Source organism: Drosophila simulans, chromosome X (genome assembly GCF_016746395.2).
Source record: "Drosophila simulans strain w501 chromosome X, Prin_Dsim_3.1, whole genome shotgun sequence".
NCBI lineage: Eukaryota > Metazoa > Arthropoda > Insecta > Diptera > Drosophilidae > Drosophila > Drosophila simulans.
This window is the reverse complement of record NC_052525.2, coordinates 6,855,330-6,924,458: the sequence shown is the minus strand read 5'-3', so window position 1 is coordinate 6,924,458 and position 69,129 is coordinate 6,855,330. Positions and strand designations below refer to the sequence as shown.

The window sequence follows — 69,129 nt, the reverse complement described above, 5'->3', positions numbered from 1 at the left end:
GGGGGTGGCGCATTACAAGGTCCTTCATTCCCCCATCCCCTTCGCCAGTGGCTCACGTTACGCCGAAAAAGAGATAATTTTATTTCATTAATCCTTTTTTGGGACAAATTCTCTGTCGCTTCTTTTTTTTCTGTCCGTCTCGCGTTTTGTTTGTTGCCCTCTTGTTCTTTTGGTTCTTTTGCAGGATTCAGCTTCTGTTTTTTCTTGTATTCCAGCTCGGATATTCTGGGGCGTGGCTCGAACGTAATATTAGCTTAAAATTGTGTAAATAAAAATTACATTCGTAAGAAGGTTCCCGTAGCAGTGGCAGCAGCTGCTTAAGTCCCCATCCTCGGACATTATACGTATAGCCAGTTATTTTTTTGTTTCCATCCCATTTCGGGATGGGGATCACATGAATCAGTGACCGCAAGTTCTGGGTTCCATCCGCCGGATTCGATGTTGCGCTGCTGTCGTCGCCATTTTGAGTACAGTCAAGCTCTATTTGTATCTACATAGTGCTAAAAAGATTGAAGCGTCTGAACAAATTTCTTTTATGATTTATATTACTTTTAAAAACACCTTAAATAATATAATTCCTGTTAGACTCTTACTTGGTAAACGCGTCCTTAAGCCAAGATAAAGGAGTTTAAAGTCGTTACCCCATACCCCAAATCGTGATCAATATTAACACCTTGGCCAGTCATTTGTCTGGCAATTTACAACACTTTTTCGGCCAATATAATTCGCGCTTAATGGCCTTTCAGCAGACTCTTTGGCAATGGCCGGTAAAAGTGGTAAACTGGCAAACCCTTTGGCACGCATAATTCAAACGGCGCAAAGTTCAGAATATGCCCGCCCCTCATTTGCAAATTAATGTTACATTTTATTTGAAGAAGAAAATATAAATATTTTCGCAGCGCTACAAATAAATTTGCCAGGCGGCGCAGGAGTGCGAGCCGTGTGCTTCTTTTTCGCATTTTCGTAAAAATTATAAACAGTTGGGTGTCCCCGGGTGTCCTTGCCGCCAGTTACGACTCCTGGTTGGGTATATAACTCCGCTCATTAGTTGCCCTACACGCAATTAAGCACAAATGGCTTTCGAGGCGGGCACACGTAGTCCTGAGTCCTTTGGCTCCCCATCTCTGCTGCCTTTTTGGCAGGAGCTGAAGCTCGCTGCCTATGGATGTGCTGCTGCTCCATCGCTATGACAACTCGGTTTTAGCCAAGCTCCGAGGATCTAGCTCCTGCTTCTCCCACTCGCTCAACTATAAATCCTTGGGCAAAAGTTATTCGCAGCGGAAACATTGTCATTGCTTGCTGGCGTTGTCGTTGCCAGCGCCGTAGAAACTTTGACTTTTCATATTTCTTGGGGAAAACCAAAGTCGAGGCAGCCGAATGGTCGCGACTGTACCTTTGTTCCAAATTGATTGATCAATGATAAAAAGTTGTATATACCAAACAGCAAAATCAATAATATTTTTAAAGCCCATAGGTCTTGAAGATGTTTTTGCGAAGAAACCACTCTCCATAAAACTATCAAGTAATCTGATGTTACGTTTTGACCACCATATTTCTAATACATCCTCCAATACATCGAATACGTTGGCAACCCTGTATTTCTTTTTGCGAGGTCACCATTCGACATTCAGGGCTTTTTCGCTCCTGAAGCCGAGCCGCATTAAAATTTGTCGTTCGTAACTTTGGCGGACGGGCGCATCCGTTGCTTCGTCTGGGACTATCCTTCCCCTATATCCTTCCACCCAAAACAACCGCCCGCCAATTTTCGTTGTAACATTCTGGGCAAAGCCAAAAAATTTATTACACGTAAAATTTCACCTGCGCAAGACATTGCTTTGCCCATTTTAACGGTTAAATAAACTTTTGGCGCCCATTCCCCTCTGAGCTTTATTATATTTTATTTTTTTTATTTCTGACATAAATATACATAAACGCGAAGAGGATAAGAGAGGGGCAGACAGTCACACACAAAGGATTCATAAATTTTATAATTGTGAAATGTGCATTTTAATGTGCTCGCAAATGAGTTGAAGACAAATTTTTGAATTATTTGCAAAATTTTGTTGATTTATTGAAATTGCCCGGCTCTGCCACCACTCTAGGAGCCCCAGGAATTATCCTGGCTGCACTGCTTGGTTTGAGTAACCAACTGCTTGTTGATCAGTGAAAAACTATGAGACTCCAACTTAATAACCATTTTCAAACTGTTGCGCCGGAGAAGTCCAAAAATGAAACTGAAGCTGAAATAGAATAAATTTCAGATTTAAAAATTTGTTTTTTATTAAGCATCTTTTCAAGGGGTATATAACTTTCTGAAATGGCTGAAAGCCCAAAATATAACTGGGTTTCCCACTGAACTGAACTGGATGTCGAATTTCTATTGAAAAGTTCATAGTTTTAGTTACACTCTTTTGCGATTAATTTTAAAACAATATTAAAATAATCTTATACTGAAATTGGTATAGTAATATAGTAATTAGCATAGGACATCCAAAGGTCCATCAGTAATTTCCTTGGTCGGCTGGGACGAAAATTCAGCCATGTGCATGATTCGTTTATGCCTTTGTCAGGTTCGTCAGTGAGCAGCAGTGAAAGCGGATGGAGAAGGCTGGAGCAATGTGGTAGCGGCAGTTTGCTGCACCTGTCTGACCAAGTAGCGACCACCCGCCGCCCACTAGCACCATCCAATCCTCCCACTCAGTCTATCCGTCGAGTCAGTTGTTTGATTTTACAGTTGTAGTCCAATTACGATTTTGAGCGCATACCAACCGCACAGATTTCTGCCTTCAGCTATATGTGTACGACCGCAGTTGCGGTCAAAATAATAGTACAAATTTTAAAAGCTCAAAAAAATGTTTAGAGACTAAAATTAAAGAGAAAATCAATGATGACACATTTTTAATGAACAAATGACGCATCATTATTACAAGTATCACAAGCACAAGTAAAAATCGTTTATAAAAATAAAAGTAATTTTAACCTGGAATTCACCTGGAATTCTAGTGTGCGAATTGCATTCCGCTTTCAAATGTTGTAGAACCTTTGTGTAATATTCTATTATTATGAGCACATGTGTCCCGTGCTTGTAACTGTCTGTCAGCGCTGCAACATCGTCCTTTTCGTCCTTGTTTCTCGTCCTCAGTCGGTCATGCTCCTTCCGAACGGTTTGCACGCGGTTTTCGGCCAGCTCACCACCTGGATTCTAGATGGGTTCGTCCTGGCCTGCTAGTCCTGCTAAATTACATTTTAGCAAGTTAATTGAAATGGAAATTAGTTGAAATTGTAAAACGAATTGAATTGTATGTGATTAGCTGCAGCATTTTCGAATTGGTTAAACAGCAGTAGCAGCAGCAACAGGAGGAAGGCTTGATTTCCACCTGAAGAACTTTTGGCCAAGACGGTTCTTAATATTTGAAAGCACAACTGTACCTATAAAGGAATAAAACTGCCGTCCGGCCTCATTAAAATACTTTGATTATTTCCCTGCGGAGATTTCTTAACTATTAAAGTGAACCCCAAACTTAGCAAATAATAAAACAAATTTTCCCTAAATAGAAAACGCCTGTGTTTAATCTAAAAAGTTACTATCTATTTGCATTCTTCCCCCTGACTTCGAAATACTTACTCTTTTCCTGTTTCACAACGACCGCAGACAAACGTAGCGTACAGCTCGCATATATTTAACCATAAGTAATATTAATACCCATTTTTGTTAACCGAAAAAAAGTGAGGACTATGCTTTATGTGTGGGTTACTTGGTGGATGGGTTGTGGGGTGTGGGTGGTGTGTGTAAAATTATTATCCTTCACGCTTAATATGCACAAGCGGAAGCCGTCATTTGTACGCCACGGAGAGATGACGATGACCAAAACCCAGGGCCGCTGGCCATTTAGCATACGCAACTGTGTGTGAGTGTATCCTGGTGTCTTTTTTTCTATTTTTTTAGCCAGGCGTTTTTTATGTCATCGTCCTAGTCGTCGTCTACTTATGTACCACATGCTTCGCTTTGCACTCGGAAAAATTAATTAGAATATTAATATTGGCTTTGTATTAGAGTATCCTGAAGCAAGATATTAACACCCATAACTTTTTTTATTGACTTCCGATTTCAATGTGGCATACCTCTAAAAGTTTGTAATTTAATTATCTAAAAATCTGTATTTAAACTTTTGATTTCGATTTTTTGAAATTTTTTTCTCATTTTTCTTTTTTATTCTATCCCCATAAAAAATATAAAAAAAAATTGACCAAAAATTTTGTTTTCTGATATTGGCACCACATGAAAGTACTTATTGTGCAGAGCTGCGGAAGGTATAACATTCAATGATCCGACTGTTTTTAGCCGAGTTATGATACTCTTGGATTAGGGTGACCCGAAATTGGACTTGTAACAGTTTAATTATCTAGGAGTCTACATTATACTTTTAAAATTTAATTGTTGGAATTTTCTCACAATTTTAATGTTGCGACTTCTGTCAAAAATGAACGAAAACTTGTTCAAAACATATGCAACTAGTTCTTGACTTTAGATACGATTTGTGCATGCCCTGAGTTGCGCATGTGATAACATTTAATGATCCAACCATTTTTAGCTAAGCTATAATGTACCAAAGATGTATTTCGGTAATTAATTGTTCGTGCTTTTTTTCTACAGTGCTTTCTCCTGCTTGCTACGTGAGTTGTCCGTTGTCCAAGGGAGAGCGTGTCCTTACAAAATTAGTGCTCTTTTACATTCATATGCACACATGCATCTATCCCAAATATATACGATTTTTTTCACAATACTCGTACATTATTTCGGTTGTACATTTAGCATGGGCTAAAAAAAATGTGTAAAAAGAATTATAAAAAAAATGAGAAGGAGCAGCGGACAACCGGACAGCAATCGCAACGCTGATATATAATATTATATTTTTTTTGCAACTGTTTGCGCCACTTTGGCGGAAGTATCGCAGCGACATCAGCACGAATAGACCCCTTCCCCTTCGTCCCTTATGTCCCAACCAAAACCCCTTTTTTTACAGGACACTCTCGAGCATTATGCGTTTTTTGTGTGTTTAGCAAAGCATAGAAAAGTGAGCGCATAAAAAATTGAAACCATTTTCTCATATTAAATGTGTGCCGACCGAAGAGGCGGTGGGGGCGTGACAGCAGCAGTTAATAATGAGTGTAGCGCCCCCCATCGGCCAGCGTTTGCATCTGCTCGCAAGCAGTCAAGAACTTGAGTGCAAGCAGTCCTCCCAAAGCAATGCAAACATACAAATCAAGGAGTTGCTGATTTAACCATCTTTAGATTTCGCTTTCCCTTACTTTTGAAGAATGATCACATTTTACGTATTTATATTCAAAAAGTTTCAATATTTTCTGTAACCTGTGATCATCCCTAGAGCTTTTAAAAAGGCTCATATCCGTTTCCTGGTTATGTCCACCGAAACGTTGATCTGTCTATTCTGGTACTCTGCTATGTATTTATCCTATTTCCCGCAATTTTACACTATCCTCCTTTGGTTGGCAGTACGTGTCTCCTTGTCAGATATATACATATCTATATACGTATTTATATATATCCACATATATATCTGAGACACTGAGACGCGACTGCTGATTATTATTCCGCTGACCGTTTCGTATTTATTTGAAAGGCATTTGCCGGCAGCCACCAACACACATGCAGGCGCGCAGGACACACATCTGTGTGGTGGGTTTGGTTTTTTTTTTTTTGTATTTTTGTCCTGCAGGCGAGGAACAAAACGACATATTCGTCCTGCATAAATGATGTAATTACAGCGCAAGATTTTTGCTATGAGCAATTTTTATTTTAATTTCTTCCCCCGGCTTCTTCTTTCTCTCCATTACCCCACTCATTTATTTCCCTCGTTTCCTTTTTCTTTATTTATTTTTTTTTTTTTTTGCCCTATATGTGTACCCTCTGATATGCAAGTACGTATGCTACACAGCACTTGGTCACACACAAGTCTGCCAGCTTGTGAAATATTTTGCATGCCTTTATCATAATTTTAATTAAATGCACAAATTACTATAATATTTATATATTCATATGGCTGAGATCTTATTTTAAATCCATTGACTTAAATTGAGCACTTTTCGATGCTATTTTGTAGATTCGGTTGTACTCTATCGCGAGGGTTCAAGATACTTAAAAAGTGATAGCTTGCTGTCCTTTAAGAATATTTTTAATTAACCCCATTTCATGGTTGACTTTCTACCATTTGTGTTTACCAGTCAAAGTCTCGAATAAAATCAACAAACAAGTGCTTATTTTTCCCACCTTTTTTTTTGGTAAACCTTTTTTTTGAAATGGAACGCTGATATTTTATGGCTCCAAAACGAGACCCAAAAATATTAACCCACCTGCCAAACAGACTCTAATGCATTTCTAACATGGGTTAAATGTGAGATGTGGGAGGGGCAGTGACCAAAAAGGGGGCGGTCGCGATTTGTTGACACAGCCAACGCCGCAAAAACATTGGCGGGCGTGTTAAATGAAATGAAAAGCCAAACGCGCGACCGCGAAAATCAAACAACAATAAAAAATAAAGGGGAAAACCGCAGAAAGGTAGGTACAACAACAGCAGCCAAACTGGACCAGGAAAATTGCGATGGCAGCGGAAAAAAAGAACAACACACTCGCAAATACACAAACAAAAACAAGCGAAAAAATAGTAGTTAAACCCAATTTGTAATTTGTTTGGCAAATCGCGGGAATGACGGTAAAAAGACACCGAAAAAAATGTACAAACATGTATATGATAATATAGAGCTTATTTTGTGGACACATCTGAAGCATTAAAGCTTGTAAGCAGATATACAAGTTTTTTATTCGAAACTATAAATGTGTAATATTTCTATACAAAAAAAAAAAAGTTTTTCTCAGTGCGCCAATATAGCAACAGCAACAGGAAAAGCCACAAAGCTAAAAACAGCTAACGGGTAAACGGTAAACCAGCGACCGCCTGAATCCCGAGTCCTCAATCCTTTCCCCCTGTTTCTGTGTGTGAGAGTGGTGTAGCTGTGTGTGTGTTGTCGCGATGAGAAACGTGCCGATGCATAATCATTGAGGCCATTATCATTTATTTCACTCAAAGGTGTCGTTGCCGTTTCGCTTCCGTTTTGCGCCGTGTGCCACCTGCAAAAATCAAAAACACACGCACCGCCAACAGAACGGAAGTAAAAACAAAAACCCAAAGCTTACCTATGTATGGCCAGGAGATTTTTGGCCCTAAGCTTCACAGTCCGATTTGATAAATTCTGGAAAATACAATTTAACGGCAATTTTCAACATGCACATATTAAGTGGATTTTAGAAATTATGAACACGAAACTGAAAAATAGCTAACATATCTATTAATTGTTATCTTCCATATTTAAAGCATATTTTTAAGATAGAACCTCAAGATCGCACCTGAAATATTAAGCACTCAAAGCGCTTTGTGCAATGCCACAAAACCACAAAATCCGTTAACGATTATTAAATTCCGTACACATCCACAAAACAACAGCGCACATTCTGCAAAACCCCTAGTCCTTTTGGGTGGACACTGTACGCGATTTTTGGCCTATTTGTTTAGGTCACAACTATAAAAATCTAACAAACTATAGCGTAATGAAATCAAAATAAAACGGGACCCATATTTCCGCGAATAAGTCAACACAAAAAGAGGCAACCTTATATTGTGTTGATAAAAAAGCTTCACGACCATGGTAATAATACATTTTGGTTGGATTATAAATATGAATGTGATTCACTCAATACTGGAAATAAACATAGATGCCATAGCCAGAAACGTAAATTGATTGTCACAGTCCTACGGCTGGAACATTTGGATAAAGTTTAGTTTTCTCTGACCCGCTGAACGATAAGCAAACAAAAATTTATGAATACAATTCTTTATTTATAAATTTTTTTTCTTTACAAATTCGCAAACAACAGTATCTAAGAAAATCCAATACAATCCAATTCAATCCAGAGGGGACTGAAGTCATGGCGTTAAAAATGAATCAATACCAAAACCAGGTCAAGATAAACTACGTGCAGCAATATGTGGGCAGGGTGGCAGGTCCCCTAGTCGAGCCCATTTTCCCCGTGCCGCAAATGTCATCGGCAACCCTACGAGTCCGTCGAGCTGTCGTCGAATCCTATCGCGGACCCCAAATTGCTCCCGATGATGCCATGCTCCCGATGCCGCCCCACAACAGGGCTCAAAATCTGGGTGAGATTCTGCACGACCTTCAATTCAAGCTGAAAGATTTCAAGCTGTGGAATCAAGTCATTCGTCTTCTGAAGAAGCGGGTCTAGTCTGGATGTATAGATGTAATGCGCAACTGACGGATCGGAGTCTACGTCTTATTTTCCCGTCTACTCTCAGAATCACAATTAAAAAAACTCGAATTCCGTTCGGTGTTTGGTTATATCCATTATAATCACCGTAAAATCGATTACATGTACTTTTAGTCTGGCGTCCTCTCCAAATTTGTATACACAAATTATTTGCCAAATGTTTCTCAAAATTGATTTTAAAAAAGTGCAAGGAATAAAGGGTGCAAGCAATGCTAACAATGTGTAGCTATCTATTCTTGACTCTCAAGATACTACATTTAACGTTAACCAACGATTTGAACACCATTCCACATAGCGAGCAATTTAAATGTATTAAGAGTGGAGTTGGGACATCTGGCCAGGCCCAAATCGCAGAAGACCAACACTTGCAAACTGGAACAATAACAATGGCGAAAAGTGCAAAAAAAAATTAAATTCCAACATTAAAATAAGTTTTTAAAACTAAGCAGCGTGGCTTATGTCACAAAAAGAGTGTCACAAAACAAAGCAGCAAAAAAGCCCAGCAGAACCACAGGACAGACGGCATTTAGAATATAAATTTAGTTAAACAAATCTCGGACGAGGCGACCTCCCTAAGGTACGAATGCGGCCAGAGTTGCCACTGACATGTACAAATTTTCTCGCGAAGAACTGGGCTGTACGAAAATGCAGCATCTCCTATAGTTTTCTATTCAAAAAATTTTATTATAAATATAATTCAATAATTAATATCTTATAGTTTTGGGTTTTTAAAGAAAAAGATTAGGCAATATTATATAAGTTTTTGTTGTGATTGTGTATACATATACAAAACTAATAGAACACCGTTTAAATCTTAATTAATATTATTTTAATGTTAAATTTAAGAAAATAATAAAGCGGACTGTAGGGCACTGGCAAAAGCTTTTGACTCCAGACCCCCAAAGTGCATTTCATACGTTTTAGGGTTAGGGTTACCTCGGCACTGTGCCTGCGACCTCCCTAAGCCCTATATACTTCTGCACTTTCTTGTTTTGCTTCTTTATCTTTTTGCCATGTAGGCTTCTCTGGCTCGTATTTGCCACCTCTTTTTCCCCGCCGCCAACCGCTGACAAACGTCAAAATATAATTTTTGCGTGGATTTGCGTTGGCCCAACAACAGCAACAGTAATAAATGTGAGGGGGTATGAAACCTCCCACCAAAAAAATAAAAAAAGAAGAAGAGTGAAACAATTTTTGCAACTGCTGCCTGCTCCTTATCTCAGGCACGTTAATGTGGCCTATGTGGCTATGTGGGGAAAGGGTTGCCAGCATTGCATGTCCTACTGTGAGACATAATTTTTAATAATCTACAACACAGCCCGGCCACAAAAGGGGTGGCGCAAAGAGGGGGGCCGACGCCCAAAAATACGCGCATGCAAATGGCTTAATTTAATATATAATTATACCCTGACATCTCAGGAAGGCACCCATAGAAGATAGGGGCTATATCAGTTAGGGTATGCATTTATATCAAAAACAATTCGAGAGTATTTAATACCATTAGTATTTTAATATATATGTATCTAGGAAATATCCTCATTATGTTTTCAGCGCCTTCCTATGTGATTCTCAAATTTTGAATATAAGCAGTGCCCTTGGATGCGATTATCTATCAACCTTCTTATGTGACTACTAAATGTGTTTAAGCGAGTTTTCTTATATATTCAACTAGGGCATTCATTCGTCTTCCATTATTAATTTCTTAACGCCCACCCCGGCAGTGATTTTCTCGGTTCCGGTTGTACACCGTGTGCTTGTTCCTTTTTTATCTGACTCGTAAGGTTGGCCAAACGGTGTTAAGACCAAGATGCCATATACTCATGTGGAAGATTGTCTTGTCTAAGCTCCAGATTGATGCCGCCTTTGCCGCAAAACCCAATCCCAGAGCTGTAATTAAATTATCATGCCAACAGCATAACGCTGCCTTAGCCGCATCGCATGTGTTTTTGGAATGTGGGCGGTGTTGTAATTCAAACAGGAGCCAACGGGTTAACATTAGCGCACTTTTATGGCCTCCGTTGGATAAGTATATGTCCTTTAACCCCCCGCCAGTTGAGTCTCTTTTTTCTATGATTAGCTGCGAAATTTATGCCAGCCGCAAAGGCATTCTGCGGCAAAGAGTTAAAAACAGCAATACCTGCAGTGCCTATTTAGAAGGACATGGGCTAGGTATAGTCTATGAAAAAATGTGATTTGGCTTGCGAAAGTTTTCAGTTAAGTTTTCTATATTGGAAGCAAATAATTTCACAAAATATAGAGATTGGATCCAAGCTTCAGTAGACTGTAACTTAAATGAAATCAAAAAACAAAATGAGAAATAGGGAGGAAAAGCAATGGTAGCTTTTCCATCTTGGACAGCAGCTGTTGACCAAATGTGGACTTAGGACGTGCTTTTAATTTTTAAAAACTGCTCTTAAAACGCGATAAAACACGTTGAAATGGCAAATAGAGGACGGAAGAGGGTGGACCACGAAAAAAATCAAGCGAAGGAGAGTAAAAGATGTAAATTAGTAGAAGAGTCGACGAAGGCGGGTTACATATGTACTTAACCAGTTACATGTGAGTATGTGATATATATTTTATTCATATAGAACCACAAACACACACTCGGCCAAATCCCAAGTTGGGGAAATAAAAAATATGGTTAAAAAATGGGGGGTTGGGGGTGGTGGGTTGGTCTGCCAGAGTGGACAGTGCATCTGAAAAAAAATGTGTAAAGCGTGCATTTACATAATGAAAGATGTAGCAGTGCAAGTGTGTGTGATTTTTTCCTAGAGTATATATGAGGCAAAAGGATTAGCGATGGTCGTCATGTGCGTGGCACGGCCAAAAAAAAAAGCAAGGAAAAAAATTAAATTATAAAATATTGAAGCAAGTAAGAAATGCGCAAAAGGGACAGAAAGCAGAACACTGCTTGCTCACAAATGCACTGGAAGATAATTTCGTTTTGGGTTCTATGTGATTGCATTCCTTAAGTAAAGAAAACGATCATTGCTAAGGCAAATCTTTCAGTAATTATTAAAACTTCTTTAGATTTGAAAACCACTGTAAGTGTTTTATTGTGTTCAGAAATTAAAAAGAAAGGCTGATTTTTCTAACGTGCAACCAAAATTAATGTCCTTTTAGATACAAATGCAATTTATAAGCGCCAGCTCGTGTGTGTGAGGGGTCCCGAAAAATGCTTTCACATGGCTTCCATCGCCCACTCAGCCCTCCCTTCTTAAATATAAATATATATATTCTTTTTTTTTCAACATAATTTTGAATAGCATTAAAATTATTAGCTACAAATGAATAAAAAACGAGCGGCGGTGGGGGGAAGAGGAGGCTGCGGGGCAGCTGGAAAAAAATTAGTGCGAAGGACTAGAAGTAAAGGAAAGAAACGGGCGTACCATCCTTATGTCGGGGGAAGCCCTCTGGAACCCCCATTCCATCCCGCCCAGCACAAATGCGCATAATGAGCTCTGGTCAGCCAGCCTAGACGGCTGTGGGAGGTTGCCATCGCAGAGATTTACGCGCGACAAGTTTTTCTTGCCCTTTTCCACAACGTAATTCTTTTTCATGCCCTATCTATAGAGTTTGGGTGTATGCCTTGTCAAGTTCCATTTTGTATCAAAATAAGAGGTATGTCTTAGATTTTGATACTCACCACTTATATGATGTAGATATATAAACTGGTTCCTAGCATTTCATCAAAGCGTATAGTCTTATAAAAATGTAGAGTAGAGTATTGAAAACTTTGCGCAACCCGTCTTCTATTTTAGGTAACATTTTTTGTAGCCTCGCAACATCCAGCTAAACACTTTTCAGTTGATATCGCAAATCCTTTTCGCTGGCGCTTACATAATGATATGTGGCCGCAGATGCCAAGGGAGGAAACATTAAAAAAAAAATTCATTTAAAAATAAAATGAGAAGGAAGTAGCGTCTGCTGGCTTGCCTTTCTCCATTTGCATGCAATTTGCGTAAAATGGGCTTCCTCCGATCGAATAAAATAAATATAAACCTGCAGCAGCATAATTATAAGCAAATCACGATATGTTATTAGTGAAATAGTTTAAAAATAATAAACTAAAATCTATAAGTCGCAAAGATTTAGAGGAAACATTTTTGTCGCATGATCACCCAATAATTTAAAATATAAATGTATGGTATATTTAAAAATCAGTTTTATTCCGTTATATCATGCTTGCTGTATTGTGTAATATATCAGTTAAACGTAACTCTTAACTAGACAAAAAAATAATCGATTATATGGTAAATAGGGTGACCGTGAATAGTATGTAGCTCCACTTTTCAGAGTTTATAAATGGTGCATTTGATCCTCGACCAGCTTTTTGGGCCTTCGCTTGCGGCGCTTTCTTGCCTTTCGCCGTAGGCGATCGAATTTCCGGATCCGGTCGCAAATGAAATGCTTGAGGTCATCGCCCTCGGCGGCCGATTGACGACTGCACGACATTGTGAATAATATTAGCGAGTTAAGGTAGAAAAAGAATCTTATATCGTAGTCATCTAATGATGTTTTGCCCTTGGTTCGATGATTATTATTATTATCTTTCCGCCGGTCTTCCCTTTCCCGTTCCTTTTGGTAATTACTAAAGTTGTGCTTGCGCAACTTGGAGGCGGGATACGTGCTGGGCGAAGGATGGGGCTCAAAGGTCGAGCGCTGGCGCTTCGAACTGGCCAAGTGTTGCCGAAAATAGTCGTAAATGCTCATGTTCCTTATAACGATCGTGGTAGTGGTGGTGTTGCTAATGTTTATTATCGGTCCCGATTTATGCGGCGCCACATGCTGTAGATTTAGCCAACTGCCGCCTGCCGCCTGCACGCGAGTTGGCAACGAAGTGGCCACTATCTTATTGTAATTGTTACTGGCCAACATCGTTGTCGTGTTTAATGTATAATATAGCATTGGCTCATTGGTGTTATTGTTGCCGATGTTATGGCATCGGTCGTTGTTGTGTTGATGGTTCTGATAATCTTGATTGTAGTAAGGATTTTTTTGTTGGGTTATTGTTGATTTGGTTGTATTGTAATCTACAGCAGTGACTGCAACCCGTCAATGATCAGCGACCAGCGGTCCCCAGAACATTTTCGATATCTTCGAGTCGTCCTCGGTTAAAAAGAACTGACGGCCCAAATGCACAAACTCCTTGAGCGACAATTGGCCATCGCCGTTCTTGTCTATCACAGCGAATGAAACGGCAGCATCGTCTTCGGTCAGTCCCAGACAGCGGAAGAAGAGCTTGTATTGTTCGAGATCCAAATGGCCAGTGTGATCGAAGTCCACAGCCTAAGAAAAAATTGGAAAATTATTTTTCTGATTATCGGATAATAGCAACTTAACAATGAAACGAACCTTAAACAAGTAGGGCAGGAAGCGACCGATGCGTTTGGCCATCTTCTTGTCGTTGAGACGATGGTGCAGATCGGTGAGGAACTGCTCGGCAGTCACCAGATTGTATGGGGTTATCTCCCCGAACTGCTCTTCCCAAGTATGCTTGATCACATCGTTGAACTCGGCAGCGACCTCTGGGGTCAAATGGCCCAGATCGCTGAAGCGTTTGGCCAGCAAACTAAAGTCGTCGAAGGACACGACGCCGTCGTGGTTAACGTCCAAAATGCGGTGCAGAGTACGCATTTTGCGACGCCAGAAGGCTGAGTCGCCCTAAAAATGAGGAAAAACATACATATTAATTGGTTTGCTTTACGTTTTAATTAGAAATATTAATGATAGGGCGTGCTGAGAGCTTCTTAAACTATAAAGCTCATTCCAATTCTTCAACCGAGACCTTTCCTCTTTTCAAACTACCTAAAAAGGACTTGAAAAGTAAAGCTTGAAAGCTTTGAAGGACTTGGCTGTCCTTATGAAAATGTTTTTTACATTTTTTAGCTTTTGTTATAGACCGGCAGCGACTGCTTGAGAGCTTTTAGAAGCTTTTACCTAAAGGATTTCCAAGGACTTTAAAGAACTGCTTGATGACTTGTAGAGTCAGGATACATTTTTATCAAGCCCATGCTTTAAGCTTCAATTCGCTTCGCTTTTTTTTGAGAAAGCTGAAATTTGTTATTCATAACCAAAACCAAAGCTTTGATCTTAAAACAGTCCGCACTCAAACCAGTTACTACTGTTAAATGGCCACTGTTAACCAGGTTACAATGTTGAACTATTTTATAAATGCCGCTGAGCAGGTTCAAAAAACGACATTGAGCACGGTAACCAAATTTCGAAACACGTTTCTCACACACAATTGAAATTTCTCAGCCACGTGGACCGTGTGTTTTATGGGTCTATTTAATGGATTATGCATTTCTCAAGCAGTTCACTCACCCGTTCGCTGCGCTTGGAATCCATTTTCTGGCGACGACGCTCGAACTCATCATCCGAGTCGGAATCGCTATCACTTTCCACCTCCCGTCGCAATTTGGCCGCTCCGGCCTTCTTTGAATATTGACGGACAGCCTGGACCACGGCAGTTGGCATTTGATGCCAAAGCAGTGAATGTGCTCCATGTCCACAGATATTGCCACCAGATGCCAGGCGCTGAAATCAGAAGAAAACGAGAAATTATTAAAATTTTAATGTAAAATGTATTGGATAAGTTTCCTATCATGATAGTCATTTTGCTTGTGCTTTAAAAAAAGAGATGCTAACGTGTCATTAATAATATTACCCAATCATTATGCTATTGTTTTGTATTGTTTGTGTTTATTTCGGTTCTCACAGCCCCATGCTGAATGCTCTTTTTGTTGTTGATACGGTTGCTAGATGCCCTTCGGTGTGTAAGCAATCATTATGTTTTTAATTACAACTCAGCGCACTGCTGTTTTCCTGTGTTGTTTTTGTTGTGCTTGTTATTTTTCCCATTGTTAAGGTCAGTTCTGTTTACTCACAAAACAATTCTAAACCCGATTCGTCGTTATCTGGTTTTTTACGAGTTTTCCATCTTCGGTTCGCCTTAAAAGTGCCAAAGAGTGACTGTCAAAATGTATCTCAAAAAACTCGGTTTACAGTTTGAGAGGCGCTTGGTAATGGTAAAAAAAAACACGTGGCGATCATACAATGAATTTAAAAGAAGAAATTGTAAACCAGTTGGAAAAGAGTTTCCAATATATATAAGAATTAAAAATATAATACATTCAATGCCCTTTTGCCAACATTGCAACTTTGAAAATTAAAAAAGATAAATATTAATGCCAAAAAGCAGTTCGGAGAAAGGTTTTTTCCATCATCTGTGCTTCTGTCAATGCCATTGGGAAAAGATAAAAAAGTTCGCTACTTTTTTAATTACAAGAAACCGAATTCCCTTGTAAACGTTTTGAATTTCAATGGCTCTCGATAAGAAAGAATCCAAGTACAGATGTTGCCAGCCACCGACGACGATGATATCATGCATCATACCATATAACATTATCATAAAGCCCGCACACTTATTGTATTGGACTGTTTTGGGACCTTTTTCGGTTCCAGTTGCTTCGTTTGGTTAAACGAACTTTGGATTGTTTCTGTTTTTCGATTTTTTTCGTAAACAAGTTTCTCCAATATACGAATTAATGAATGCAAAAAACGGGCCTCCTTTCATTTGAATGTCTGCGCGTCTCGAAAATAAAGAGAAACACGTTTCGACCATAAGAAAATAAAACAAAAAACAATGCCAATGATTTATGTGGAAGACGCAGAGAGTAACAAGACGGCAAATAAAAATCAAAGTCGAGCAACAGGTCAATGTTAATTTAGCAGCAAACAAGAAGTAGAAAAATCGCGAATGAAATCACTTTAATCATTTCCTGTGATTCTAAAACTTCTTTTTCCGGGGCGGTTAGAGAAAAAGTAAATTGGGGAGGGGGACTTTTGTTGTTATTATTTCCAATGCTTTTGCGCAAGATTTTCGTGCTACAGAATTTGCGCAGTTTTCCGACTTTCAAAATGAGGGGGTTGTTGTCGGTGAGAAAGGAAAACAAGCTTTCACCTGAATACACGGTGGAAAATACCAATAAGTATTAATATTGGATTAGCTGGTTACATTAATGTATGTTGTGTCAACATAATATCATAAATTTCGTTTCGAAACCAAAACATTTATGCAAATACTGTTGGCCGGTATTTTCAAAGATAACAACAACATAGGTGTAAGATGAAACGTGTTTATATAATAACTGAACTATTTTGTTAATGTATTGATTCAATAACAACATTTTTTTGTTTGTAATTTCCATTTGTTTATTTTATTGTATCTTGTTTTATTTGTTTCATTGAGGGATATGCCTCTTTTCGCACCGGGTTTTCGATGTCTAATTGATTGATTGAAGTGCTGCGCCCTTTAATGATTGATTTGCAAGAAATTCGCCATTACCTAAACGTATTTTATAGTTAATCATCAATTGAAATCAAAAATCAGCAATATATAATGCTGCTGCTAACAGCGAAAAAATAATGCGGGAATGAAAAGGTAATGAAAATTAGAGAATTAATAATCCTAGTCGCTTTCGTATTGCTAAAATTACAATCGGGAATATCTATTATTTTTAATCAAGAATTGAGTTCGAGTTCTTACAGTTTCGAATGCACTGCTACAGTTTATTTAGCACTGGCCTCGTTTCGTGAACATTCCCGCTCCCAATTTTCATTCTCCGTTTCTCCACTCTTCCTCCCCATTTACAGTTCTCCTTCCACCACTTACTGTTTTTCGAATTGCGATTCTATTTCTCTGCTTTGTTTTGAGTTTATATCTTGCGGAAGCTGCTTTTTGGTGGAACATCTTTTGTGGAACTGGTTTTAAACTCTTTATTTTATAACTGTTGCTTTTAAGTTTGGTTTAGCAACTGTTCTTTTCTGTCCGCTTTATGATCCTACGTTTTTCTAACTGCCTGTTTCTTTCAATTCAATTAGTCACCTTAACTAAAATGCACTGAAAGAAAAGCTGCACTTACGTGACAATCGCTGTGCGAAATGGGCGTGTTTGGGGGCGGGGAGGCGGTCTGCTGCAGAACGCCGACAGTTGCGGCCATGTTGCGTTCCAGAATTTCTCTTGAAGTGCGCAAAATACCACGGCTCACGATGGAGAATGCCATTTTGTTTTTCGCTCAAGTTTTAACCTCGGTTTTCTTTAATTTTTCCTCAATTTTCGCTACGTTTTCCTTACAGTTTGAACTGCACTCGAGAAAATGTGCAACGTTGCTTTTATTAGGGATTTTGTTGTTGAACTCTTGTTATTATTTCGATTGCAACGCGCATTTAACAACCGGTTTTTTCGAAGATGCACCACAAAAAAATGTTTGCTTTATTTTTCTGCTTTGTTTTGTTACACTTTGTTTTTGAGTCCGCTAATTTGTATTTTGATTTCTCTGGGGTTTCAGTTTTTTTTTTTTTTTGATATCTTTGCTTGGGAGTAAACACAACCGTTCGCTTAAGCGTTCGAATTCGTTTTGAAAACCATCGCTGCGCAAAGAAAAGAAGTCGACGTCGACGCCTGTAAAAGCAGAGCGGTCTTTCTGAGTGTGTGTGAGCGGGAGTGCGAGTGTGTGTGTGTTTTTGTGCGAGGGAGAGGACAGCATAGGAAGGGAGCAGGGAGAACAGCTGCTACTTGGAATGGTTACCACAAACAGACAATACGCACTATTGAAGCCAACATCATAGTAGTTACATTTTCAAATTTTCACGAAATCATACTTTGAAGTGCATAAATATGTGTTTCAAGAATACTTTGAATATGAGCGTTCCCAAATGTTAAAACCATCTTAAAAAGATGCGTAGGAATTCGTATTTAAGTTTTCTAGTTTATATTTTTGCGCCCTTGGCTGTACATAAGTACAAACACACAGGCAAGACCATGTAAGCCGGTTGAAGAAGAAAATGGAGAGGAAGCAGGAGCACAAGAAGAAGCAAAAACAAACAAACACAAAACCCAGTGATTGTCAAACCTCGCTTAAATGGAGAACTTTATTCATTTTCAAATAAATGCCCAAAAGAAAATGCATTATATAAACATGGGATTACACACACATATATACATACATGGATTACAGTTTTCCATTGATAACGTAAACGAAGGAATCCAAAAACAAACGCCAAAACTCAAAATGAAAATATCATAAAGTGTGCGTATTTAGGTCGCTGCGTGTGACAAACTGTCGGTCCAATACAATATGCCCCAAGACACCCTTCCCCCCTCGCGGCGCACTTCCCCCAAAAGTGCCCTCTACGCACACACATACACATGAAGTAGCACAAATACCTACGCACTAATAGTTTCTGTTTTTCCGTTGCTGTTCTACTTCATTGCTCCACAGCAAAACGCATGTTTACACCCACACGTGTGCGGTAAATGTTATAGGATCATTACAACACTTTACAACTAATAACATTGAAAGATCGTTTTCAGTTACCAATAACTTCCAAGCACTGGGCATTTTGCCACCATTAAAATTATATTTTTTATTACCCAAAGTGTCCAAAAGCATAATACTATGCTGATCATCCTACGCAACGCAGCACTATTTCTAGTACCTTCACTGTGGACACACAGACATACATACAGCTGTACATACGTGTAAGATTGTATAATAGTCTCTTGATCAAATAAGCGCCAGTGGACTTGGACCCAAAAAACATTGCATCGAAACGAAAACAAAAAAGAAACCACCGAAAAATTAATAAGAGGGTAGTGATTCGAACTGGATATATCAGTGGCCGGCAAAAATTAAAGGGAATTATCAGCTCCACTAATTCCCTTTAATCTTGGTTCGTTTTAATAGTTTTTACTGCCCATCAAGATCAATGCTTTCATAAATCCCCATAGTTTTGCAAGCACTGGTCCCCCCAAGAAGTGCAACATTTTACGGACAAAATAAAAAAAATCGAAGGCCCCCCACTTTACCGTTTCGAATGCGGCAAGGGGAGTGCAGTGCACTCTGTGGAGGCAAAAACTTGAAAATACAGACGGAAAACCAAAACATGTGAGCGGCCGGGAAGTTTCCAAAGCGGATTATGCGGCGGTGAACTCAAGATAAATTGAACATAATCCGTTTATAAAGATAATGGAACATATCTATACATATACATATGTGCTAGAACGTTCTGCTTCTGCATTTAATGTATTTGAAGTCGAAATATTATTTCTATTATTTTATTATTGTGACATAGATGCGTATTTGATATCTCGATAATAACTATTCATAATATTATCCACATTAATGCATAAACGTCACTTGTTTCGGGGTGGACGTGTGCTTGGAACGAGAACAACCGGCGCATCGGCTGTCTGCTGACTTTCCGACCGTCACGTAACACCAGGTCCAGGGACAACAAAAGCAACACAAAACAACTGCAAACATATGACCACCAAAACAGGGTCTCAACCATGTAGTATATATGTATGTATATAGAGTGTGTGCAGTTTAGCATGCGCCCGCTACAAATACATAAATTATAATCTATTTGCTGCTGCACCTGCAAACAAATAAAGAAATAAGCAAATAAAGAACGAAAATTGGAGACACACGACTAATGACGTCACAAATAGCTTTTAACATTACACCCACGATCCACATGACATCTACCATAATACATACATAAAACATAGCTCCAAAACTCAATTGCCGAAAATTAAAATGCGTAATTTAAACGCGCGCGCGAAAGAGGTGCAAAAGAAAACAGTAGAAATCCACACGTTTACCTTTACAAAAACTATTTTACTTAAATAATATACTTCAATTCTTTAAATTATGATTAAATTAGTACATTCATTTAATATTTTCTATCAATCAATAGTTCTTAAAAAATAATTGAAAATATTTATAACTTTATATTACAATTTGACTGCCATCTTAGCTAGTGCCCACTGTATTGTAATTGTAAGTCCCGCTCCCAAGATTTTGCTTCTGTTTCATGTGTTTTTTGGGCGTGTGCCGGGGATCCAATCGAAATGGGTGGATCGTTGTCGAGCGAACAAGCACACACGTGTGCGGTTCGAGGTACCCGAGAATATTGGACGAGATCGTTTCGTCTCGTCTCGAAGTGGACGCCTTGTGATGTTGTGTTTTCTGCTTCTGCGTTTCTAGTATTTCTTGTCGCGCTTTTCAAGGTCCGCAGTTCCACAGTTTTGATGCCATTTCAGATTTCCGCAACGCCATTTATATTGATGTGCGTGTGTGTGTGATGCGCGAGAGTTGTTGTTTTCCCTGCCTTTCTGTTTTTTTGGCGTACGTGTTGCGCCCCAACGCCGGCTCAAAAAAAAAGTTTAAAAAAAGAATTAAGGCAGAAATTATTCTTGTTCGCATTGGATGCTAGTTTAACACTCTAAAATGAAAACAGTTAAACATAGTTGAAATAATATTATCAAATGCATGGTCTAATAAACATGTTGGGTTCATTTACATAGTGGAAATTGTAATTTATTTTTGTTTTTTTTTTCGGTCAGTGCATAGAGTGTTTCACACGGGTCTTTGGAGGGTTAAGCAAAAGGGTTGTTTATGTTTCGGGTTCACTAGTTTTTCTTTCAGTATGCGGATTTTGGCACGTCGACACACCGGCGACAGAGGAACGACGCCGACGCCGGCAGAGAAGTCGTGCTGCGACTTTACATAAAATGTCATAAAATTTAACTGCGTCGTGCATTGGTGTGTGTGCGTGTGAGTTTTCCAGTTGCCTGCACCACCAGAAAACAAAAAAAAAAAGACAAGAAAAAAGCAGCGACTACGTGCCACTTGCAACGCATCCTTTTCCACGTTGTTGTCGTAGGTCTTCGATTATTCAAATTCATTCCTTTAAAAGGAAATTATACTAAAATATCTTTAAATATTACTGCTTGATTATTGCAATGGAGAATTGCTTTTTACAAAATGCATTAATTACATATTTTTAATTTGAAAATGTGTGATTTGTAATCGTTCAGTTAGTTTAAATATATTTTTTGTCGTGTAATTAATTAAATTACATCTGACGGTCGCCTTATCAGCAGCGACCTGCTTATAATGGCTGATAAAACCCCAAAAACAACAGCAACGCCCAAAACAAAAAATAACAACACATGACTTTCTGACCATCGCGGGTTACAAAACCCAAAAGGCTAGAGATAAAAGCCAGTCCAACTTTACGGTAAAGATTAGGCCAGAAAACAAATACGAAATGAAAATGAAGTAGGCAAACACAAAACAGATTTGAAAATTCGAAATTGCTTTTCGAAAATGTTCGGTAAATAGAGGGGCCTACAAATTTGGCGGGTAAACAAGGCTATTGATTTCCGATTACAGTTTGAGAGTCACTTAAGGCGATGGGTTTGAGTAATAATATATTTGGTAAACAATATTTGAATGTCCATGTTGCATTGCTTATGCAATATTTGCTTAATAATAACATTTTTGTTTCGAATAAAAAGGCAGATTTCATTAACTAAACTAAAGACAATTTTTATTGCAATATAATTTATTTGTAAGTTCAGTAGTATGGTCTTAAAAAAAGTAAAATTGATAGATTTATGTCGCTTGCATTCGTCTTTATCGGTAATGATAAATGAACCAAATTAATCTTTTGTTTATGACCAATAAACACACTTTTAGGGCTTGTGTAATTGGCCTTCAAACACAACAGCATTCTAAGAAAGGAAAACAAAAATCAACAACGTGGCCCAGAAAAACAAAACCAAAACAAAAACATGCTAAAAATCTAAACAAACATAAGAGGCATGTGAGTTTTTTTTTTGTGGTAATCCACACCGGCATATAACATTTAACCCTGATGTCGGGCGATTGAAAGCTCCTTAAGTGGCAAGTGGAGATCCACCACACTGAAAAAAACAAAAACAAGATCACTTCGATTATTTTTGTATCATCACTTGTTGCGTTTTTGAATTTGAAGCTATTTTGGGCTATTGTTTCAAAACTTGGTACAACTTATAAGGCATTCCGATCACTATGCTCTTATTAAGCACTATTCAATATTTTTTCCCCTGTGCAGTGTGAACTGCCATTTAAAAATAATTGTAAATAGGTTTTTGTTTTTCCCATCGTCTGCTATTTTTAGCCGCCAATAAGAATTTGCTTAGGGCTTTATCTGGCTCCCAAGAAGAAGAGTGCGAAAAGGGTAACGACTACGTTGTTCCCGGCACGTTAACACAAAAATTGTGCGTAAACAAAATTGTAAACAAAGATTACGTAGTAATCTACCATATCTCTGCATGCTTTTGTAATATGTGGGCGCTATAGTGGGCGTGGTCTTTGACATTGAAACATTGTATTGGCAAAAAAAAACTATTGCTAGTTTTTACGGGTTGTAGGCGATAGTGTAACATTAATATAGGTTATAACTTATATACTAGATCTATATATACTAGATTTAAGTACTGTCGTGCAAATTGTAAGCAGATAACACTAATTGGAACACCATAGCATGCATATAAGAGCAAATTGTATTTGTGAAAGTCCAGAGAAAATCTTAAAATGTCAGTCTTTACGGTCACTATATTCGTACTATCACTAGTTCTCCATAGTCTGGCCGAGAATTTTTGCAGGCAGGATCTCTGTTCCAAAGGAACCACCCATATAGCGTGTGTAAGTGACCTTTCGAAAACTTAGCGACAAATTTCAACATTTATGTGAGCAGCAGAATGTAAACGGATCCTTTGGTAGCTCTTGTCCCAAAGATGCAACCGTGATTAAACTCAATCTTGGGGATAAAAATGCTCTGATCAAGGCCCACAACTTGGTGAGACAAAAGTGGGCTAGTGGCAAGGCAAAAATTAAAAGGACCGCCTGCAAAATGGCCAAAATGGAATGGAATAAGGACCTGGAAAAGATGGCACTTTTAAATGCCAAAACATGTCTTATGGGACATGATGAGTGTCACAATACGGAAAAGTTTCGGCTATCTGGACAGAATCTATTCGCCATGGGATTTTGGCATACTGGGATAACGAAAACTAAGATGAATATGACGTTAAGCATGCTCTTCGAGACGGCAGTTCAAAAGTGGGCAGGCGAGGAAAAGGACATTACCGCCGAGGACTTAAAGAAAACGCCCCTTAATCCACCAGAGTATGTCACTTACTTTCTTCCCCATTTATTAGTTGCATCTTCCCTTTACCCTTTTTAGAGTTATTGGCCACTTGACCGTTTTGATCAACGAGAAAAGTAACGCTGTGGGTTGTGGCTTAGTTTCATATAATCTGGGTATAATCAGGCGATACAATCTGGCCTGTAACTACGCTCATACAAATGTTATTGGCGAGCGTGTTTATGAAGAATGCGCCAAGGCAGGCAGTGAGTGCCCAAAGGGAGTTGACTTAAAGTATCCACCGCTATGTGCAAAAATACAATGATTTTAAAGCGATTTAGCAGCACCATTGCATAAGCTTAACATTTGTTTACTATCTTATTATTATTATTATTAGTATTATCATTATCATAACAGTCAGTAATCACTTAAATTTTCAGCTAAGTTCTCAGGGGTCTTATGTCTACTTGGAAACGAGGGTCTTGAAAACGGTAGGGCATTTGTGGGCCGGTAGGTGGCGATAGCAGTATGTCTTGATCGCATCCAAATCAATATCCGCATCCGGCGATACAATGCATATGACGCCAAGACGATGGCCCCACATTTTATTGGGAATACCCAAGACAGCCACATCGTTGATATTAGGGTGTGAGATCAATACCTTTTTGATCTCCGATCCGTATACCTTATAACCGCCGACGGTGAAGATATCGCTGCTTTTACTCAGAAAATAAAAGTTTCCGTTCCGATAGGCGCAAATGTCACCGGTTTTAAAGAAACCATCTTGGGTGTTCTGCTCCTCATTGTTTGTGGCTCCCGGTTCCATGTCCTGATTGTTGCTAGCCAACGTACTGGACACCAAATTGGAACCAGCAATTTGGAGTTCACCAATTATGGTTTCCGTCAAGGATGTATCGCCGCCGATATCCTCCACTGGTATTAAGCCATGATGCACGGATCCGCCGAGTTCGTTTTTGCAGGTTATAAGCTCGACACCCTTATTGCTGATCAATCGGGCCGTGACCCCCTTCAAGGGCGAACCCAGCGTACCCGGTCGATGATCGTCGAGGGCGGTATTTTTGGCCGTAGAACTCGATGTTGGACCATTATGTGGAGCTTCGCGTTGTGGTTCATTCAATGGATGACCCAAAACCAAGCCGGTTTCCATCATTCCATAGTATTCGTATATATTTCGACCCGTAATCTCGCGCCATCTGTAGAACACCGAATCCGGTAGCAAGGCAAAAGCTGTGGCCATCAATCGTATCTTTTGCCGGCAATGATTTACAATGTACTCAACCATTCTCGAATCCTTGGCAAACATTTTCTCATACTCGGCAATCAGTCGCTTGTAGACAATTGGCATGGCCAAAAAGAGAGTAACCCGCTGTTTGGATGGGCTATTTATGCCCAATAGAGCACTCCACGCATTGTGACCATCGAATTTTTGCTGCAGCACCACATTACCGCCCACATTGAGCACTGCTGTCAAGGCGGCATGCATTCGATTCATGGATAGAATTGGCAGCATACAGTCTGTAGGTCCCAAATGCCAACTGCCGATCAAACATCGCACCTGAGCTTCGATATTCCGGTGGGTCAACATCACTGGCTTGGGACTATTGACAGCATTGGGCGTATAGATCAGCATGGCTGGTGCCTTGGAATAGAAATCATTTGGAAACGTACTTTCCGTTAGGATAACTCCCTGGCACGCCACCAGTTGTTTGGCATACATCGATGTCGAGGATACACTCTCCGCCGTTGGGACAAATGTGTGATCCAATATGATGGTAGCTGATTTCACACCCTGCGACAATTCCTGGGCAAGTGGCTCAAATTCCTTAGTGGCTATCAGTAGCTTGGTCTTGCAGTTCGATGCCTGCTGATGCAGTTGATCCTTCGCCTGGCCGGATTCCAGTGGAACTGCCACTTGTCCGGAGATCCAACAGCTCCATTGTATAGCTATCCACAGGGCGTTGTTCGAGCACAAGTATGTCACATTCGAAAGCGCAGCGCTGCCTGCGAAAAAGAGAAGAATTTGCTAACTTTTAGAAATTTAACCGAACATAATCTGAACCTGACGAACCTATCTGAAATAGGTTTCTCGCTTACCACATATATTTGAGATCTGAATGGCCAGACGTTTGGCGGACATGTACAATTGGAAATAAGTGTACTCCCCATTGATGTCTTTCACGGCGATCTCATCCGGATAAAGCATAGCCTTCTTGAACGTGGGCACCACCAGATTACTGCGCTCCTCTTCCTCGAAACTGCGGCGCAGCTTCTCGATGAAGCCATCCTGCAAAGATTCAATAGAAATCGTGGAATTACAACTACTTAAATATTATATATATAAGTATATTACCTTATGTATCAATTCGGCGGAGCAAAAGCGTACCAATGCACTTAACTTTAACTTGTGGCAACGGCGAAGAAGCAGCATCTTATTTTTTTTTTTTTGATTTTTTTTGTATAGATTACTTGGAGTTGTGTGCGCGAATGCAGTTATTTTATGTAATAGCACGAAGAGCAAAATTTAACTCCGATTTTCAGTTGCTATCGCTTGAAAAGCCAAAACGATTCTGAGATTCATAACATGACCTACTTGGGATTACACAAATGAAAGTGGTTTTTTTTCGATTGGTTTGATTTTTTGTTGGTCTTTATTTACACAATAATAGTTTGCAGACACAAAAATTAATAACTACAATAGTCATAATCGTAAACGTAAGGTAAGTAAAAAAAAAATGATATATTTCAAGTAAAATGAACGTCACAATTTTTCTTTTGGTATTTTTCTTATTTGTGTTCGCCTTCGTTTGTTCGTTTGTTTGTTTTTTATAAATTTTTTTGTTGTGACCTTTGCATAATACTCGAAACTGTCGTTTACAACAATCCTGGCTTGAGAACTCGAACGTGCATGGGGTAACGATGGGTGTTTTTATTTGGGTTATGAGAGAGGAGGTGCAATCGAAAACAACACTTAAGAAACCTATATTTACAGTCTAAGATTGAACAAAAAAAGAGTCAACTATTTTGGGAGATTTTTGAGAATGGCATCACACCGTTTGTTCCTATGGCAGCTATATGATCTATCATACAAAAACGTATAGGAATAACAATTCGAATAACCGATATATATGGCAGCAAAACCTTGAGAAGACGGACGGATAAACGGAAACAAGTACAATTGCAGTGTATTTAAAATCTAGTTCCATTAAATATACAAAAACACATATATTTAGCACAAATCGCATACACAATGTGTAAGTTTTCGTTACGTCCAGGATTCGATTGAGTTTCTTTTTTCTCTTGCTTTAATTTAACTCTACATTTTAAGTAAGAGCCGGGTGAATTTTTCGAGTGCGATCAAGTGGCGGGCAGTGCTTGCTAAAAATGTAACAGTTTTACAATTAACAATACAATCACAGATTACGAATTTAACATAATTAACGAAAAACAATTACAAAAAAAATTGAACGATTCGAATGGTATTTCTTTTTGGCTTGTCGAAGGGAAGGACAAATTCTGGGATTGGGAGATTCGACGCACTTCCTTCCCTCGATTTCCAGCCTGCATTTTCTTTCTTTTTGTAGAACTGTAAGGCACTCGGCAGTCTCTTCTTTTTCACTTATACTCAAAATGCGATTAATGAAAATATGTAGAAAGTTACTGGCACGTTACTGTTTTCAATATATCGAAATTTTTTGAACATACATATACATTTGTTTCTTACTGGCAAATGTTATCGCAACACTTAAAATGAATCGCGAAAAGCACACAAGCTTATTCATCTGGCGTCCAATAACGAAATAGTCATGAATAGTCAGACTACTGGGAAAATCCAAATTAACATGTCAACAAGTTTGTTGAATTAAATTGAAAACAGCAACAGTTCTGGGACAAATAAAAACTAGGACTATCTCCTCCCGATCCACCCCAAACCCCACTGCACCCAGTTCGATGCCAGGATCTCTGGATCCCCGCTACCGGATCTGAAATCCTTAGATATTTTACACTCGCTTCGGTTTGCTGACCATTGTGTAGTTGAGGCCATTGTAGCTGCGATGATCAATGGCTGCCGCCTCGAGGTTGCCTTTGTTGTTGGCCGTGGCAGTTGTGATGGTGGTACTACCGCCGCTGATATTGCTATTGGAGATTCCTAGATTATTGTTGTTCGTAGTGCTGCTAGCCTTTCGCAGCACCCCGTAGCCGCGATGACTGTCATCGGCTTTACGGAAGCTCTCCGTATCGGGACTAGCGATCAATTCGTATTCATTGGGTGGCGGTGGACTGCATCGGATGCGATTACCGGGTGTGACATTCACAATGGTCTTATAGCCACTCGATGTCTTGTTGTTAGGCGATAGAAAGTCCAAGCGATCGTAATTGGATTCACTAATGGATGTGGCGCTAGTGCAACCCTCACCGATGTCGATGTCTATGATCTTGGGTGTGTTTTGGGTGCCACAGGTGGCTTTCGATACTGATCGCTGGCGTACAAATTCTGAGGTATCGCAGAGTATGGGCATACGTTCGCTGTGCCTAACATCGCCCACGCCCCTTGTGCGCCACGCCTCTGTGATGTTTTCGATGCACTCGTAATCCCGCTCCGGAGGCGGTGCTTTCGAGGCGCTCTCATTTCGCAGCGGCAAGTCGGGCGGTAAGTCGGGTGCTGTCTCCGGCAGGGATATCGATTCACCTTCCAGGGGTTTCAGTATCACTGAACTGTTCACATCGGAGGTGGCGGATGGCGAAGATATCGTAGTTATGGCCACAGGCTCATATTTCACAATGTTCCTGTATTTATCACAATGGGTTGTCGGGCTTTTGCGTGGCGGTTTGTTGGGAATGTGTTTACTGCTGCTGTTGCTATTGCTATTTGCGGGTACGGATAGCGTGATTCCTCCGGTATTTCCTAAAACGCCTCCACCACCACCACCCGTTGCTGTGGCGCCACTTGCTCCACCTCCACCCGCCGAGAAGTTGTTAAGAGAATCGTTGGAGCTGATGAAGCCCCTCAGGGATATGCAACTTTGCGTCGAGTTGATCTCGAACTCTCCACCGTGGGGATTACTCGACGGAGATGGTGGCAGGGGGCTTCGCGAGCCGGGCTCCATGCCAGCTGCCGCACTAAACTGATTCTCACCGCACTCCAAGGTGCTCAGACTATCTCCGCTAATCAGTTTCTTCATCGACTTCATCTTGGCGGACATGCAGCGGAATACCTCCTGCGGATTGGTGTGATCCAGGGTGAAAACGCCCTCGCCGGTGGTGCATTTTCTGCCCGCCTCAAAGGTGAACTTGCCATCGCGATAGCCGTACTTCCTAATGAAACGATATGGCCACATGGCGATTGTGGCGCCCAAATCCTCCGATTTCAGCTGAAGTTCAGTGGGCGTCATTTGGAGCATATACGTCTTAGGTTCAATGCAGCAGCGAATGGAGGCCTCGGATGGAATCAACGTGATAATGAACAAGCCGTCCTGCAAATTTTTAAAAGGGATGGATTATTATGGTTTGTTTTATGAGGTTCCGTTTTTTTTATATTTAAGTTTTCGCTATTTCTACAACTGCTACAAGTGCTTTCGAGCTTATTCCGGCGACTGCTGCCCAGTTCGATGGTCACCGCCTGGTCCTTTGTGACCATGTATCTTTGGGCGCTAGAGCCATTCGAAACGATAGAGGTGCTTTTCAACTTAGTTTGTTAAGAAAGCTTAAGCAACTATAAGATTACGCCAATATAACGAAACACCGCAGAATGTTTTCGCTTATACAGAGATGATCACTCACAAAGGAGCTGCAGTAGAGGTCGTTGTCCTCCTCGATGGCCCCGATTCCCCCCGATGGTGAGGTGTCACAGAAGGCCACCGTTTGCAGGGCGGTGATCCAGTCCTTGAGCTCCTCCTCGCTACTTGTGCTCAGTGTGAGGGTAGCCTGCCGCTTGACAATGTGGATGAGGCGTTCGGGAGGCGGCTCCTGAGTAATCTTCACACAGTTCTCGAGGGTGAAGATCTTGGGGTTTCGGTCCTCCTTGCTCTCGCACATCTCCAGGCGGGCAATCCCATGTCGACTGGCCTTGAATAGCAAACAGTAGCGACTGCATGCTTTCTGCAAAAAAGAATTGGGTTTCGATTACATCGGTTTGTGTGTATTAAAACTATTACATATTAGTAACGTACTGAAGAAGATGTATTGTTTATTGTATATGTATATGAAATGCAGTGTATAAATAACCATAACTAATTCAAATTTGTCTTGAGATTTTGTAGTATCCTGCATTGGATAATGCTAAAAATATAAAAGTAGAGTATGAGCATAATGGGCTAAGCCGTGAAGTACTCATTCGCCCTCACTCTGCCCCTTCTTTGCGACCCCCTCCACCACCCTTTTTCCCCAGTTTTCTGCTGGCTCAAGAATTTCCTGTCGCACATAAACACAAATACCACGAAGTAGCATGAATCGCCAGCTGTGTGTGCCATCTGAAACTCCAACGCTGGGGGTAAAGTTATTAGGACATGGCATGTTATGGCATGTTATTCGAGTTTTACTGCTTAATATATTGTATATAAATATGGTTTCACTTAATTCATTTAAAGATTTGTAGAAAATGCAACGTAGGATTGGTTAGGTGTTGAAATATTAATATTATCAAAAATGATATGCTAATATTATGGCCTTAGCTGTATGAAGTCGGCCCCTCTCTCGCTCACTCCCTCTACCGCGTATCGCTGTCTCACTCCCACTCGCACAGTGGGCCTCATTTGTATGCAACAAGTATGCAGACAGAAACACACGCACACACTCACATAACACATAGGTCCTGTTTGGTTTATCGAAAACTACGCACTTGTAGGACAATTACAAACAGAAAGTAACTTTTTTAACACTGATAAATGGGGAAATATTTATATAGAAGGGCGGAATACGGCGATTTTCCATACCTTTTTCGAGATGCGATTTAGCGAAAATCCAGTTTGGGTCGGCACATTAAGATATCCAGCCAAAACAGGTATTTCAACATCCATTCTGTGCACCACTCCTCCACCTCTCCTCTCCTTCTTCCCACTCTCCTTCGTCTCCTGCTCTCTTTCCCTCTCCTTCGCCGATCTAGCTCACACAATGCGCCTCCGATTCCGAATTGTTGTTGTTGTTGCTGGAGTTGGGCTATGCGATTTCTGGAGTTTTCCTTCAATTCATCCGATTTTCTGTGCTTTACGATAGCTTCGCGGTCGCATTTAGTTGATCACTTCATAGTAAACATCACATCATATCGCACAGCGAATACGGAGATTCGAATTTCGAAAAGCGCAGCCGCAGCACAAAAAAAAATCACCAAAAAGCGAGCAGAGGCAAGTCGACTTTATTTATTTATGCGCTGCACGGTTGCATGCAGCTGCTGCAATCGTCATCGATAACTAATGGCGATCGATAAGTTATGGTTTTTGGAAACAAACCGGCTTAATTATTTCTTAGGTCTAAAATTATAAATGAATATCATATTTTTATAATCTGGGTATGTTTTCCTGCCTAGCGCGCAATTTTAATTACTCATAATTGCGTTTTTGGTGTTATCAACTTTTCGATCAATACGAAAACCTTGTTTGCTTACAAATCGGATATTATTTTCAATGAAAATATATTTTTAAGTTACATATTAATGGTGAAAAAATTTTCTGTGAGCAAATATTTTAGTGGCTGTGAAGTGTGTGTTTAAAAAATTGAAATGAATAAAAACAAATCAAACAGTCCGGCAACGCAGTAGCGTGCGATAGTTCAGCGTTGCCATCATCGAATGCCCAGTGCCATCACTATTATCAAATATCATTGTTTCACCCATCTGGTAACACCGCAAGTCGTATTGTGCAAAAAGGAAATATAATTTAGCCAAAACAAAAGCCAAATAAGGAACATGGCCCACGACCGCGAGGTGCTGCGAATGATCTGGGAGGGCCAGATAGGCATATGCTTCCAGGCGGATCGGGACGAGATCGTGGGCATCAAGCCGGAGCCTTTCTATCTGATGATATCGCGACTCAGCTACTTGCCTTTGGTGACCGACAAGGTAAACAATGGCTTCAAATGGGAATGACCGTACCAATAATAAGATCCCAATGTCTGTCGTACATATCCTGGCAGGTTCGCAAGTACTTCTCACGCTATATAAGCGCCGAACACCAGGACGGAGCTGTGTGGTTCGACTTCAATGGAACACCCCTGCGCCTTCACTATCCAATTGGTGGGGTTTACATTCGAGATGATATCATAGCATGCCAATTTGATACTAATGGTACTGTCTTGAACCCTGGTTAGGTGTCCTATACGATCTGCTACATCCGGAGGAGGACAGCACGCCCTGGTGCCTCACCATTCACTTCTCCAAGTTCCCCGAGGACACGCTCGTCAAGCTCAACTCCAAGTATTTATTAAAGAAATCGTCATAGCAGTTTGTGTACCCCACAGTCGTGATTGCGAAATCTTATCTTTAACACGTCGTAACTTGGGCACAGAGTGCAATCATATTTAGTTTCCTTATTCGAATCTCAGTGTACAGACAACGTGAATATCGAATAACAGGGTAAACAATTGACCATCAAGCAAGTCCCGTGTTATAAGAAACAATGCCATATAAAAGTTGGACCAAATGTGTCCCATATGAAATATAGAGAATAATTGACATCTTCGCACAAAGATAAACGTACCACAATGAGGTATAGTTTCAAATATTTGAAAAGCATAGTTACATCGGCAAGGGTACACAAACTGTTGTTTTCAACTGAATTTTCACTGATGATCCGCCACTTTTAGGGAGCTGCTGGAATCGCACTACATGTCCTGCCTGAAGGAGGCAGATGTGCTTAAGCACCGCGGCCTGGTCATATCCGCGATGCAGAAGAAGGACCACAATCAGCTGTGGCTGGGATTGGTCAACGAAAAGTTTGATCAGTTCTGGGCCGTCAATCGGAGGCTAATGGAACCGTATGGCGATCTGGAGTCCTTCAAAAACATTCCCCTGCGAATCTACACAGACGATGTGAGTGGAAGAGCAGGATCAGATTCGTTCAGCTTAAATTGATGGATTTTCGCCTTGCTTCTCTTTTATCTCCATTATTGATAGGACTTCACGTACACCCAGAAACTGATTTCGCCGATCAGCGTGGGCGGACAAAAGAAGAGTTTGGCCGATTTAATGGCCGAATTATCGACACCTGTGCGCAAAGCGGGTGAGTTGGGATTTTCGTTTTTAGCCTTTGGATCCGGCTATCAATTACCGCAGGCACTCTAAAAAACTGAATACCAAACTCAAAGTCGTCTCTAAAAGAAAATGAAAACGAGAAAAACCCATTGTCTGCGCAGACGCAGCGTCTCTTGGAAATTAGGGAAAAGGTGCCAGTCAGTCTGGCATGGCCAAGTGCATGTCTATCTGTATCTCTTTCAGATGACCCACCCGTCTGACTTATTTATTTTTCTATTGAATAACACAAACGAGCCGAGCCGAGCCGAACCGAAAAATCCGCCCTGAGCGGCACTCTCCGGCAATCATTCTTCAATTCATCAATGTCCCATCTGAACAAAAAGCCGAAAAAAAAAATACAAATACAAATAGTAATAGAAGATATAAAAGGAGATTCTACCATACTCTCGGGCTGAAAACAATGCCCCCGGGGTGGAAAAGCGACCCGGAGCGGATCGGAACGGATCGCAGGTCTTTTTGGTCATCTCGCTTGCCCCCATGAAAATCCTGGCCAAAAATGTGCCCTGTTTCCCTCTAGCTCGTCACATTTTCCTTTTTGGCCATTCAGACCGAGTGCGTCGAACACAAACGAATGAAAAATTCTTTGTCTGCCGGCTGAAAATTTGTCGACAATGAAAATGTGCGTGTGGATTTTCGGGAGAGCAACAAAATCAGCCAGCGAAGCAATTGAACGAAAAACAACATCCGAAAAACCATAAGCGATTTAAACGAAAACAACATGGGCAATAGTTTGAAATTTAACAGCCATTTTGGAAGAATTAAGTCGGGACTGCAGCAAATCTATATTTATATTTGACTCGTTTTATGAGCAAGATTGAATATAAAACAAGTTTTAAGCGGTAATAGTAGAAACGTGGGTAATATAAAACACCCATCAGCATTGACAACCTATGTATGCAGCATATATGCAGTTTCATGGAAACTCCAGCTATAGGTACACTACAATAACCGACAGACTTGCAACATATGCAGGCGCAGCAACTGCAACATTAGTAGACTTGATACTAGCAACAGCAACAATTATACCAACAGAGAGTGCAACTGATGCCAAGAAACGTGCAGTTGTAGCCCAAACCTAAAGCCACTTGCTTAAGCAATCAAGCAACAACAAATTAGTTATCAATAGAAGTTGCAGCATAAGCTATGCAACCTGCAACATCGATGGAAAACCCCTAGTGGCAGATACTTATAACAAATGTAAGCGTCATAGAAACTGCAGCAACTGCCACAAAACCTGCAACCTGCGACAGCAGCAGCAACTATTAGAAAATGCCACACATCGCTGTTGACCTGCGGCGCCGGCGACAGCAGGAGCACGAACCAGAGCGGGACAGAGAGAGCAGAGAGAGAGAGAGATGGCGAGTCGCGGCCAGACAGAGATGGGACGATTTCGATGTGTTGCTCACCGGCAGCAACTTGCAACGCGCACACACACTGCAAAACCTCCCACTCCAGTGGCTTAGGTGCAATAATAGCATTGGGAATTCCAAAGATGGACAAAAGGCGGAACTAAATACCTGCGGCTGGGATTTACGAATTATATTGTGAGGGTTTTTTTTTTCGGGAACCACTTGGATGGATGGCTAGTGCCTATAGAGTTCTGCTTTCCATTCAGAGCGAGAGATCCCTCCTGTGTGCGTCCATATGTTTCGGGCAGGTTGGGTATTTCCCAGGTGTCCCGATCTCCATGCATTTCGTTTCGTGTCCTTTGGCTATGCTGAGACTATGCTGCACCATGCACCCTAGTGCGCTGGCCGAGGTGTGAAATCTTTATTTGCATGCTTATGAACGGCCTTCTCTGCCCAGCTCGATGATCCTAAGGAATTTCCCATTCGAAAGGTGAGAGATTTCCGACGATCCCAAACAATTGCCGATGGATGTCGATCAACACGTATTTTCCCAAAGGTCATTCGGCACTCGGCGGTGCTTTGCATGGTGTCCTTGGCACAGGATTCCGATTCGGATTCGGCAAGGATTCCTCGGCTCCTTGCAGCCGCACGCCTGGCTTAAGTGGGCCATTCAAGGCAATCCTCTGACAATTTGGTTTTGGCTCGACTAGGTGGATTTTCAACTTTTAGGATCTTTCGGATCAGGTTAGAGTGTTGCGTGTTTTGGGGGGATTTTGCGTGTTTAATTTGTACAGGTTGTGCTAATCAATGTGCGACTTCTAAGGAACAAAACTCAGTAATATTGTAAATTATAAGATTAGATCCGCATATGCCGTATAATTCTGATTTACCCCACCCACATGTCCATCCATTTCATCCCCAACTCCAATCCAAGAATCTTTCGCATTTTTGGAGTACACAAATCGAAATTGAAATCAAACAGAAATGCATTCAAAACATGATCAATTTGTTTCCCCGGGTTTTTCATGAAACTTGGATCGTATTATGTACATGGACGGGGTAAAAAAAAAACGTAGGACGGCGGAGGCAAAGAGCAGTTCGAGGCAAAGAGGAGGAGGTGCCGATGGTTTGGATAACGATTGCACGTATTTGTGGTGCGTGCATTTTCATAGAAAATCGTATTTAAATTGAAATGAAATTCAAATATACAATGCAGTCGAGTCTCTGAGTCTTCCGTCGGAACGTGGAAGGTTCAAAGTAGATGCGATTCCAAGAAATCAAAAACAAAAAAAAAAAGTGAAAGAAAAAAACGAGAGAAGAAGCGGCAGAGGAAGAATCTAAGACGCGTCAAAAATAAAAGAAACGCATTTCTTTTGGCTTTGCCTCTGGCTCCTGCTCCCTCTATCTCTATCCCACTCGTTCTTTCTGCCCGTCTCGCTCGCACTCGTTCTGCTCCTTGTGCATTGGCATTCGCTTCATTTGTTGTTGCTGCTTTCATGATTTGCCGCCGGCAGCGACGCCGACTGCGCTGCCTCGGCCGGAAAGCAGCGAGAATAAATGCAAGTGGCTTTCAGTGTTGCCAAGCTTTAAAGTTTTCAAAAATAAATCGTTTACGGAGTTAAAAGAGAGTACAAATCTTAATAATGTCAAAACATTCCCTCAATTTTATTATCCTGTTGCATGCCGCGACTTTTCAATAGTATTTCTTTATATTACACAACAGTTTTTAAAAATGTTCACCAACAAATATGTTGCATTTTCGTATAAGTATTATATGTATATTTTTTTCTGTGTAAAAATAGCTAGATGTAGCGTGAAACAAGCTAAAACTGGCTGAGCTGCTTCAGCGCGAGTACATGCGTGTGTGTGTGTGCTTGTATTTGTGTAGGGTGCTCTCGAATGTGTGAAAAGGAAGTTCTAAGATATCACCTCCGCTTATTTGTATTTACACCTTCGCCGGCACCTCGATCCCCTGCCCCTCATCTCCTCCTACTCCTACTCCATGACTCTCCTCTTCTCCCCCGCCTGCTGCATATTTTTTCTGCTTATTTTTTCTCGCTGCACTCCAACAAAACTCCGGTGAAAACGGCGGCGCACGGAAATCGCACCTCAATGTTTATCACTTTTTGCCCCTCTCTGTTGCTCCCTAGCCAAACAGCCGAACGCCCCATCCCCGTTTTTCGATCTCCCTCTTGCTCGCTCTTTCATCGGCGCATTTGCTTAGTCCCATTTCGACACATTTTTCGTTTGCATTTCGTCAATCAGACAAACAATACAAATACAAATGCCAACCTGCAAAATGCAACCTGGACAATGCCCATGTATGCGTCTGTATAAATGCATCCATGTGTCCATGTGTGCAGCAGGTGTGTGTGTTTCTTTTTGTTTGTGTTTGTGCGACAATTGGCGGTGCCACGCCCCGCTTTTTGGGTGGGCTGCAGCTGTGTGCGAGTGTGTGCGAGTGTTTGCCTGTTGATCTTCACAGCATCATTATTTAAACTCACCTTTTTTTTAACACCCGGTGATCATCAATCATACTTCATTTGAATGATACCCCAAACCTAAAAGAAACTTCAACAACATACGACCGCTTCAAAAGTAACCCCTATAAGGTTAAAACCGAAAATCTTAACAAGTTTTAACTGTTTGTTCTTTGACTAATCCATTGGATAGTGCTGTAAAGTTATCTCTATAGTTCCCATCATCGAAGTTGAAACACTGTTGCCATGCCAATAAAAAAATCACTTGAAAAGCCCCCGATTCTTGCACTTCCTGCCACGCCCCCTTGTTGTGCATCCACTTAAATTCCCACTTTCTGGTTTGTTTGTTTGTTTCTTTTTTGTCTGGTTGATCGGCCATTATCGGGTGCAATCTTCAGTCTTCAATTCACAATTCAACTGCACCGTCAACGAAATCCGATTTAATTTCTTTTTGCTAAACATCCGCAACCCCCGACTGCCACCCCTTTGATCGTAATTCCCCCACTTTGTAGCTGGATGAAAATAAACCGAAATTAAAATTGAAATTATGGGGCGCACAAAAAGAAAGAACTGACAGCAAGACAGACAAACACAAGCAAAAACAATTGATTAGCACTTTTCGATTTCGCACTCCTCAATGGCGTCACTGAACTGCGAAAAAAGCTGAGTTTTCCAAGTGCAATCGTGTCTTGGCGCGAAACGTTTGGAATCGTGGAACGGAGATAGAGTTTTATATATGTATGAATATTTTTGTTGTATTTTACTGCTATTTAATGGCTTTATGGAACACAATCTATTAAGTGATTATAATGATTGGGGCGCCTTATCAGATCGATGGAGCGTTGTTATTTTTAGACATGAGCTATGCGCGATGTCGTTCGTTTTCCACCACACCTCCGCTTCTGCCCATCGCCATCGTACTTTCCACGTTGACGATAATAAAAATGGGATCAATAAATTTTCAGACTGTTTGGCGCCACTCTCGCTCCCGCTCCCTCCTCTCTTTCTCTTCGTCGCTGTCTCGCTCACTCACATTCTGCGGGGGACCGCACAGGCACACACACTCGTATCATCGAGATCAGAGGTGTGTATATACATATGCTTGTCTGCGGGCCTGTCCCCCATTTAATAGTCTATATCGTTCGGGTCGGTTTCCTATTCAAGATTTATGATCTCTTTGGCGCTTTGGAGGTGTCTTTGGTTTTATGGTTTCTTCACAAATCGTCGGATGCATCGCCGATTGGACGACACCTTGGAAGATATTACGTTTAATTGCTTTACGGTTTTTTTTTTTAAACATAAAAGTGGATCAAGATATGGGTTTAGTAGGGTTAGGGCGATTTATAGCACAGGAGAGTCAATTCCAAAACGAGAAATTTCACATTTAACAATTCTAAATCGTAATGCTTCAGCATTAGCTCTTAGTTTTCAAAAACTTCCCAACTAATGACTATATTATTAGCCTTCGTATTTTGTATATTACTTACTAGGTATGACTATTGTCATTAAACATTTTTATTTGAAAATGATTGTGAATTTTAATCACTCATTTACTTTTTACCACTCGGTCAACAGGCGAACTTTGGAACAATCTAATAGATTTACTTCCCCCGTTTCCACTTTAAGCGATTAATATTTATTGCTTTGCTTTATTACTTTTAACTAGTGCCTGGCCTTAAATATACAAATTTATTTATTTTTAGCTTGTAATTATATTAACTTTAAAACTTAAATACAGCCCTGCCGTGAAATTGATTGGTCACACATTCCAATATTTTAGCTTTGTGATCACTTCGTAGAATTCTTTGCATCTTCATGCCAATATCGCAGTGGAAGCATATACATACATATGTATTCTGAAACCACCTGAATATGCCCCTGTATCACCAATCAATTCGCTTCCCATATTTCCACTCGAGGCAATTGTATGCCGTTCATTTATTATTTTTGGGGTAGCGCCATTAGCTTGGTCATTAAACTCGTGACTTTCCCAACCGCAACGGATCGAAATGGAATGGAACGGTGTGTCGTTTGTGTAGTATAGTATCGCGGGTTCTATGAAGCTATAGAGCCTACTTGAACTCGCGTCCGTTGCACAAATCTTATCGCCACCGCCTCCCACCGCCTGTAATCAGCCATTATCAGCTCATCCACTTACACACATTCCACATCTGCCCAGTATACATGTCATCATATACAGTATACATACATAAGTACATATAAGTTGATATATACATATATATATATATATATGTATAAAGCCTTGTCCGTAACGCTAGTTTTAACCACCGGGCGATTGGCAATCGGACGGCATCGAGAATTGGCAATCGGCAATCTATAATTACACTTTATATGCTAAAATTAAAAATGACGAAATTTGTCACGATTGGTAGGTAGCCCGAAAAATAAGAATAGCAACACACACTTGTAGATAAGGCGCCAAACTTTGATTTCCAAGCCAGTTCAATTTCTGAAGAGCCCGCCCTCCCATCTTTTGGTTCGATTGCCATAATCTTTATAGCCCGCAAATGTATCATGATCAGATGCGCTGTTTATGCGGCATATAGAAGCGACTGAGATACGGCCTTATCAGTGTGAAGTAATCGCTAGCTGATCTCATTCATTATAATATAGGTACTTGCATATGTAGGCTTCACATGACCGCTGTCTCATTAATAAAATATAAAATATTGATTGGTGATCTTTTACATAATGGTTAAGTACGCATTTAGCAAATGAAAGTACGGGTCATCAAAAATGTGTATTCTTTAAAGAAAAGACTGGAATAATGACTTTGTTGTATTCCTGGACTGAGTGAAGCGGTACATTCCTTTGTACTTTAAATAATCGCATTAAATTTTATGAAGATCGATTATGTTTATAAACTGCCTTTTGCAGTCTTAGCAATGATCGATAATATTTTTGTTTGTCTAAAACCCAAAATAGAAATACTAAGGCAATTTACAAATTAAATTAGCCGCATTAAAGACTTCCAAATTGATCCTTGGAAAAATAAATAAAATATATAATGTGAAGCTTACTTCAAGCTTTTAATTACGGAAGGTGAGGACTTGAGTTACGCTTGTATGGTTTTTTAGAGTGCCAATTTGTTGGGTGCCCGATATGGTGTTGCTATAGTACTACTCCAAAATTCTTATTTCCAGTTGGATGTCGCACCCACGGCATCGATCTTCACGAGGAGACCCAACTCCAATGGATGTCCGAGCATCTGAGCTATCCCGACAACTTTTTGCATTTATCGGTGGACTACAAGGATGTTTAGCCTTATCCCTATATGTATATAGCCCTATGTTTTGCCCAGTTCGCGTGCGTGTATATTTATGCTTGTGTTCGTGTCCATGTGTGCTTGTGAGTGTGCGTGCAGTTCTATTTTTCGATTCCAGCAAATCCCAGGGCGATCCTCTGCGATCGATTTACATACATATATACGGATCCATGTATATATCCAAAAATACGTCTAGTTAAGCTAATCTGTATGTTATATTTATGATATATGCCAGCATTTAAAAGAAGCGAGCAGCGCAAACCAAACGATTACTGAAACTACCCACTAACTAATAATACCAACATACAGTTAAACTTAACTTTTTTTTTTATTTCGGAACCTAATCTGCCAATTTTAGTTGCGGAAAACTTTATTGAAATTAAAGCACAGTTTTATTACGTTTATGTAATTATTTGATACACTAAAACAACATCACGCCACACTAATGATTAATGGAAGCTATTTTATATCGACCCAATCAAAAATATATATATATATATACGAAAGTTATAAAAGAATTGTATTTTTCGGGGGGGTGGGAATAAAATAGGTCATTTAACTTGGCAGATATTAAGAATCGATAAGTTATATATTCGCGAATGGATCGAAAGATCTGTTCATGGCTGTGTTAATCAACCTCCTATGGTAATTTTTAAGCCTCCGGAAATTGGTCAAGACCCGCAAAAAAAAAAAAGAGAGAAAAAGAACCGAGGGCGAGGTTATCAATTTCGTTCGCGATTTATCCGTCTGTCAAGATAGTGCCTGGAATTGAAAATTGGGTCTGGAGTGGTGGTGCTATATCTGTTTGCTTTATATATATATATATTTTTTTTTTTTTGTTATTTCTTTGCAACCAGACGGACCTTACACAATATGTTTTTGGCCAACCCCGAAATCGGAGATCTTCAGTGCGTCTCCTTTATTTGAAGAGCATCGATTTGACACTGTCAGTCGAACAGTAACAACCACATTGTCCTGATCTATAATTAGTTAACGCTTTTGCACCACTCGAGAATGATTTATTCGATTGTTATTTGTATCGTTTGTCTGGGCACGTTTGCCGTAGCGAGTCCAAAAATAAACTGTACGTACATCAGATAAAAAGCCAATCCAAATTAAAATCAATTTTCGTATGAATTATTAGCGCAAATCGAATGTGGGGTTTTTGTTTTTTGAGACATTATGGGGTTAGCATTATCAGGAATCTGATGGATCCAACGAACTGGTGCCGTAACATTGATGGATATGTTCGCTAGTTCTGATTGATCAGGGATCTTAGGTTTATGGGCGCTGTACTCAACGATGATGTGCTTATAGTACTACATTTTTAGTATTTTTTTTTTTAGCCAGAAGCTAAAAGATTTATCCAACCCAATGGTACAGTTCACAACTGAAAGTACGAGCATTCATATAAGAGATTATGTCACGATTGTCGATGGGATCGCGCGAGATTCGTTCCTGTGATTACAACATCACACGGTGCGCAAAACTCGCTTGATCAATAACAAACTATATAAGCGTATATATGTGCATATAGAGATATCTGCCAGAGACGATCGCCATCTGCAAAGTACTCGAGATTCGTGATTCGAGTCTCGGGACTCAGGTGAATTCTGCTGCTGTGCTATGTGCCAGTGTCTTCGTCTCCTATTTACTTTGTAAAATTTGGCTGGCTGCAAATCAAAATATATATATATACATTTTTTGTTACGTCCGAACGATCGAAATTTGTCACGTGGCATGAAAGGCAGCAACAAAAACCACATATTTTTGGGAGGTAAAAGAAAAGCGAGCAAAAGTTTACACGGGGCAACGCGGTTCGAAGAAAATAGCACGAAAATAAATTGAAATTTAGCAATCATCTGCGGTCGGTCGCTCCTCCCACAGTTTCCCGGTACCAATGGACCCCACCTCGACATATGCTCCTCTCGGGGATTCTGGCCCCTGATCTTAGCCGGTTTTTTGTACCTTCCCGTTTTGTTTCTGATCTTTTCCATTGATTCTTCTCCATAGTTTCATTTCCAACCAAGACTTCTTATCTTTCATAGATTAAAGATTATATTACTGTATTTATACACTAAGTAAACTTTGGTACTGTTGGTACTTCCTAATCTGATTTAGTGTTCCATTTCGCTGTGTTCTTTTGACTTTTGTTGTACACTCCGCCCGAATTGATCCCTCGTTCCTATTTCTTTTTTGCTCCTCGTCCCTCCCACTTAAGTCCGTCCCTAGTTTGACTTGACTACGTGGGAACGATCACCTGAACGATCAAATCGCATAGATGCCAACAGTTCCGATCTGCCAGCCCAGTGCCCACCCCTTTTCTACACACAGAAAAAATTGCAATGCAACAAACGTTGGACAAGTGATAAGAACATAAGGGTATACAAGAGAGTATACCTTGTTCTATGAAATATTACTTTTTAAAAAGTAGTGGAATATTTTTCGCCTTGTGCATGACTAGAGGGTATCCCGTGGGGTCTGCGATCGCTCTGTCCGTCTATTTTGTCCGCAAATGTCGCAAAAATTCTTTGGCAGCGATCGCTCGGATTTGCCTTTTGCTCTGCAGAAGGGAAAGCGCGTCAAGTGAAAAACAATGAGTATGCCGCTCTGTCTCGAGAACCGATCCAATCCGATCCGATACGATACGATACGATAGCTGCCGGCGGTGGCAGTTGCGGTGGTGCTGATGCTGATGCTGATGCTAATGCTAATGCTGATGTGGATGTGGATGTGGATGTGGATGTGGCTATGGATCGCAGTGGTGCTGAATGCTGCGGCTCGGGGCTCGTGATTGGCGCACACATTGGCAAACGAGAGCACTTTATTTTTAAACGTTTTAAAAATACGATCATTATAGAATTTGCGGCTTAGTCATACCCCGCCGTTGAAATGTGCCAAGCGAATTTGACCAGAAACCGAGTAGCTCGCGGAGGGCGGTGGGTGGTCTGTGGTGTGTGGTGTGTGCGAGGGGCGGGGGGCGTGGCACAGGCAGTCGAAATGGAAAGCCCCAAAGCCTTAAGCTATGCCCTGACTTGAGTGACTGACTGACTGACTGACTGACAACCCATGAGTTGTCACAATGAGGCACGCAAATAACGCACACACATTTGAATGGCACATTCACAAATGATCGCAAAGATCAAACGGCGATCGGTTCTATAAATGGGGCCTTAACCTCACACTGCCAACTAAGAAGAATTACGAAGCTGAAGGCAGGTCGATTCTTCTCGAATCTAGATTATCCCAATTGATGCGGAGAAAATATAATGTTTCGGAAACGAAAAAGATCTTATAGATCCCTGAAATATTTGCAGTCATCTAAAAATCAAATCACTTCATTCGAAACCCAACGCAAATGCAATAATAAAACCAGTTTAATTTAAAGTTTTTTAGTTTTCAGTTGTTAATTTAAGTTTTCAATTCGTTTACTTTTTGATTTTGTTGTTTGTTGGTTGTATGGTCACACAATTATTATTGTTGTTGTCAAATGTAATATATAAAAATACTGATTTTATATATATACATACATTTAGGTATATATCTCTCTATGTATAGGCGCATTTAATATTTCCCTTGGCAATAAAAAAAAAAAACGTTTTCCTCTTGTTTGTATATAAATATATTGTATATATGTATATTGTATATCATTATAATTAACTTTTAGATGTAACCCTTAATATTACGTTAAATTTCTTGCTCTCTTTTGTGTTTGTAAATATATATTTATGTATATATAGCTATATATTCAATAAGCTTCAGTTTTCAACAATTTTATTAAAATTTTGTTTTGTTGTTGTCATATCACAAGAATTTTCAATTTTCAATTTCCAAATAAAAAAGTGTGTATTGTAAAGGTGTGTATTTGTTTCGTTTTTAAAGCTTTACTCTTAACAATTTTCTCAGTTTTTCCAGTTGCATTTTTCACATTTTCTCTCTTAACATACTCTCTCATACAAGTTATACAAATGAAATGAAGCGTTGAAATTCTTAAGCAAATTCAAATGTTTCGCCTTGTTTTTTTACTTTTTGTACACAATTATTTACACAAGCTAATACAAGAAAAAAAAAGAAAAAACTGAACTTAAGCTTAATTTGTTCTTAGTGTGTAACCAAAAAAAAAAGGTCTAACCTAGGGTTGGGGTTTTTTTTGCTGATATGCTTGGAAGATATATGTTTGCGCTTAGATATACAATTTTTCATTAAGGTAAACTTAGGTGGTAGGGCTAAAAAAAAAACGTTTTTAAGCTTAAATATGGCTTAGGGAACTAAAAGGCCAGGCCCAGTGACTGCCATTATAACATCCGATTGGTGGGATTGCTGCTTCCTTAGTTTCTATTGTGTGTGTGTTGTTTGTTGTGTGTGTGTGTGTGTGTTCTTAGGCCACCAGGGTCAGGTTTGTGGGCGCAGTATCGGCCACGAGGATCAGGGGTCGGTTGACGGATGATGTCCTCGCAGTGGCCAAGGACTCCTGATCCAGCCAGCGCTGCAGGTGCTGCTGATGTTGCAGGTGATGCTGCTGCTGTTGCTGCTGCTGCTGCATGTACATCAGATTGTCGTTGTAGACGGCATGCAGCTGGAGATTGAGGCTGTAGTTACTGCCGCTGTCGCTGTAGGTGGATGAGCTGCTCTCGTAACCGGAAACGGGCGATCCTTTGGGGCAACAGAAGCCGGTGGGCGAGAGGGCGGGCGCCGAGAATGGGCTGAGGGGCGTGGTGGCTTTGCTGGAGCTGCAGTTGTCCTGAAATTGCTGATTAGGACTCCCGCCGGCGACGGGAAATGTCTGCTGCTGTTGCATATTGGTGGGGCACTGAAAGCTGCTGGTGATCGAGCTGCCGGGCGATACACAGCCACCGGGATATGGATGGTTGCTCCAGATGATGGGCTCCCTTTGTTCGTTGATTGCCGATGACTTTTTCTTAAGGCGACGCTGTTTCTTGTCGGCCGCCTCCTTGGGGTCCACCTCATCATCGTCGGCATAGCGGGACTCTTCCTCGTCGTCCTGCTCCTCCTCGGCAGCTCCCTCATCCAAATCCTCTTGCCGATGGTGATGATGATGATGATCCTGCTCCTCATCGTCGTCCAGCAAATAGGGCTTGAATAGCTTGACCTGTTTGGAGGGCAGCTTGTGCTCCTCTGGCTGCTCCGTCTCCACGTCCACCTCCACATCCTCGTTCTCCGTTTCCGTTTCGGGCTCCTTCTTAATCACCTCCTCCAGCTTACTAATCTTATCCGGCTGCATCGGACTAGTGATGACCTTACGTTTGCGGAAGGTGAGATCCACACCAGATGGATCCTTTTCGTTCAACTGCATTTGACGGCGGGCAGAGGATCCGAGGGAGAGGTCCATGGGGCCTGGTGTGGCAACCGCCTCCAGTCGATTCTCCAGATAGCCATGCAGATGGTGATGGTAGGCATAGGAATGTGGAATGTGACTGGCTGACGATGTGGATCCTGGGGATCCGCTCAGGATTGGCACTTGTATTGGCACTTGGTTGCTGTTGCAGCTATTGCTGCTGCTGCTGTTGTGGCAACTACTGTTATTGCTGCTCGGCAATGTGTTGCTGCTGCTGGCGGGGATTGTTGCTGTCGGTGTGGGATTGCCATTGCTGGTGGCCATGGCGGCGGCAACAACAGCGGCTATTTTGGCCGCCGAAAGGACATTCGAGGATCCCTGATTGCTGCCATTTGTGGCAATGGTTGCAGGTGTCTCCTGCTGTGACTGCTGCTGATCCTGTTGCTGCTGCTCCTGCTGCAACTGCTGCTGCTGCTGCTCCTTCTGATGCTGCATTTGAGGATGCATTGCCACCGGGACATGCAAGTGGGGATGGGCGGCCAGGGGGTGTGGAACCATGCCATTGGCCGCCAGCAAATGGTGGGCGGCATGATGGTGGGCTGCTGCTGCTGCTGCTGCCGCTGCTGCTGCCGCCGCTGCTGCTGCAGCGTGATGGTGATGGGCGGCATGATGGTGGGCGGCATGATGATGATGATGACCCACCGCCGCGGCATGGTGGTGATGCAACTGGTGCACCAGCGGATGGCTCAGCGGATGGAACACCTTGACCGCCGGTGTCGGCGATACCGATTGCTGTGGGAGTAGTTGCTGCTGCTGCTGTTGTTGCTGCTGTTGCTGCTGCTGCTGCTGTTGCTGATTGTTGGCCACCGATGATCGCAAATTTGACTCGCACTGCAACCATTTTTGGATTTGCCGGCGGTGAATGTTGTATTTCCTGGCCGTTGCCCGTTGATTGCCCTTGCAATCATTATCATTCCTGTATGATTCGAGCACTTGCAGCTTAAAGTGGGGCGTGAAAATCCGACGACTTCCCATTTTGGGGCTGCCCGAAGAATTGCCATTATTTGTGTGGCTGTTTGTGGCATTCTCCGAAGAATCCTTGGGCCGCTTGAAATTCAAAGCTCCCGATCCGTTCAACTGTTCGCTGCTGCTATCCATGATTATGGTTTATTTTCGTGGCGTTCTCTACAGATTGTTTTTTGTTATTGTTTCCAAGATTCTGGTCAGTTTTGTATGTATTTTTGTTGATTTTGATTTAGCAAAAAAACAGTCATAAAAGTGTGTTTTGCAGTAGTAGTAGGTTGTAAGTTTTAGGTGCTTTTGTTGTAGCTGTTGTTGCTACTTGCGTGCGACGCTTGCGCTTTCATAACTCGCGATCTGGCAGCTCTGTCCCCAAAGCAGCGACGTCGACTGCGACGCGTCTCACATACACACACTGGCACACACTCGCTCAGATACTTTTTGGAGTTTATTTGAAAGCACTTTTCAAAATCCGTTTCAAATCTATATAGTTGTGTATATTTCGATTGGTATAGATCGGATAAATAAAACACAGTTAAAAAAATATATGTCTGCGTGCTGTTGCTTCTTCTGCTCTTTTCCTTTTCTTGTTAGCTACTTCTCGTACGTTTTGCTACGCTCTTCTCATAACTCGCGTTTGCGATCCGCACGGCAAGGAATCCAAAACACAATTGTTCTGCCCTCGGCGTTCTAGTTCGAAGATACGTTCTAGACTGCCGCTCCTCGGCCGGCGTCGCTGCCGGCGCCGCCGTCGACTGCGGTTCACTCAGAAATGCTCACGCACACAGGCGTAAAGTGCCTGCCTGTCTGCTGTGCGCCGCTGTTGTTGTTGCTGCTGTTCGTGTGGGTGTTCGTGTGCGTGCAGTGGGAGAGAGAGTGAGAGGGGGAGCTAGAGAGCGAGCAACAGAGAGAGAGCGCATGGCGCTGAAGCTGAGCATTGCAGACAAACTGACGACAATCGTGTCGCGAGGTGTCTGCGCTTGCATGTGTGCGTGCTTGGAGTGCAAGTGCGAGCGGGATGCCATAATACCAGTTCCCTGTTGCGGCGCTTTTGTTGCTGCTATTGCTGCTGTTGTTGTTGCTGCTGTGCCGTGCTGTGCTGAGTTGTGTGCACGGTGGGACCGAATGGACAACATGGGACGGAGCAACCCATTCCCCCACCCCTGTGCGCCCCCAGTCCTTGTCCACTCTTTTCGATTGCCACAGTCACCCGACTGACTGACTAACTGACAAACACCGCGAACAGCACAGTGGGACCAATTCGTATCGCATTTTTTTGTATGAAAAATAATAAAAAATATAATGTGACTATTTCAACAATAATACTGTGAAACATAGAATAGAATAAATTAAAAAATAACATTTTTAACAGCGAAAAAATGTTAAACATATTTTTTTAATAATTTATGATTGGTCATCAATAACTGACGCGGGTTTTCCAATTCTTGTAATTATAAAACATTGTTAGCTTTTTGCCAAGAGCAGATTATTGTTTTAAGCATAACCCCAAAACTCTGTTTTTAATCTCTGTTTGCAAGAATGTTTTTTTTTTAATGTATTAGTAGGGCCAAACTTAACCCTTTGCTGGCAGCTTTATGTGCCACTGTGCTGCGACTTTGGTTAGCGGCTGCGGTTGCTGTTGCCGTGTTGCGCTGTGTTGTTGTTTCTGGCTGCGCTACAAATTCGCTGGCTCTGCCAGTTGCTCATACAGATACACACATGCACACACACGTGTGCAAAAGGCACCTTTGAATGGTGTGCGTGTGTGCGCCAGAGTCGTGGCTGCCAGACATTCTGGCACTGCCACTCCACACGCCCCCCTCCCCCATACCCCCTACCACGGCGGCCAGAGCCCCCCACCCCTTTTGACCCACACCCCTGTGCCCCCGCCCCACACCACCATACACACACACACACACATCCGTAGAAACGACGCAACAGATCGTCGAACGAACTTGTTGAGCGCCGCTCTCTCGCTAACCAAACCGCCCGCTCTCTCTTCCTTTTGCTCTCCCTTGAATCAACTGTTGAATGCATTGCTGCATTTTTTATATTTTAACACACACATAGAGCCAGGCGAACAGAGGTTTCCAACTATCATGGTTTTTTTTACTCGTTGTTATGGCCGTGGGTGCATATATACCATATAGCTTTAGCTTATTTCTGTCGACGTTGCCGCCGTTCTGTCTAAGCTTAAAAAAATTGAAAAAAAAGCAATGCAACGAAAAAGAACTAAAAGGGCATGCAATAAGTGCAGCAACAATATGTGTACAAGAGAGCCTCTCCGCACTTGTTGCAAATGACAAACCGAAATGCTGCCTCTTCTTCGTTGCCAGCTTAGTCTGCTTCTTCTTCTTCTGTTCTCCTGCCTCGGCAAAATCTGGATTCATGAATGAAACACACACACACACTGCCGCAGACACCTCGCTCTCTTTCGCTATTTGCATGCGTGTGTGGTTCTGTGTGTGCGTGATTTTTTTTGTCGGAGACAGTGGGCTGCTTCGCTTGCGTGTGTATGCAAATTTATGAAAATAAAAATAGAAAAAATGACATAAAACAAATCAAATATATGGTGTTGTTGTTGAGCATCAATTTGCGCGTGCGGTATGGTAAGATGAAGTGGGAAAGGGACAGGACTAGCGATCTTTGAGTCACCTATGTAGCTCTTCAAAAAAAAAAAATAACAAAAACCATCAAAAGAAAAAAAGCAACAACAATACATAGCTATCTGGGGTCCAGATTCCCACGTCTCTGCTGCCCCCGCCCCACTGTACCCTAAAACGAACCGCCGCCCCCGCCACTCGTCCCACTGTGCCTACGAATCAAAAGCCGACGACGGACTGTCTGGAAAGATCAAGGAAGCTGGAAAGGGACGGCAAGACAAGATGGAGCCTGCGAAGCGCCTGCACACGAAAAAAAAGAATAACAACAAGCGGGAAGAACAGCGAGAAATAAACTTGGATGCACTGACAAAAAAGTTCTTAGAGATATGATCATGACGTAAAAGAAGCTTCAAAATCGAACACGAACTGAATCCTAAAAACTAAAGAAAATGTTAAGTTCCAAAGTAATAAATTTAAAAATTACTTTAGTTTAAACTTAAAATTCAATAACCAAGAATATTTAAAAACAATAGATATCACTAATTAATTAATTAATATATTAATATTAAAAATTAATAGAAATTTTGAAAAAATCTGTAGGACAACCAAAGATAAAACCCTTTAAAAGAGGCGAGAGAAATACATTTTGGAATTGCATTTCCAAGTAAAGCGGCCACAAACAACCCAAAAATATGCCGAAAAACGCACACACACACTCGGGCCGAAAAATTCAACCGACAAAAAGTTCAAAAGCAACACACACACTGGCACAGAAAAATCAAAAGAATTCCACTTTTTTTTTATTTAGACCCCGTCGGCTTCTAAATCGATTTATCAAAAACAAAACAAAAAAAGAAGCGGAAAAGACGAAGGCAAAGAGATAAAAATTGAATATAAAAAGGTAACGTAAAAATCGAAGAAACCTATACACACATCCACCCATACCCATGAATTGATTAAAAAGTTGAAGAAAAAAAAGAAGTATAAAAAATTGGGAAAGGGAAAGGGCGCGGCAGCCGACGAAAAAGGAAAAGGAGGAGAACGACGTGCTGGGGCACTTATGATCTCCAATCTCGTAGAGAAGGGGCAGGAGATGGAGGTGAAGGCGGTGGTGGCGGAGACGGAAGACGAGTGGTAGGAGTAGAAGAACCTCAGGTTGCTTTTTTTCATCGACGCTGCCGCCGCGCTGTCTGCGTTTGAATAAGCCCACACAAACAAACAGACTAAAAATGAAACGAGGAGAGATGAGGCAAGGAGAGGAGAACGAGCGCTTGAAGACTGAAGAATCGCAAGATGGAGCCCCAAGAAGATGAAGCACAAATGCCAGGATACGCGCTCAATGTTCCGAAACTGGAATCGCAGTATCGAAAACTATACCAATGTAAACCCTAAGAAGATATCCTAGCATTAAAGAGATCATCTTGTAATCTATTTCCAGGATATAGTCAGAAGAATGTGTTCAGGATACGATCGAGAGTTTCTTATGTCCCCTCTTTTGTTTTTATATACCGATGTATTGAAGTTTGTGTTCTTAACTATTATTTTTGGACATTCTTCTATCTTAAATGTTGGTCTTCCCAAGAAATCGTATGACATCTCTTTTGATTTATACCCACACCTACACCTTCTTATGAATCTGCAGCGAATTAAATAATAAGAAAAAACTGTAAATTCCTCAACTGTGAAGGCAGGCACACTCATTTAGCCTATGACTAAACGGAAAGAGAACAAAAATATAGGTACATATGAGTCTTATCAGGTGATAAGATCAAACAAAGGCGATCCAAGTGCCAAGTTCTATTTGTCGGCCAATAAAAGTCGATTCTGTAAACAATTTTCGACGGAATGGGGTTCGAGCAATTACAAAGTGCACTATATAGAGTGGCATCCACAATCGAAATCGTGAATACACGGGTTGTATTTATATGTATATGTATGTATATATATGCGGCCGCACACTCATGTGTCGGCACTATCTATCCGAACACGTATTGCCCCCGGGTTATCGGTTGGGGGCCCCTGCTGCAATCTCTTCGCCACTGACCACACCGGTATCTTTATGGGGCTTTGGGGGTACGTCACCCCTCGAATAAGCCCTATTCGCTAGTGCCCCCACCGATCCACGTGGGTCGATCACGTTTCGGGCGGCGAACAAAAACTAGATTCAGGAAAACATTGTACGAGTGCTAAATTATATCAGTTGAAGGCCTAAATGATATAGTACGTACGAATCGTTGTTTCAAAGTGCAGGTTCCATTCTTGCACTCTTCGCACCTACTCGAACTATATGGCAAGCCATCTTGACTGGAACACACGTCTCTTGAGCACTCCGATAAATTCATATCAAACTGCTGGAATGTAAAAAGAGTAAACATTCTTAAAAATAACTGATTAGCTAAAACTAATCATATTTTTTGTACAATGTTTTGAAATGCTATGATTACGTCTATTGGAAAGTCTAGCTGCCATCTAGGCTTTTAATAGCTCTTTATCGCAACGTTTTACGGCTAGTAACTAAAGCTTTTTAGTGTGAAATATATTATTTTCACTAATGAGATTAGTAAGCTTCTCAGTCGGCGCACAAATGAGATGTAGTTTGGTCTCCTTTCAGTCTCCTGGGCTGTGAACATCACGAAGATCATGTGCCGATGACTGAATATTGCACACTCTTATGCTTTTCCTTCGAATGACGCTTGCATTTTCCGATTTTCCGGTTAATTATTTGCTGTGCCACTGAGAATGTGTGAAATATCCATTTTCAGTTCATCTCCTCGAATGTTTATCTTCCCTTTTTCGAAGTACTGGTGTTTGCCCAATCTTAACGACTTCCAATGGTAACATTAAGGATCGTTCGCTGCACGATCGTTTCAACTTGGTACCCCATCCAGGGCCCATACCTCATACCCCATGCCGCATGCCCCATTCTCCTCTTCCGATTCCCAATTCCCGATTCTCGATTCTCGAAGAATCGACTCGCAAGTCCGATTCCAGGTAACTACGAACCGAAGCGAACTCAGGCGCCTAATGGATAGTTCTTCTCGGAAAAGAAAGCGGCCTGCCAAAGCTGCGAGCCAAAAAGCCAACGTCATGGTAAAGTAACGTTGTCGTTGTCCCATCCCCAGTATCCATGCCCAGGTTCCCCCTCTTGGATCCCCGTTGCTCCAAGCCCCGGCCCCGGTTCCTGCCCCTGCCCCCTGGAATCCCAAGACCCCCGTAGTCCCCCCATGGTTTCTTGTGGCCCCTATGGGCCAGACATTTGGCCGCCTTGGCGGTTGGAAGGCGCATAAAAATGCACGCTGACCATATACAAAGGAAAAAAACCGCACCACATAACTACATACATATATGTATGTATATATAAAGAAGGAAGCGGAAAGAAGTGACGGAGGGGGAGTGGTCAGGAGGGCTGCACTGTGATAAACAAAATAAATCTTTTTAATTCTCTAACAAGTTGTTAATTTTAGTTTAGCTAAGTCCCTTTTTTTACTTTGATTCTTATACAATGCAGTTTGACTCCTAATTCGATCATTGTATCTATTTCTTTATAAATACAGAAAGTTTAACCCATCTTTTTGTTGCAGTGCACACATGAGAAAGGCAATGCGCGAAGGCAAAACTTTTATTAACTTTTCCGAGAATTGGAATTTCTTGGATCCTTGTGTTGCCTGTTTTCGCCTCGCTTCGCCTGACTTTTAATGCGCTGCCTCTGCCTCCTTTTTTTTCCTCTTCCACGGCTCCTTCTTATTTGCTCCCTCCTTCGCACAGACACAAACACACACACACACATGCAAAGCTCAGCCTTTGAGCTTCAGGTGTTCTGTCGCTGCCGTCTTCTTCCTTTTGGCACCCCTTCACTTCTCGCCCGCACCCCCCTCTCTCACACTCTCTCTCTTTCTGACTCTCGTCCTCTTCTCATCCTTTTTTTTTTGGTCTTTGGCTAGTTAGCAAGCGTCGACGTCGGCGCTGGCTGCGCAGTCGCTGTTCGCGTCGCAGCTTTGCGGTTGCACTTTTCTGACCACGGGCGTCGTTAAAGGGGGGTTCGCAAAAAGGGGGTGCAACGCATAAAAACGTGAAAAAACAACAAAAAACATACATGCATCCATAGAGCCCCAAGAAAGGGAGGGGGGGGGGGGGGCGGGCAACAGAAGAAGGCGCTGCCTGGGGCCTGTGCCTCAACAAAAATATTGGGAGCCCTCCAACGCCAACACACGCACACACACACACCCGCGCACATTGAAATAGAAGCACAGAACGCAGGTAACGCACAATGTGGGCCAAATAAATTGAAAATCTTATTTTTACACATTTTGTATTACCTAATACCATTTGTTATACCATATTTTACTTATTTTTATTCCGAGATCTTATCTTATCAGGCGGAGTGATTTACTCGTGCCCAAAGCACTAGTCATGCCATATGATGAATCAAAAATAGCAATTTAAATTGCAAGCAATTACGAAATTCTCAATATGCGTTAGCTTTTAGAAATTACCCATAAAGCCCTATTTTTCTGACAGCGACTGTGACACAAATACATATACATATGTATGTTTACAAAGATCATTTCATTTTTTTAAGGATGCTCAAGCTATCCATCGCTGCTTTAATATACGGTTATATTTTTGTGGCGGCGTCTGTGCTCACAGAGACAGACGAGGGGACGCCTACGTGCTCGCCCAGCAGCAGCAACTACAACAACAGCGCACGAAATGTTGCCTCTGCCGATGCAGCTGTGTGCACAGCGGGCAGCGTTGTTGGTGTGGGGGGGAGGGGGAGGGGGTGCTAAGCGCGATAAAGGGGGGCAAGCGACGGCGACAGTGGAGTGGGCGCAGAAGGGCTGGGGGGAACACAATCGAAGACTGTGTGGCGCACTCTTGGCAGACAAACTGGCAGGCGGCTCTTCCTCTTCTTCTTGGCTCTCCCCCTTCTCTCACTGTCTTTCTCTCTCGCTCTCACTCTTTGCATTCTGGCGCTGCTTCGGCTTCTTTGGCTCCTCTTCGGTCGCTTCTTCTTCTTCTTTCGGCTGCGCCCCAAGCAGCGCAGCATAAAGCGCCACACCGTGTGCGAGTGTGTGTGCGAGTGCGATTACGAGTTCACTCTCGCACTCGTGCTCGTTGGTTTTGTTTTCTGCCGTTCTCTCTCCACCGCGTCTTCTTCTTCCACTTCACAGCTTTTGTGTGTGTATCTGTGTGTATTTTTAGTACAAAATTGTTGTTTAAACAAACAGGTTTTTTTTTACACCGCCAGCCACACATAACTCGTCTGTCGAGCTGTTCTCCCCCGTCCCCTCGTCCCCGTCACCGTCCCTCACACATCCCCTCTCACTCTTCCTCTTTTGCCGCCCCCTGCTACAGCTCTTTTGCAGCGCCACACTTTGTTGTTGTTGCGCCGTTGTCGATTTTCAATTGGAAAGACAGACAGAGCGGCAGCAAAAATGGAAAAGTGAGTGGGAGAGAGAGAGAGAGAAAGAAAGAGGGGAGCTTGGCTAATTTAATATGCCAGCCCTGGCGCCATGTTCCATGTTGGGCTTCCAGCCCTGGTAGCTGCACACAGGAAATAGCTGCGATCCCCCTCTCTCTTTCACACTATCTCGCTCCCACTCTTTTTCCCATTTCAGGAGCAAAGCAAAGCTTTGCAGGATCTTGGCTTTTGCCACGTTAACAACAACACAACAACGGCGCCTCTATGTCTGCGTCTGCTTCGGCTGCAAAAGAGAGGGAGAGCTAGCCAGAGAGAAAGAGAGCCGCACAGTGGCAATCGCAAGGTGTACCAAGCTAATGTTATTTAATTTATTTTCGTATTCACACATTGTGCTTGTACTACAAGGCGCTAGAGCGAGATGGCGCACAGAGAAGCGGACGTGGGCAGCAAGCGCCAAAGTGTAAGCGTGTAGGTGTGTGGCGATATGTGTGTGCGGATGAACGCCAGAGAGAATGAATAAGAGAATAAGGAGCACAGCACTGTGTGTGAGTGGGCGAGGGGAAGAGGGGAACGGGGGCTGGAGTTGCCACACATTTATTTCATGTTCATCCACATTCATCGCTGACGTCGCTCTGTCTGCTCCCAAACGAGAAAGGGAGTGAGCAAGCGAGAGCGCCCAAACAGGTACTCGAGGAACAAGCGAGAGACAGAGAGCGAGCGAGCGAATTCATTGAAAAGTGGCAACGTTGCGGCGATCGCCACCAGACAGAATGTCGCCAGTCTTGCTACGCCGCCAGACACTCTGTCGTCGCTGCCGACGACTCTGCCGCTGTCGACGTCGACGTTCCGCGGTACAGGCGAAATTCCAAAAAGTGGCTTTTTTCTTGGGGTCCCCACGAAACACATTCGATTCGTTACCACAACTCATTCAATTTATCCCCCACTTTTTTTTTTCAAAACATTTGATCTCCTCGATTTCATAGCACTACATGATGCTATGGAATTGTATGTATGATGCTATGTAATATTGAACCTTCCATATAACAAATCGGATACTAAATTGTTTTCGAGATCAACTTCAATCTTGAATTCATTGTGAAGACTGCGTTGGAGGCTCCACTGTAGTTTTGAGTCCCCCTAGGCTTTTGTTTTTGCGCACATGCTCATGCCACCCCATGTATATACCCCCATTTATTCATACACAGATGTATATATTAGTATATCCCCCTTTGTGGTGCGACCTCGACTTTGGCAAACTGATCGATCGATCGATTGCTGCACCACCACGCAACCACCAATCGCCGGCCAACTACAACTACCGAGTTCGGAATGTGGCTCGGTACTTTTCCACTTAAGGGGTATGACTATAGCGATGACTATGGTATATATATATATACTCATAAGAAGGTTCTTATTATGACTGTCTTAACTCAAGCAATAAATTGATATCAGCCTAACTGAAAGGTAGGAAATGTGTGAAATTTAATTGAAATAAAAAACAGCACAATACAAGGTTCATTGTAATCCAAATAACTTTAACTAACTAACTGTCTATATGTGAATATAAATCAACGATAAGACATGTACATAACTCTTTTATATGATTCATAGTCGCACTGTTTATTCTTACTGTGTGATTATAAAAAGTAACTCATTCTCATTTACTTGAAACTTTCATCTATAAACCCAAAAATTTCCTATTTGTTAACCCCCTTCCGTGTCAAGAAATAAAATGCAATATGTTTGTATATAAGAACATACTTTGTTGCCAAATGGCTGCAAATGAAGAACAGCCATATAAGGCATTTTGCTATGCAGTTCTTTTGGGGTCTCTCAGATACATACATATATCTTTAAACTTGCACACACATACATAATTTGCATTTGTGGGAGTACGTTCTGAATGAATTTGTGCATTCGCGATGGCCAGAATTGCAAAGTTTTTCTGTCCAGTCAACATAAAATTAGCTAAATATGTTTGTTTGTATAGCACGGCTTGCATGTATGTTTGTTTGTATGAGGGGAAGTTCTTTCACTTTCACTCGCTTTTGCATTTCCACATTCTTCCCCACTGCAGTTCAAACTTCCCACTTGGATCAGCAATATTTTCTGGTCATTTCAGCATTTTCCAGACTTTTAGGAGCGCGTGTGGGTGGCCTGGCCAACCAATCTCTTTTTTTGGCAATGCCCTGATCTATTCTACTTGGCCATATATTATATATATACTATATATATATATGTATGGAGTATGTAGATTTTAATTTTGCCTAGGTTTGTGATTTTGTTTTCACCATATTGATTCGCTTAAGGTTTTTGAAAGTAACCTTAACCAAATCGTGGACCTCTGTTAAAAGATGAAATGTTGACCTTATTGCTTAATCGCATGATCATATTTAACGTCAACAAACTCCATCCCAGTTAATTGTGCAATCCGAAGGTGTGGAGAGGATGGTCAATCTTGGGTGTCTCCATTAAGAGCTTCTCCCTTTTCATCGGCCTGCACTTTCGTGATCAGTCAGAAAAGTAACTGGCAACGCGTGATCTGGCCGTATGGAGGTTAATTTACATAGTTACGAAACTTGTTTTCACACAGCCCCATCGATCGTCGATTGTCGATCAAAGTGATGTGAGAGAAGATCGAAGTGCACAGAAGAAATCGGATGTGGAATCAAAAAAAAAAAAAAATAAATCTACAAATCCCTATAATTGTGCAACGAAAGGCAAATGGTTTAAGAAGTCTATACATCAGTTGGTGATCGTGTCTTAAGAAATCTGAGATCTGTACAAAGTACAAGCTGTGACTTACATATCATATTTTTTGGGATGGGTTAATGATCATCGGTGGGTAGGTTTGTAGTCCTAAGAAGTTTTGTGGGGTGTTATGTAATCCTGCTGTTGGCTGATCGCATAATGATCTTTTCTTTTATATTAAAATAGCAAACTCTTCAGTTTATGAAGATCCTTTCCTTACGTTAAGATCAATGATCTGGTTTTTTTGGGCCTTTTTGGGTACATGTGCTTCTATATCCCCTTGATCGCAGCAGTTTATTGTGTGGCGTTAGGGAGATATGGTGTGGTTGGAAAGTTTCGAGGTTCCCTAAACGCCACTTGATAGTTTCCTTGGATTTTTTCGGGACAAGTGGCTCCCGCGACGCCCGGTTGGACATGACCTGCTGCGGGTTGTGGGAAACTCCCAGAGGTGCATCCTTCCAGGGAATGTGAACCTGTGTCGGTCCTAACATGTGTTGCCGTTGGTCCAGCTTTAAAATGGGGCTTTCCCGTTCAAACCAAACACACATGTGTGCCTGTGCCTCTAACTTTGGCTTAAATCGAAGGAGCGAAGGATCGGGCTCGGGTTGTGTTTTGGATTTCCCGTCGGATTAAGCAACTTAGTGCACAATCCATAGCGCTGACCTGCCCTCAGTTTCCTTTAGTTTCCTTCAGTTCCGACTGCCGACAACCGTGTCTTTTTGCGGGTCAGCTCAGGTCAGTTTGTGTCCGTCCGGCTAATTGTAATCGTGGGAAAAACCAATCAGACGCAATATTCGGCCCTGGACCACGACCGTTTTTATTAGGGGGCAATATTAGCGTAATCCACATTTAGGGTTTGTGCCAGAGAAGCCGTAAAGAACTTGGCTTGCGTTTACGGCCGCACCATAAACCACCAGGATGCGCAGGTATTTTGCCAACTAATAGCGTACCTGTTCGATCTTTCATCGGGTCTTTGGATTCAGGAATCAATTTGGCTTTTGGTTTGATACAATAAAAGGTTATCAATGGTTGATTATTAGATTGATTTTCAGTTTGAATACCAATTTTCTTTCCATTTTAAGGTTTTGGATAATAAATATAACTCAAATAATTGTGGAAGATAGAAAATCTGATATTTAACTACACCTAAAATAGTTAAAATAGTTATTTCAAGTTTGTTTGTTTAAACGTTAACAAGCTATAGATATTGTAATATTTTATACATTTTATTGACGTATGGCAATTGTAGTGGCACTTTCGGATGTCATCCCAAAACAAAAAAAAACCTTAGTCGTTTATCATAGCCGTCTAATGATGATGGGTCTACCGGAGATGTTCCGATGATGAATGGATCCATATCCGGTAGCTGGCAAGATTATTGGATACGTGGTCATGTTTATGCATATAGCGTCGATGTCGATATTTGGTGATTCAGCTGGGGACATCGCAGGTGGCCATAATTTAGGCGGCGGTATCTCTCGTTTAAAAGTTAAATGAGCCACCGGAGACCTCATTAGATACGCACCCCCCGTTTGTCCGATTGTCCGCCTGTCTGGCTATCTACCAGTCTATCTATCTATCAATCCATCTCTCTATCTATATGCATGCCTCTATATCTGCGATATACGCGCGTGGCATGAACAATCGGCTGAGGAAATCATCGGGTGCACAGTAGCCAGCCGACATCGCCACCTGTCCATAAATCGCTCAGACCGAGGAGCCCATGGCACCATGGCACAATACGATGTATACGCAGTGTGTCAGGGGGGAAACGCACCCGAAATACTAATTATGGGTATGAAATCTATGGGGCGTCATAAATCAAATTCGAATTCCGTTCGCAGGCGTTACATTGGCACCAAATAGTAGGTGTTTTGGATCTATAACCGACGTACCATTTCGGAGATCCGAAAGAGAAAGGCAGAGATTGTAGATAAGAATCGGATGGGATCTATGCCGCATACCAAACACTGGACACACCGGGAATGATTTGTGCCCAAGTGTCCCATGTCAACGGGCCATCGCATTAGTGAAACCCTTCGCCGAGGATCGTTTTTGAGATTTAGAAAACCCCCCATATCTTTCAGTTGATTTGTGGCCCTTTGTCGTGGTAGGGGGATTTGGGATTAGTCCTTCTTCAAAGTACTTGTCACTTTGTTTGCAGGATTGCATTTAACTAAAGCGAGATCAATATGATACATAGATTAAATCCTAAGAAATTCTCTAATTAAATTTTGAACATATTATAAGTTTCAGTTGTAAGATTGTAGCATTGTAGCATGGACAGCTTTTTTCGATCTGGTATTTATGTATCCCCCTGCTGTTTTCAGTCCCCACCTCTTTAAGCACACTTCTCCAGTGCCTACTGTACGTGGGACATCCAACTGAGCTCCGGAATGGGGTTTGTTTATGGGGCTGGGGTCAACTATCTATGTAAATCCAATTTGGGTCCGATAACGCATGTGCGCTGAACATATGGGGCATAAAGCATGCTGCAAATGCAGCAGGCGGTTGTTGATGGTGGGTGTTTTTAGGTGGAAGGGGGACGGGGGCGGCGGGCGTTATGTTCGAGAGGAGGTGAACAAATAAAAGTTTATTCCTTGGGAGGGCAAACAAATAAACTTTCTGGCCCTGCTTGCGGACAGACATTATGTGCGCATTATTTCGAATATATATAGATTAATTATTTCCGAATATTTATGTGTGTACGCCGCTTCTTTGCTTCGCATTCGGTTTTTTAGATGTGTAAAGATGCTTTGGTATTTTTCACAAAAAGTATATGCTTATTTGGATCTATTTACTTGTCATTTTGCTGTACAGAAAGGTCTGCACTTTATAAGAATTTCCAGCAGAAGAATAGCGAATATTCAGGCAATTAAAGGCACTCCGGGACTTGAGCACCGGGTTTCCTTTTCCTTCTGAAGGTCAGAGTTTCAAAAGGGAGCAAGAGCAACCCTTTGAAAGGTAAAGTTCAAGCTCTACAAAATGTGCCCACTGTATGTGTGACTGTGAGTGTTTGCGTTTTGTTTTCGGTATGGGTCTGGGTATGGGTTTGGGTTTGAGTTAGAGTTTGAGTTTCGGTTTTGGGATACCTACAATCCAGCAGTTCCAACCGTCCCACAATAATGCACTCACCAACACACCAACGCCAACCCATCGAGAATCCATATCAGCACGGAGGAACAATAACAAAACGCCGCAATAACAAAACATTCGTGCCCCGGACAAATGGACAAACGAGCAAACGGAACGGACGGAAAGTTCAGACATGCACACTGGCACACCTACGTTCTTAGAGCTACAGGCATGGACAAGAAAATAGGTCTAAGATATTTTCTTCAATTGAGAAAATAAATAGGAAAAAAGGAAAGGTCGTGATTTCTAAGGGTTGAGAACGAGAACCTTGCGTTACAATATTAAAATATTAATCCATTTGCAATGAAACAGGAAAATTTTAACACAACAATTAAAGTTCGTATAGCATAATTGCTATTGGAAATTCTGTTTGGGTGCTATTCAAGTGGCCTTTGCTGTGCACTTGCACACATTGACGCATTCTCCATATAAAGGCAGGCCAAACAAACGCGCACAGAGGCGTCGCAGTCGACCGAGGCAGCGACGCGGGCAGAGGCGTCGGCAGAGTCAGGCCAGACAGTCTGTCGCCAGAAAAATCCACACTCACACATGCACCACTGCACTCACACACACACGCACACAAACACAGGGTCGTGCACTGCGAGAAACGAGGGGCGGGTTACAAAGGGTAAGCCGAAGTTGGCCAGGGGGGCGGGGGAGTGGTCAGCGAAGGCGTCGACGTCGTTGTCGCTGTCCACTGTTGTTGTATCTCGCCTGAGAAATCGCTCGAAAAGCAAGGCTCAAAGCTAAATTCCATTTAGATTATGCTCTGCGGCTCTTGTGCTTCTTCTTCGCGTTGCACTCAGAAAAAATGTGATATTATGCAAAGTGCAACTACACATTCATCTTTTGTTAGAGTGCACACAGTTTCGAGCATTTTCGTTTTCAGTTCTCTTCTCTTATTTTTGTTAGTGTATTATCATCATGTTTTGTTCAGTGTATCAGTTCGTGTTGTTGTTGGCGCTTTTGACGAACTGAACGCGCTGCTTGGGAGGTGTTACTCTATGGAGTGTGCACACTCACACTCACACACACACTCGCAATGAACCCCAGCAAAACATACTCTCCGAAACGGCCACTCGATGTGGAGTGTGTGTGTGTGTGGTGTGTTTGCATCTGTGTGTGAGTGAGGTGTACGAGTGTGAGTGCGAGTGCAGTGTGCATTGCATTGCCAGACCGTCCGGCGCGCATAACGTCATCGCCACTTGGAACAGGGTCAGTGGCGTCTTCTGCGAAGGGGGTTTCATAAAAAGCCACACAAAACAGGCTGCGCAGACGTACTATTTTGTAACATTTTCGCAAGAAAGTATGCAGTACTTTATAAAAAGTGAGCATCGAAAAACTTGACTATAAGATACCATTTTATCGATGCAACAAGTTTTGGAAATAATTTTAGCCCCTTTTTGTGCCGCCCCTGTTCGGCCATTCGAGTACGAATTTTATCGCCCACGATTTTTGGTTTTTGTTGCTCTACTGTTTGTTTTCGATACCCAGGCGGCACACAGACGCACACACCAACTCACATTGAAGTACGCAGGGGGTACTTGAGTTCTATGGCTCGAAAACCCCCTCCCCGGCCGTCCATGAAAGAAAGAAATATTCTAACAAATTTCATCAACTAACAATCGAACGCTAAGTTGCATTTGCTATGTAAATGTAAATCGATGGTGATAAGTCGGAAGAAGCTACTATTTGGAAAAGCTTACCCATTTCGAAAGATTAGAAAGTAACAGCATTAGTATTTATATAAATTCTGAATAAAACAGGACATGTTAACATGCGGTTAAGTATTTTGGGGTGCCATTCTCTTTTAAAGTGTCCTTCGATATATTTGAATATATAGAGTTAGTACTTTTAAGTGGCCACCTGCTGCAGTCATTAAAATTTGTTTCGAAAATATTTAATCTCAAGGAACAGGAAATTTAACTAAAATGAAACCGAATCCTGCCTATGGCATTTCCACTGATACAAAAGATGGATTATCCCGCGAATTCCTTGGATCTTTCTCGACCCTTTCGGCCTGTCAGATGGCATATTCCTCAGGTGCCCGGCTGTCTGCAGATTTTATGTGAGTTTTTGGGGATAAATCAAGTGAGGGGGGCGGCGCGGTGCAAGGGGGTCAGTTTGGAGATCTCCAGTCAAACTGTACTAAAGATAGAGCCGAACACGTTCCCAGTGCTGCCACACAGATACACACCAATACCAAAGTAAGAAACAAAAAAAAAAAAAAACTAAAAAAAAATACAGGAAACGCGGACGCCAATGGAGAAAAAAACAGGGGCAGGGGCAGAGGACAGCGGACGGGGGATAAGTGCATATGTGGCCCCTGAAACTTAACACTTCTTTGGCTCCGGCTGCGAATATTAAAATACCCACTTAAGGCCAACAATAACAGCGGCAAGAAGCAGAGAAAATGTGAAAAGGAGGAGCTAGAATTGAACTCAAGTACTTTCGTCTTGCACAGAAAGAAAAGAATACATATATGGATGAAAAAAAAATATCTCAATATCATAGTGCTATTTAATTTACATTAAATCTATAAACTAAAATATCGATTCACTTAGCGTGAAACATCGAAATATATCTAAATAATACCTTTATCCCTTGCAATTATAGCCTGCCTTTCTCGCAGTGCACAAACATGATCTGGCATTGGCGCCCGTGCGTCTGAATATGGAAATCGAAATGGGTCCGAGTATGGGTGCGTTCTATATGGAATGGGATGGGATATGGATAGGACACTTGAGTTTTAGGCCGGGCTTATCTGTATCCTAGGCGAAGGGAGGGGAATCGAAAGGAGAGGAAAGGAAACCACTCGAAGGGGCGCTCGACGGCGCACTTGAGAAGCAGGCAGTCTGCATGGATATTAACTAATTGTCGGCCACAAAAATGCACGGGAAGGCGATCGCAACACGCCATTTAACACATTTGCACGCTTCCAAAGTATTTCCTTTTCGAAGTTGCTTTGTATTTTGTGGTTAACTCTGGTGAGTGACGGGGTATATGCATTTTAAATTTTAGTTTGTGTTTTAAAAGGAAATTTAAGCTTAAGATGTGATAATCAATCTATAAATATTTTTCTATACTTATTACTTCTGATTAAGCTTTCTGCAAACGTTCGCTTACTTACGGTTATACAATAAATAATGTTAAAAATCGTAACATTTTTTCGAGTAATTCTACGAAATGTAGAATATTTTGAATATTCCGCCAACAGTGTGACCCCAGCTAGATCGTAAAAAAGTTTTTCGCGAGTGTGTGGCAACGCTGGTCTAAAGTTTTCCCCCCATGCGCGAACGGTCCTACCGATTTTCTGTAATGCATTATCGATACTCTATCGATTGCTGAGTAGTGCAAAAAAAGTGGGCAAAAAAGGTGCAATGTTTAGCGTTTAAGTGCGTTAAGTTGCTTTGCGGACGACAACAACAACACCAGCAACATTGCCGGTCAAATTGATCTAATTGATTTTCGGGCAGCGCAACAGCAACTAAAACCAATCCAACAAATTAATCCCTGCATACATAAACATATAAAACACACACATACATTCGCATAAAGGACGCGAACCGAAAAGGGAAAAACAAACACAAAGGAAAAAAGGAAAAGGAGAGCGCAGCTTTTCCAGAAATTGGGTCATTTGTTGTTGTTGCTGTTGCTGGTGATTTTCAAACGAATTTCATTTGTTGCTGTCGTCGTCGGTTCGGTGTTGTTGTTGTTGTTGTGATGGTCGTGGACGTTGTTGTCGCTGACAGCTAAATGTTATGGCAACACTTGCAACCTGAATTCGTGTGGGTAAGTAGTGTTTTCATTTCTGTTGAACTTATTACTGGACGCATTTATTTAACTTAACCCCTTTCTTAACTTATTACTGTGCTTCTCTCCAAATAACTATTATTTTGTTTGCCAAAAAAGTGAGGAGTGGAAAGCGAAAGGATAATAGGGAAGCGGATACGAAGCCTTATATTTCCACCAGAAAATCCTGGCACAATTTATGACAACTCTACACTTGTGTGTTTGTGTTGGTGAGTAACTTGACAACTATGACTTTTTTTTTGCCATATTCAGAAAATTGTGAATTGTCATTATTCGGTTTAGTAAAAGTTTGGAGTAAAAGTAATTCAAACGTATTTGTGCTATATTTTTTAAGCTCCCTAATAACCAATGCCTACTCCTTTCTATTCGCAGAGTGAGACAGCGGAGTAGCTTCAAATCAAAGGATACCACTGCAGCAGCCATCCAGCCAGGAGCCTTAAAAACCCGATTCGCAGACTATAGACAAATAATACCACCAGATTCCGTGCACAATGAGCGTGGTGGGCAAGCAACTAAATCCGGTGCAATCCTCGGGTGCAGGGGCAGTGGCCACGTCCTCATCCGCGGCCGCAGGATCCTCTTCTTCGGGCAGTGGAGTGGAGGCCAACAGCGGCAGCGGAGGATCGTCGGGAGCTGCCGCAGCGAGCGGTGGTGCCTCCGGTGACGCCAAACGTCCTGCGGAGACTTCCAGCGTGACTCCCGACGAGGTGCTGCACCTGACCAAGATTACGGACGACTATCTCTGCTCCGCAAATGCAAATGTGTTCGAGATTGATTTCACGCGGTTCAAGATCCGCGACCTGGAGAGCGGCGCCGTGCTCTTCGAGATCGCCAAGCCGCCGAGCGAACAATATCCGGAAGGACTGTCCGTGGATGAAAACGTGCTGGCGGCAGCCGAGAAACTGACGCTGGAGGACACTGCCGATCCAAATGCCGGACGCTATGTGCGCTATCAGTTCACACCGGCATTTCTCAACCTCAAAACAGTGGGAGCCACGTAGGTTATACATGTGTTGTTTGGAATGCCTCTCAATTTGTAACTTTCCTTATTTGCAGTGTGGAATTCACTGTGGGCAGCCAGCCTCTTAATAATTTCCGTATGATCGAACGCCACTTCTTCCGCGATCGCCTGCTAAAGACCTTTGACTTTGAGTTTGGCTTCTGCTTTCCATTTTCGAAGAATACGGTTGAGCACATCTACGAGTTTCCTAACCTTCCACCCGACCTAGGTGAGCCATTTTTACATAATCCCAGCCAGCAGGACACGCAATTGAAAGTGGCTGCCAAAAGTTTAAGGGGTTTGTGGGTCAAGGCCGCTTGCGATTTGCGCCTGTGAGATGAGGGTTGTCCAATGCACATTAGTGGGCTTCTATTGGTCAGATTGCGACCAACTATCATGTGCTTTTTTGGTTCAACAAAAATTATGCGTTTTATTGCGCTATCGGTTTGTAGGATGTGATCTTATTAGTGAAATGCAATTCAAATAACTATGTTCGTTCGTTTTTCATTTTTAGTTGCTGAAATGATATCGAGCCCCTTTGAGACGCGCTCGGACAGCTTTTACTTTGTGGGAAACCGACTCGTCATGCACAACAAAGCCGACTACGCCTACGACGGCGGCAATATAGTCTAGAAACCCAACTATAATGGAACTACAACTAGAGCAAAACTAATAACTAAAGAACTAGAAACTAAAGAAGCTGTGAGACAAAATCAATGACTTGTCACACACACACACACAAAACACACACTCGAAACACCCACTCAAAGTCAACAATCACACAACACATCGAATCGAATCGCGGAATAATATCACAGCCATTTTAGCCTTAGCACACAAGAGTTTTACCCACCATTCCTGTTTGATGTATTTAGCAAGGATAGGAGCTCCTGCAAACGGCCACTTACACACAAACACAACAACACACACTGAAGCACGCGGATTGTGTTCATTTATCAATGATTTCCACTTTGACTATATAATTTTAAGTGCTATGTGATTTCCCCTGATTTATATATGTATTTGTACACACTTATTTAATCCTAATAAGTAAGGACACTCACACACACCCAACAAGGAAGAACAGATACATATATAAAATACGTACGTATACACACACACACACAGAACCTAAGAGAAGCGAATTGAAAATTTTCAAAAAATTGAGGAAAATCCATTTGCCGTCAATTTTTGTATGCAGCATACGATCATACGAAATCTATCAGCTTCTTCATGGCATTTTTTTCGTGTCTGTGTATGTATATTTTTAAACAAATACCAAACGAAAAAAGACGAACGTAACTGGAAATCTAAAAAATGTAACGATTACACGCCGAACAAGAATGATAAATTAAATTACATTTTAAATGTACATACACCACTATAAATTGTAGCTTTTTTTAAGGGGGGTAAATTCAGGCTGTCGTCATTTCGAGGGCATTTCGTGACTAAAGGTGCTTAAGAAATGTATAATATTCTGAAAAATGAAGTTCAGAACGCGCGACTCGCTTAAAAAACAAAAAATAAATAATGCTATCTCGCTCTTTTCGGTGAAGATTCTTGAAGATTCTTGAAGATCTGCGGAGATCGTTGAAGAATGTCTTCTCGAGTTCTTAAGTGAAATTAATTCGAATTTCCGTTCCCAAGAGAAACAAAGGTGTACTTTCAATTTAGCTAAAGTCGATCTACTATTGACTTCTTTGTACAATTGGCTAAAATATCAAATTTGGTCTAATCAGTTCTGTTCAGGAACTCGCTGACTATTGTTAGAAACTCCTGCGGCTTTTCAAAGTGCACTAGATGTCCGGCTTCCAGCCAGTGGATCTCCGAATTGGGAAACATTTTCTGAATCTGTGGCCATTGCTCGCGTCTAAAATGACGTAAAGATTCAATTAGTTAGTTTTCTTAGCACCAGAGATCCAAGTTACCTCATGTAAGGTGATCGCGAGCCGCAGATGAACGTAGTGGGTCCCGTGTACGGCGGCAGCTCCTCCAAATTACTCTGGTATTTGTCGAAGCGGGTGAGGAAATCACGAAGAACCAGTGCATTGCAGGCCCAAGAGAATCTGAAGGAAGATTACTCGATTGAAGCGCTTCCAAAATGACGATGCTTATGTGCCGAACTTACGCGCCGGAATCAGGATCTTTTCGGAGATTCAGCATGATAAAGTCGACGGTCTCGTCCTCGGTGGCTTTGAGCAGCTTCTCCCGTGCAATTTTCCTGCCCTCAGACATGGACATGCTCGGCGAAAGGTCCAGGGAGACCATCGCGTCGAAGATTTCCGTCATCTCGCCGGTGGAACGGGGCACGCTTATGGGCGATATGTCCACCACTATCAAACGCTCCACCAACTCGGGCTGTGATGATGGAAATGATTATTCAACATCTACATATGTTTGTGCTTAAGTGGCAGACTTACGTATTTTCTGGCAAAGTACATCATGGACCTGCCGCCCATGCTGTGACCCATGCAGGCGGCATTCGGATGGCTGCGCTGCTCCATAAACAATCGCAAATCCTCGCTCATCGCCTTGGAATTGTGGACACTCGAATGGGGACTCTCGCCATGATTCCTCACATCGATGGCGTACACCTGTAGGGTAAATAAATACTTGAGTATTGATAGCTACTCGCATAAGTTGGTAGCTCACCTTTCGGGAAACTTTCCGCACCAGAGCCTTGCTGATTCCTCGCCAATTCTGCTTGGAACCAAAGAGCCCATGATATGTGAGCAGTGGTGGCCTCGTCTCTGGATTCTCGCCGGTGTACGAATCGAAGCTCAGTTCAACGGGCTCCGGTGTTTCCGAGGAGTACTCCCTCCTGACCCCCAATGGGGTTCGCAGGATCTTTCCCGCGGGAAATGGAAGTGAACGTAACGATTTCGTCAGGCGCTGCATTTGGTGGCCAGTGTGTACACACGCCACCGGCGGGAAATCTAATTGGGCAGTGGTATGTTGGCGAGGGGGTTCGTTGCGTAATTAATGTGAATTTGCGGCAATTTTGATAACTTTAAACATTTCGCCAATTGTACGGAGTCCAGCTGACCGGTGTTTCGTTTTTCGACTACATGTAGGTTGGCAATTGTCAGGGGCGTAGACGAAATAACTAATTAAAAAAATTTTAAGTCATGAATACAAACATATATGTTAAAAATGGTTTGGCTATAAATTGATTAGAAACCCGTTTTTCTGATAAATATATCTTTGACAATTGACCGTAATCATACTCTGTCATTTTTTGTATAGACCTAAAACATCTTATCATAAATATTTACCAAATATTAAAGGGGCTCTTAACCCCTTAAATCCCTTCTCATCGATGGCTCTGTTGACAAAGTGGCAGCACTGGCGAAAATACCGCGATGCTAGCCATGACACGAACCAATTTGGATATTTAATAAGTTATATCTGCATCGGCCACAAAAGCTAAGACAGCATCACCGACTCGGCGCACGATTTTCACGGTATTTCCGGGCACGCCATCCACAGCCACACTGGCGGCTGCCATATTTCTTGAGGCGAACGTTTTCTGTCGGAAACGGTTTTTTCTTTATCGCAAAACGCATCCAGAGCATTTTCCGCAGCCCCAAAACATCGAATTTCCAGCGCTTCCAGGTAAACCAGTCGCCGCCGAGCCGCCGGAAAAACGGGCCCTACGGTTCGTCTTTAGCGGTAAAAGATTGAAGGTGGAAAGCGCAGCGCTGACGTCGGCAGCGGTAGAGGCAGCGCAGCGGCGCTCTTGCTCGCACTCACACTACTCAAAAATAGGTAAGCAGCAACAAGAAATCAAGCATATTGTCAAAACCAGAGCAACAAATTGATATATTTTCAAGTATTCTATTTTTCCCCTCCAAAAAAAAAAATGAAATGAAAACTGAACTAGAGAATGTAAAAAGTTAAGTTTCAAAAGTAACACAGTTACCGTTCAAGTAAAAGTCAGTAAGTGAATAAAAGTGGTTAAAGTTGTTAAGAAAATTAAATTTCGGTCGCGAAAAGTGCGAAAAAGTCCGCAAAAATGCAAATACTTAACTCTCCTCTGTGTGTGCGCCTGTGTGTGTGTGCGTGTCCTTAACTGTGTGTGTGTGAGGGAAAGAGAGCGCCAGAATAGAAAGAATTTTTCAAATTGCACTGCGCTTACAACCTCGCTCTCCCTCGCTCTTTGTTGTCCCTCGTTCGCGTCAAGAAAATTAATCAAAAAAAAAAAAAGTATAAAGAGAAAAAAAGATACTGGCACACACACAATATAATCAATAAATTAAAAACATAAAAGCTTATAAAAGAAATGAAGGTAAGAACCCCACTAAAAGTTAAAAGCAAACAAAAACTTATTGATCTCTCATTCCCACAAATATAAAAAAAAAACTA

General features: G+C 41.7%; 10 protein-coding genes and 1 long non-coding RNA gene across 14 annotated transcripts in view; 6 read left to right on the top strand and 5 right to left on the bottom strand.

Annotated features, from left to right (window-relative positions):
• Window positions 1–7,829: 7,829 nt before the first annotated feature.
• LOC27206360 lies at window positions 7,830–8,578 on the top strand. The gene has a single exon (XM_016172881.3). It carries the CDS (start codon window positions 8,003–8,005, stop codon window positions 8,315–8,317), a length of 315 nt encoding a protein of 104 aa, XP_016038413.1. The 5' UTR covers window positions 7,830–8,002; the 3' UTR covers window positions 8,318–8,578.
• A 3,927-nt stretch (window positions 8,579–12,505) lies between these two features.
• Window positions 12,506–17,816, bottom strand: LOC27207277. Its single transcript, XM_016182998.3, is given in 4 exon segments — window positions 12,506–13,651; window positions 13,718–14,026; window positions 14,690–14,902; window positions 17,290–17,816. Coding segments are annotated over 4 exon segments (1,653 nt in total). The 5' UTR covers window positions 17,431–17,816; the 3' UTR covers window positions 12,506–12,661.
• Window positions 17,817–18,319: 503 nt separating this feature from the next.
• On the top strand, window positions 18,320–19,234 carry LOC123327357. Its single transcript, XR_006542074.1, has 2 exons — window positions 18,320–19,099; window positions 19,158–19,234. It is a non-coding gene; the product is annotated as an uncharacterized LOC123327357 (long non-coding RNA).
• A 2,810-nt stretch (window positions 19,235–22,044) lies between these two features.
• On the top strand, window positions 22,045–23,688 carry LOC27209158 (antigen 5 like allergen Cul n 1). 2 transcript variants are annotated; one of them, XM_016184649.3, is made up of 3 exons: window positions 22,045–22,905; window positions 22,961–23,388; window positions 23,447–23,688. In XM_016184649.3, exons 1-3 carry the CDS (start codon window positions 22,795–22,797, stop codon window positions 23,670–23,672), a joined length of 765 nt encoding a protein of 254 aa, XP_016038410.1. In that variant the 5' UTR covers window positions 22,045–22,794; the 3' UTR covers window positions 23,673–23,688. The 2 variants fall into 2 exon arrangements, with proteins under 2 accessions (XP_016038410.1, XP_016038411.1); XM_016184650.3 differs by having other exon boundaries at window positions 22,047–22,905; window positions 22,958–23,388.
• A 13-nt stretch (window positions 23,689–23,701) lies between these two features.
• LOC6725357 (malonate--CoA ligase ACSF3, mitochondrial) lies at window positions 23,702–25,943 on the bottom strand. The gene is made up of 3 exons (XM_016173572.3): window positions 25,719–25,943; window positions 25,463–25,652; window positions 23,702–25,369 (listed from the first exon to the last, which is right to left on the bottom strand). The coding sequence occupies exons 1-3, from the start codon at window positions 25,794–25,796 to the stop codon at window positions 23,811–23,813; spliced, it is 1,827 nt and encodes a 608-aa protein (XP_016038409.1). The 5' UTR covers window positions 25,797–25,943; the 3' UTR covers window positions 23,702–23,810.
• A 54-nt stretch (window positions 25,944–25,997) lies between these two features.
• Window positions 25,998–30,796, bottom strand: LOC6725356. The gene is made up of 3 exons (XM_002106337.4): window positions 30,298–30,796; window positions 29,147–29,464; window positions 25,998–28,839 (listed from the first exon to the last, which is right to left on the bottom strand). The coding sequence occupies exons 1-3, from the start codon at window positions 30,379–30,381 to the stop codon at window positions 27,367–27,369; spliced, it is 1,875 nt and encodes a 624-aa protein (XP_002106373.1). The 5' UTR covers window positions 30,382–30,796; the 3' UTR covers window positions 25,998–27,366.
• Window positions 30,797–31,144: 348 nt separating this feature from the next.
• Window positions 31,145–40,845, top strand: LOC6725355 (autophagy protein 5). Its single transcript, XM_002106336.4, has 6 exons — window positions 31,145–31,418; window positions 31,493–31,592; window positions 31,667–31,772; window positions 32,162–32,387; window positions 32,472–32,577; window positions 39,603–40,845. The coding sequence occupies exons 1-6, from the start codon at window positions 31,266–31,268 to the stop codon at window positions 39,719–39,721; spliced, it is 810 nt and encodes a 269-aa protein (XP_002106372.1). The 5' UTR covers window positions 31,145–31,265; the 3' UTR covers window positions 39,722–40,845.
• Window positions 40,846–43,833: 2,988 nt separating this feature from the next.
• On the bottom strand, window positions 43,834–46,785 carry LOC6725354 (hybrid signal transduction histidine kinase L). The gene has a single exon (XM_002106335.4). The coding sequence runs from the start codon at window positions 46,176–46,178 to the stop codon at window positions 44,103–44,105; it is 2,076 nt and encodes a 691-aa protein (XP_002106371.3). The 5' UTR covers window positions 46,179–46,785; the 3' UTR covers window positions 43,834–44,102.
• A 16,466-nt stretch (window positions 46,786–63,251) lies between these two features.
• Window positions 63,252–66,152, top strand: LOC27208865 (protein unc-119 homolog). The gene is made up of 5 exons (XM_039297032.2): window positions 63,252–63,743; window positions 63,864–63,973; window positions 64,137–64,761; window positions 64,821–64,993; window positions 65,279–66,152. Exons 3-5 carry the CDS (start codon window positions 64,256–64,258, stop codon window positions 65,395–65,397), a joined length of 798 nt encoding a protein of 265 aa, XP_039152966.1. The 5' UTR covers window positions 63,252–63,743; window positions 63,864–63,973; window positions 64,137–64,255; the 3' UTR covers window positions 65,398–66,152.
• Window positions 66,153–66,427: 275 nt separating this feature from the next.
• LOC6740009 (protein ABHD11) lies at window positions 66,428–67,918 on the bottom strand. The gene is made up of 5 exons (XM_016181046.3): window positions 67,417–67,918; window positions 67,185–67,358; window positions 66,893–67,122; window positions 66,693–66,830; window positions 66,428–66,634 (listed from the first exon to the last, which is right to left on the bottom strand). The coding sequence occupies exons 1-5, from the start codon at window positions 67,660–67,662 to the stop codon at window positions 66,496–66,498; spliced, it is 927 nt and encodes a 308-aa protein (XP_016038407.1). The 5' UTR covers window positions 67,663–67,918; the 3' UTR covers window positions 66,428–66,495.
• Window positions 67,919–68,226: 308 nt separating this feature from the next.
• LOC6725353 (zinc finger CCCH domain-containing protein 18) overlaps window positions 68,227–69,129 on the top strand; it is a 5,035-nt gene continuing 4,132 nt past the window's right edge. For 2 of the 3 annotated variants that reach the window (XM_016172882.3, XM_016172883.3), the window contains exon 1: window positions 68,227–68,532. The gene's annotated coding sequence lies outside the window, so the exon portion shown is untranslated. Of the gene's footprint in view, window positions 68,533–68,597; window positions 69,053–69,129 lie in introns of all 3 variants that reach the window. The other variant, XM_039297030.2, reaches the window with a different exon arrangement.

Bases quoted from the DNA above. Each gene is read 5' to 3' on its own strand.
- LOC27206360 (XM_016172881.3), top strand. From the start codon at position 8,003: ATGGCGTTAAAAATGAATCAATACCAAAACCAGGTCAAGATAAACTAC.
- LOC27209158 (XM_016184650.3), top strand. From the start codon at position 22,795: ATGTCAGTCTTTACGGTCACTATATTCGTACTATCACTAGTTCTCCAT. The intron at 22,906-22,957 runs GTAAGTGACCTT...TTATGTGAGCAG, and splicing joins GAACCACCCATATAGCGTGT to CAGAATGTAAACGGATCCTT. The intron at 23,389-23,446 runs GTATGTCACTTA...TACCCTTTTTAG, and splicing joins ACGCCCCTTAATCCACCAGA to AGTTATTGGCCACTTGACCG.
- LOC6725357 (XM_016173572.3), bottom strand. From the start codon at position 25,796: ATGCTGCTTCTTCGCCGTTGCCACAAGTTAAAGTTAAGTGCATTGGTA. The intron at 25,653-25,718 runs GTAATATACTTA...GAATCTTTGCAG, and splicing joins CCGCCGAATTGATACATAAG to GATGGCTTCATCGAGAAGCT. The intron at 25,370-25,462 runs GTAAGCGAGAAA...TCTTTTTCGCAG, and splicing joins TCAGATCTCAAATATATGTG to GCAGCGCTGCGCTTTCGAAT.
- LOC6725356 (XM_002106337.4), bottom strand. From the start codon at position 30,381: ATGGATGTTGAAATACCTGTTTTGGCTGGATATCTTAATGTGCCGACC. The intron at 29,465-30,297 runs GTATGGAAAATC...TCTTTTTTGCAG, and splicing joins TAAATCGCATCTCGAAAAAG to AAAGCATGCAGTCGCTACTG. The intron at 28,840-29,146 runs GTGAGTGATCAT...AAAAATTTGCAG, and splicing joins ACCTCTACTGCAGCTCCTTT to GACGGCTTGTTCATTATCAC.
- LOC6725355 (XM_002106336.4), top strand. From the start codon at position 31,266: ATGGCCCACGACCGCGAGGTGCTGCGAATGATCTGGGAGGGCCAGATA. The intron at 31,593-31,666 runs GTGGGGTTTACA...AACCCTGGTTAG, and splicing joins GCGCCTTCACTATCCAATTG to GTGTCCTATACGATCTGCTA. The intron at 31,773-32,161 runs GTATTTATTAAA...CGCCACTTTTAG, and splicing joins CTCGTCAAGCTCAACTCCAA to GGAGCTGCTGGAATCGCACT.
- LOC6725354 (XM_002106335.4), bottom strand. From the start codon at position 46,178: ATGGATAGCAGCAGCGAACAGTTGAACGGATCGGGAGCTTTGAATTTC.
- LOC27208865 (XM_039297032.2), top strand. From the start codon at position 64,256: ATGAGCGTGGTGGGCAAGCAACTAAATCCGGTGCAATCCTCGGGTGCA. The intron at 64,762-64,820 runs GTAGGTTATACA...CCTTATTTGCAG, and splicing joins CTCAAAACAGTGGGAGCCAC to TGTGGAATTCACTGTGGGCA. The intron at 64,994-65,278 runs GTGAGCCATTTT...TTTCATTTTTAG, and splicing joins TAACCTTCCACCCGACCTAG to TTGCTGAAATGATATCGAGC.
- LOC6740009 (XM_016181046.3), bottom strand. From the start codon at position 67,662: ATGCAGCGCCTGACGAAATCGTTACGTTCACTTCCATTTCCCGCGGGA. The intron at 67,123-67,184 runs GTAAGTCTGCCA...CCATCATCACAG, and splicing joins TGTACTTTGCCAGAAAATAC to CCCGAGTTGGTGGAGCGTTT. The intron at 66,831-66,892 runs GTAAGTTCGGCA...ATCTTCCTTCAG, and splicing joins AAAGATCCTGATTCCGGCGC to ATTCTCTTGGGCCTGCAATG.